General features: G+C 34.0%; 2 protein-coding genes across 5 annotated transcripts in view; both read left to right on the forward strand.

Annotated features, from left to right (window-relative positions):
- Positions 1–4567, forward strand: part of LOC124364119 (glucose dehydrogenase [FAD, quinone]-like) — a 16933-nt gene extending 12366 nt beyond the window's left edge. Inside the window, exon 2 of the mRNA XM_046819324.1 lies at positions 2701–4567. Coding sequence (XP_046675280.1) covers positions 2891–4537 — 1647 coding nt within the window. The 5' untranslated portion in view covers positions 2701–2890 and the 3' untranslated portion in view covers positions 4538–4567. The remainder of the gene's footprint in view (positions 1–2700) is intronic.
- A 23417-nt stretch (positions 4568–27984) lies between these two features.
- On the forward strand, positions 27985–59306 carry LOC124364120 (ras-related protein Rab-5C). Of its 4 annotated transcripts, none has more exons than XM_046819326.1 (7): positions 27985–28124; positions 31999–32072; positions 38746–38932; positions 50040–50191; positions 52063–52279; positions 54679–54819; positions 58463–59306. In XM_046819326.1, the coding sequence occupies exons 3-6, from the start codon at positions 38770–38772 to the stop codon at positions 54789–54791; spliced, it is 645 nt and encodes a 214-aa protein (XP_046675282.1). In that variant the 5' UTR covers positions 27985–28124; positions 31999–32072; positions 38746–38769; the 3' UTR covers positions 54792–54819; positions 58463–59306. The 4 variants fall into 4 exon arrangements, with proteins under 4 accessions (XP_046675282.1, XP_046675281.1, XP_046675284.1 ...); XM_046819325.1 differs by having other exon boundaries at positions 38756–38932; XM_046819328.1 differs by lacking the exon at positions 31999–32072 and having other exon boundaries at positions 27988–28124.
- Positions 59307–60948: the final 1642 nt, after the last annotated feature.

Raw genomic sequence — 60948 nt, forward strand, 5'->3', positions numbered from 1 at the left:
AATTACATGTATTATAGCTTAAGAGCTACTGCACACTAGCTTGAGGTGTTGACAGCGACAGACACAATAGTGCGTACTGGATGTTTAAAAGTACTCAGTATCACTCAGTGAAGGTGTTAACTACATGTATTATAGCTTAAGAGCTACTGCACACTAGCTTGAGGTGTTGACAGCGACAGACACAATAGTGCGTACTGGATGTTTAAAAGTACTCAGTATCACTCAGTGAAGGTGTTAACTACATGTATTATAGCTTAAGAGCTACTGCACACTAGCTTGAGGTGTTGACAGCGACAGACACAATAGTGCGTACTGGATGTTTAAAAGTACTCAGTATCACTCAGTGAAGGTGTTAACTACATGTATTATAGCTTAAGAGCTACTGCACACTAGCTTGAGGTGTTGACAGCGACAGACACAATAGTGCGTACTGGATGTTTAAAAGTACTCAGTATCACTCAGTGAAGGTGTTAACTACATGTATTATATGTAGACAGACATTTATTCACAATAGTTTAATTAAATATTATCCTGATTTATCATCTTTATACAGTTTATATTTTATAAATTATACATTTTAAATTTTTTGAAACCTTCAAACTAAATGATATTTAATACAGTATTTAAAGTAACCTTCACCAATACGCCTGAGTCTGGTTAAAAAGTTAAATACATCCAATTTTTTTAATTGTTTAGTCGTTTTACTTCATTGATCTTAACAGTACACAAACAAATTTTAAAATATCGTTCATACAAAATGTACCGTATTATAAAAATTTATAATCTTGTATAACATAGCAACAGTGATCTAGTAATGTCATCTTTTAAATGCAACAATCAGCTGGTTATTAATCACAAGTTAAACAACATTATTAAATTGATTATTGTATTATAGGAAGGGATGACATTTAGTAAAACCTTTACCGTTCGATCATTGTTTTCTTAGCAAAAAATATTTGGTATCAAAATTTTCACCAGTAACCTATAAGAGTTTCATTATTCTTATAAACTTTTCATAAAACCTACAATTCATTGTAAATACACTTTAGACTGCCACCATTCATGGTAGGGTAAGCTAGGATTCAGAATATTGTGCTACACAGAAAGCTTGTCTGTGTTTTTTAGGACTGTTCGAACTGACTTTTTATTACATGTTGAATATTAATACGAGAATTAAGGGTAATCTAACTCCCTATCTTCCATAATGTTAACTTTATGCCATTTATCTCTATAACTAATCAAGCTAGCTAAGACTCTGAATTTTTTTCTTATCATTCTTGGGACTTTTATTTAGACACACACACACACACACACACACACACACACACACACACACACACACACACACACACACACACACACACACACACACACACACACACACACACAAGATAAACCAAATTTAACAGACATATTTTTACAAAAACAATGTATATTATGTAAATAAACTGTCCAACAATTTTAAATTACACAGTGACAATGTAATTTAACTGTGACCAATATAAGCTCCATCTACAGCATGTCCAACAATTATTTAAAAACATTTTTCCAACACCTACAGTTAAAGTTTTTTTAAACCCTTATTGTCTATGATTAGCTTATATTACAAAAGATATGTAGTACAAATTTCACTATTGTAGGATCTTCCTGAGCTGAAAAAGTGGCATAAAAATATTTAAAACGCAAGTTTTAGGAAATCACAAAAAGAAACAAAAGTAAAGCTATGTAACTGTTTAGAAATGTCCATGAGAGTGTTTAGTTGTCTGGATCCTCTTGTTTATAAAGTAGATCCTCAAGCTTCCTTTTTTAAGAGTCCTGGCCTGCTTATTTTCTTTTCAAGGTCATTAGATGCTTTTTCAAATTTTTGCAGTTTAATTTGCTCCTTGATAGAATTCACCAGATGTTTTCCTACACTCAAACTTAAATGCTCCATAGATTTACTCCACTTATATAACCATCATTAAATGCACGACTTGCTGTAAAAACAACATAATTCAGAGTAAGTAATATTACAAAGGCCCTTTTTGGGATCACAGACCATATAACATTATTCATCAACTCTTTGGATTCAGTATTTTGCCCTTTAGACGCTTTTCGAAAAGCTGTTTTGAGCGTCAAGTCCCAAAACATAGGCTCAATTTGTCATGATCTCTTTTGAGATGTTGAAATGATTTTTATGTTCATGCTATGTTTGGTCTAATAAAGATTGGTTACATTTGCACCATGTGCCAATGTCCTGGACCGAAATAACATTGACATAGTTTATAAGAAATATATTTTTAAAAGACCCAATTGAGATAAATTAAAAAGTAATATACCATTTAAAAGAGGAGATTTCAATGCATAATAAACAACAAAAAAGTAAAAAGAATATTTTGTAAAAAAATGTCTAGTTAGACTTCCTTTAAGTAAAAGGCTTCTATGTGCGTATATGTCACAGCTTATTTTATTTCATGTTTAGTGGCATTTAAAAGAATACCACATGTACCAAAAATATCAGTCAGTAAAAGCTAAAGATTCCAACTCTTTTTTAACCATTGAACTCAATATCCAATACTATTGTTATTGCCATTACAATCTTTAAGCATGAACAATTTTTTTTTTAGTGTTTTTGAACTTTTACTAATCTCTAAATTTGCATGAATTATTTTACGAAACAAAATAAATATATAATTATTGAACCATTCTGTCACGTTTCAGATCTGCGGAGGAACAAAGTTGCCTTGCTTCTCGTGATGACCCAGGATCAGTTTATATCCGGCAACTGCGGGATGCTGTGGAGACCGCAGAATGTGAGCTAGTGGACAATATCGATTACGCTGACTATGATGTGAAGGATGGAGAGATCTTCGACTTCATCATTGTGGGAGCAGGGTCGGCCGGGGCAGTGATGGCCAACAGGCTAACGGAGAATCCAGACTGGAATGTTTTACTGCTGGAGGCTGGAGGGAATCCGACTGTGACTACTGAGGTACCAGGGCTTGCCGCTGCAGTGGTTCGGACAGATCTCGACTGGCAGTACCAAACGGAACCAGATCCCTCCAACTGTCAGGGCAGTGCTAACAAGAGTTGCTACTGGCCAAGAGGAAAGATGTTGGGAGGGTCCAGCTCAATCAATGCCATGCTATACGTCAGAGGAAACCCGAAGGATTTTGATGATTGGGAAAACATGGGCAATCCTGGATGGAGCTACAAAGACATGTTACCTTACTTCCAAAAGTCAGAGGATTTAAGGTCTGAAACAGTGTTGAAAAATAGGCAGGTTTTCAGATATCACAATAAGGGAGGGTATTTAAAAATTGAGTCTTTCAAGAGGAACATTAATTTCTTCACTGATTTGTTCTCAAAAGGGTTTCACGAGCTGAGCTATCAGTCCTTTAGCGATGTAAATGCTGAACACCATGAGGGATTCTTTCTTCTGCAAGGAACACTAGAAAATGCGAGGAGATGCAGTACAGCAAAAGCCTTTTTACGCGATTTCCAAAAAAGACCTAATCTTAAAATTTCAACAAACTCATTAGTGCTCAAGGTCTTAATAAATGATAAAAATACTGCTTATGGAGTCGAGTTTTCAAAAAAAGGGAAAATCTTGAGAACTTTGGCCACAAAAGAAGTCATTCTTTCAGCAGGAAGTATCAATTCACCACAATTATTAATGCTATCTGGCATTGGGCCTCGAAGACATCTTAATAAATTGGGGATTAAAGTTGTACAAAACTCGAAAGTTGGGTACAACCTTCAAGATCACACAATTATGAGAGGTTTCATAGTGACATTGGATATCCATACTTCAACCCCAGACCCAATAGAAAGTATGTTTCAGTTTTTGATAAATTCAAGAGGAGAATTTTCTGGTCCAAATTTTCTTAGCATAGCGGGATTCATTAAAACTTCTCAAGCTAAAAGTCACAATATTCAATTCTATTTTACCTCTCAAGCCGCTAATTCTTCAACCATTCTCCAACGGGGCTTGAGGACTTTTGGTTATGATGAGGTAATTGTTCGATCACTGGTGAAAATAAATGCAAACAATTTTGTAATATCCATTACTCCATCTTTGGTGCAACCAAAGAGCCGTGGAAGGATTTTGCTCAAGAGCACAAATCCTTTCGACCACCCCCTTATATACCCCAGATACTTTTCTGAGGAGCAAGATATCGTTGAAAACTTGGAAGCCATAGAATTTGCAAATAAACTGGTCAACACAGATGCCCTAAAACGTTTTAATGCCAGAGTTCAACGAATTGACATTCCTGAATGTAACGTTTTCCAGTTTCAGTCGGAACCGTACTGGAGGTGTGTGATCAAGTATATGTCAGTGACAGTCTACCATCCTGTAGGGACTTGTCGGATGGGACCTAGAGGAGATAGAGACTCTGTTGTGGATCCACAGCTGCGAGTGATCGGAATCTCCAGCCTGAGAGTGGTGGATGGCTCAGTCATGCCCAAAATTACAAGCGGAAACACAAACGCTCCCATAATCGCTGTTGCGGAAAAAGCTTCGGACTTGATCAAAAATCACTGGGGATTTTGTTAAGTGCGGAGAAGTAAAATATGGAATCCAAAATCTTGGTTATTTAATTTACCAACTTTTTAACTCCTTTCTTTTCAGTATACAGTGTTTGTGATATTGCTGAGAGTATACACCCTCAGGGTGTTGTATCTAAATGGATACATGCTAGGTAAATGGTTCAAATATAATATGTTTCATCAAAGACCCGCAAAGGAAATAACAGGATACGGTGTTTTGTGCTCCGGTTTGGGGGGAAACATTCATTCAGCAGAAACATTCAACAGCAGAACAAATTTTGAATAGGCAAAGTCTTGGTACATGTTTAACTAATTATTAAGTAAAGTACATGAACAATTGGTACGTACTATATATTTAGTGAGAGGTGACTTGCAAAATAAGTCTTTGAAGACCCAAGACAGTATCAGCTTTTATGGACTCTCTGGCAAACAATGCCTATGTTCTGAAAGGGTCTCTCGAATTCCTTCCAGCATAATAGGAAAATAGATCAACTTTCGTGTGGGGCTGTCAATTCTAAATATCAAATTGATGTTATATTAACTAGTTTGTAAATTTTATTTTATGCTGACGATATGATGTGGAATGATGTTTTATTGGTGTGTAGATATAAAACTTGATGCCATCTTGACACCTTACAAGATGTAAATAGCTCTAAGCTCAGAAGTGTTATAAAAAAATTGGGAGGGCTATTCACACCTTTAATCTTTCCCCAAGTGCATGAATAGCCTGGATAAAAAGTTTATATGAATGTAAAGGATCGCCAATTTAGATCGTGAAATGAACAGGAACATTTTCTGCAATTAATACACACAGCAGCTATACTGAGTATTTTAATTGACCTTCAATACAACTAAGTCAGGCGTTTTTTCAGTTAGTTAGACGATTATAAATATCGTATCGCTGTATTGCTGTTCAGCTCTTGTATACTGCTCAAAACTCAGAACAGCAATTATCTTGAAACTTTCCAAAACACTAAACACTTATAAAAACAAACATTCTTGTAAAATAACCTCAAAATTTTAAAAAATATAGTGGTTTATATTTTTATGGCTTTAGGGTAGTTATATTAAAGTGTTGTGGCTATACTGTAAATTTTTAAAATAAGTCAATGTAAAACTAATCACTTTAATTTCTTATTTACTTATATGGTAAACATGGAAAACCAACAATTTGGCTGAAAATAACAACATTCACTCTCTTTATCTCATTAGCTGAGTTTATATAAATGTACAGTAGTTTTCGCGTCTCACAATGTTTATTTATAAGTGTACTAAGCTAAAAAAAGTGTATATACAGTAAAAAAAAATAATCATGTAACTGTTAAAACTATGTCTACACTTAAGCATTTTTTCCATGCATCATGTTGAAAGTGTAGGGCATGTAACATATGCCCTATTGTTTGCATCTTACGAGTTGTAAGCTCAAATTTTCATGTTGAAACCTATGTTGAGCAAGATTTCAAACTTGTCAGAGATTTTTTCCGTTCATCTTGTACGTTTTTCTTATTTGCCAGTCAGTTTATCTTTCACAGCAGTTTATTTTAATCAAATGGCATAACTCATTGTACAAACTTTAAGGATTCTACATTTTTTTAAGTTTTTTTTTAATATCTGTGTCATGAGTTAGATATCAGAGAGCGAAAAGGTCACTTTAAGATTTGTTGAAGCATCCTTGCATTGTGAGATTTAATTTCCCAAGTTGTACACACCAAAAACAAAGATGTACTGGAAGATTTGGGAACAAATTACAATATGGATGCAACTGAAGTTAAGAATAAAATGAAGAGTCTGAGGTCCTATTTTTCTACACACTTTGAATCATCATTCTACTCTACTACACACACGCAACATCTGGCAGTACATGTGCATCCTACACCTTTGATCAACACCATTAGCATGAATAATGAGCTTCAGTCGTATTCTTAATACACGCTCCTACGATGACCAAGCTGTGACTCAGTTGATCATGAATCTTTTGATACCTCCAAATTCTTGTCAAAGAACTGGCCATTCAATAAAACATAACTGTTATATTTTAATTTCATAAAAATAATTTTTTGTTATTCTGCCCTCATCAACTCAGTGGGTAAAAATAATACTAATTGTAATTAGGCATTAAGAAAAGTCTTTTTTACTCACCTTAATCCTGCAGCTCTTCGATAATAACTTTTAAAAACAACAGGAATTAATTTTGATGTGGACTCTTTTGAAATGTGAAATAAATACATGAGGGATATGAATGGATCTCCAGTAGCAAGGAATCTCTAAGCATGATAGCTAATTTGATTTCTGACAAGGAATCACATCATCACAGACACATGTGTCTGATTTTCTGATTTTGGACCTAATCAGCTCTTAGAATTGTATCAAAGTAGCTTTTGACATTCTGGTAAAAAGTTGTGAAAAAGACCTGTATTACAAATACATTTCTCCCACAATTGATAGTTCCTTTTCTTCAAGTAGTCCTTCATCCATGATCTTCTCTTCTTCTTTTTCTACTTTTCATCACTTCATAAGCCGCACTTATTATGCAAAAAAAACTTATATGCTAAAGTTTATGAGAAATTAACTTGAGTTAGTTGAATCCAGTGCATTTGTTGTACGAAACTGATGAATAAAATGGACAGAAAAGTCTTGCAAAAGGGCATACGTTCATGCATGCAATAAAAGACAAGTTAAGGGGTTGTTGAATTAAAAAAACGCCTATAAACATAGCAGACCGATCTTCCCACTTTATCCCACCAAAACAGTTGTTCTTTCTCTAGTCAAATGAAAGAGAGGATCAAAGCGGATCCATTTCTCTGAGTATGCCACAACAGGTGGCTGCACCGCACACCCCCCTGTCAACGACTACTTTAAAGAAACAGCGTGCCAATTATACGAGTAAAAACATTGATGGTCAGAAATGTTTGGAATGTAATTTGAGTGGAATGTTGTTTAAAAATAACAATCTATAAAAGCTAAACTTTTATACAGTTATGAGTACATATGTTCTCAGTACATTTCAGGAATGGTGTTGATTGACCCCCCCAATATTTTAAAATCATTTTTATATAAAAAAAGAACCACATTGGATTACCCCTATATTGTAAATCTTTACTAAAAAAATCCGCCCTAATGAAGTAATCTTGAATGAGTAACATTTATTTCTTAACATTTCACGTTCTGTGTATCTAAGTAAAATAATTTCTATGCATTAAAATCACCTGCTCCAAAAATCTTTACTATCCTTAGTAAATATTCAATTCAATCATGTTAGCGGGTTCTATGTTATTTTTATATCTTATAAAATAAACTCCTCTGTCAAAATATTATTTAATAACTATGTTCTGACTCAGGTCGAAGAAAGATAATTTTTGTGTGGCTCTCATCTGAAAACATCAAACTGGTGATTTATTTATTTAGTTAGTTTGTACAACACTGATTGGTTCAAAGGTTGGAAATTTAATATACTTGTAATACTTCAAATATTTACAAATGTCATCATTTTGAAACCTTACAATGCAAAAATCATTATGAGCATATAAATTTGTTTCTTAAAATGTGGACTTGGTTTAATTGCAATTCAATCGGAAATTTGATTGAGAGTTCCCCTCCCCACCAATTACAACAACAAAAATACAAACTATAAATAATACTTACATAATAAAAAGACTGTATAAGATGAAAAATGACCATAACAATCAATTGAAACCAACAAAATATAAATTGCACAACATGAGAAGTTAGCGCTTCCATTGCAGTTTAGATAGACGCTGTCAGATATTTTACAATCAACATTTTTATTTCCAGCACAAAAGGACTTTACATACAAACATTTCATTTCAGGGAATACAGCATTGCTATTACGTGTAAGAATTGACAGTTAAAGAGTTGCTTTAGAACAGGTTCTGAAGACCTTGAAAAGGAATGTCACCTGGAATCAATAGTGAATAAAATCTCAAGTCTTTCAAAATTTGTTTCACATCTTTGTGTAATTTAGGGATATAAAGAGATGAAATGTTTTTTTAACATCCTGTATATTGGTTGTGGATTTTTTTGTAATAAAATAATGAAGATTCAGAGCACAGAAATGCAAATTATTTCAGTTTCTGTGATAGTATTGATACCAGAGATATTAAGTATTTAATTTATTTATGAAACTTCATTAAATTATGAAGGTTTTCATAGTTATGTATAGTTTATAGTTGTATAACAGCTGTCTAAAAAGTTCCACCCATCCTCTATTAACTTTTGAACAGAATATACAAACCAATATCTCCCTGCTAAATGGGAATTGTTACAAGACTAAAATTCATGATTTTTTTTTAACTATACATGAGAACTTAAACCTCTAACCTTAAATGGGGGATGAGGGATAAGATATAATTTTTAAACGTAAATCCCAATCAATTATTTCATTTTAAATACCATTGTAAAAGAACAACGCCCCAAACCAGAAGTTTCTATCTCAATCCAGTACATAATGATGACCTGTCAAATTTTTAAGTTTAAAAATATACTAATTTTTAAAAATCTATCTGTATTAATAATTCAGTAACACAAAAAATAAGTTTAATTAAATTTTAAATTATTTTATGTAACTAATACAATCAAAGCAAATATTTAGAATATTTTGCTGTCTTATGCTGTTTTTTAAAACCAGTAAAGGCACTAAAAATCAGGAGATTTCTATGGAGTGCTCTGTATATAATTTTTTTATAGTAAAACAATATTGTATATAAATAAAATCTTTTAAATAGTTTGTTTAAATTTTTTATTATTTAGACATACTGTACAAGTATAATCATTTTTACATCAGTAATATACATGGCATACAATTTATTATTAAATAAAAATAAGGCAGTTCACAGGTTTTGAGGAGACAATGTTTTAATGCTTAATATGGCTACTCTCTGTCCACCACGAAGAGAAAAAGCTATTGCTAATCATTGCTTAGGTATCAACATTTAGAGAATTATTTTCTAGCTGCATATTTTGTACGTTGGGCATCAAGCTTCATGCAAACTGAGATTTACCAAATCCAGATGAATCAACACCAGAATGTAATGTAGGCAGACCTGGAAATGTGTTTTTGAAGAGTGTTTTGAAAAGACAGTGAACACAATACAGCAATCACATCTAGGAGTGAATTAATATTTTCAGGGAATGGGGGTAGACCTTTATAATTTATTTATTCTAGATGAACTGCTCAAAACTGTAATGTGTCTGTGAAAAAGGCAAGCTAAAGAATCAGACACAATACAGGTTTCTAATAAACAAATGTAGAGTTACAGTATAATTTTCAGATAATTAGAAAATCTTTTGATTAAAAGAACATCATGTAAAAGAAATACCATTAACTTTAACAACTACTCAAACGTGAAACTTAATAAATTATTACCAATTCTGACAAATCATGAGGTCAGTAATCATTTTTAGGGATAAGGAAGACACAAAGGTACAGACCAGAGGAATTCTGGCTCAAGAAAGGAACGAACGAGACAGTTAAATTTTTTCATAATTGTTGGTCCAAAGCATGATTTGGATCCTGCACTAATGATAACCATTTCCTATTGGTCCTTGATCGGTTGTCAGTGGTTGGTTATTGCAACAGGACCTGAGTTGTAACCTTATTATTTAGTCTAGCTTATAATAAATCTCATTAATTTTGTTAGGTGAATACTGCAGATATGCATGCAGTTGACACACATCAACGTTTGTTGTGATTTCTGACTCATACATACAAATATCATATGTTTATTCTAAAAAAAATTGCATTATGTGTTTAAAAAAATACATAGGTTAGTTACCCACCTGGGGGAGATATCAGATTGCAGATTTAAAACATAATGTAATGTTTTACATGTTGTACTGTTTTTTCAAACAACTGGACAATGATAAAAGTCTAGTAAAATGCTGTTACACATACATTTATCACCTTCCATTTTCAAAAACAAACCTTTACATGTTGACTGCAGTAGACACGCTACTGTACCATACTCTGTTATAGGGAATTATAACCTGTGTGGTATAGAGTCGCAGTGAGTGTTTAACAAAGAACTCTAGGTTATGCCAGAGGAAGAGATGATTTCTAAGACCAAGATTATGATGATGTTTCATATAAAGGAAAGACACAAATGGAAAGGTACTGAATGTACTGAGAATCCAAAGTAATCTTAGAAGATTGAGGAATGGTTTCCTGAAATTTTTTTGCAATCAACATGCTGAAATAGATTTATCTATGGCCACTGGAGCATTTGGATCCTGCAGTGGCCATTCTTGTAACCATGGAGCTTCAAGCCAGAACTTGTCATCTGGCTTCATTAGGCCCATAGTCAATCATAGTTACACGCATGACTTTGAAGTGATTGCCTAAGGTGAAACATACATGTACAAGCACAGTTGTCAGAGCATTTTAGAGATTCTCTGGACTAAAAGCAAGTAGTTTTAAAAATAAAATTTCTATATCACTTTTTCAATTTCTGTCACAGCTCTGATCATATTTTTTCTAAATTACCTGTATGATTAGACTTGTGTATGCTTTATAATTGCCTCAACATCTCATTCGAGGGATTAGCGAAAGAATATTGCACACTCTGCCAATTTAACACAGTCTGGACATTAAGAAAACATTATTGAACTTACCGTTTTCCATGCCTTCTAGTTCCAACAATTTTAAGGCATTACTAGCTAACTGACATAAACTTAAGTATACTAATTATGAATAGTATGAACTACAAACAAGAATCAACCGTTTGAATCTTTAGCTACAATTCTTACATGACACTTTACTCAGGTTGTATTGGTACTGAGGATGAGGTGTTTGAGCCATCAGATAATGGTTATGTCAAGAGAGGACTCTGAAATTGTACACTGGACATTCCTTACTGCATCAAGGGAACAATCGGGAATGATCGCAATACAATGATGATTCTTTGTTTTAAGTTTATTTATGACGATGGAAGGATTGTGAAGGAAACAGAATTTTTTCGGACATTTGCCATTGTTCAGTGAAACAAGAAAACAGTATCACTACGTTTCGAGATCTGCAATCTGATCTCTTCTTCAGGTAAAGAACTAACCTAATACATAATTACAAACTAGGTTAAAATAAACAAATCTTACTAAAGCGTTGTGGCACGCCTAAGTCAATCAATCAATCAATCTTTATTTGCCTTTTTACATATGACATGCATTGACAAAGTCAGTAATATTGTCTAGATGACATGGTCAGAAACAAGCAATAAAACCAAACTATTCAGTTTTTAAAATATCATTACAGTTTAAAATTATTCTTTGAATATCAATATCATAATGAAAGACAATAGTTTAACAAAAGGAGATTTTAAAATAATTGAACAACAAAAGAATTTATAAAAGTTTAACAGATATTAAATTAAAAAATATTTTAACTGATTGCACGTGAATTACTACAATACTAGCACAACAATTTGAAATCTTAGGATAACAGGTTACAATATAAGATTCTACAGATGAAATTTACAGTACTGAATAAAAAAAGGACAGTTTCTAGATTAAAATTGAACAATTTACTGAAATCTCATTGTTGTTTACAAATATATGTTTTCAATTGTAGTATAACAGATTTAGCGAGCTGTACAGTGGATCCTGTATACATTATTAACAAACTAAAATTTAATATTCTTGTAGTTAAAAAACTCTGATAGGGTATAGAAAGGATTGTTCAAAAGCCAATGGTACAGTTTGTTTTTAAATATTTTTGTGGGATACTTATCTGCCAAATGTTTTACTTTGTTGAAGATTTTTTGAGAAATTATAATGTGGCTGTTTTGAGATTTGGCTAATCTAACATGATCTATGGCAATATTAGTTCTATTTCTAGTATAGTATCTGTGTATATCACTTCTTAGAGTGAGAGTTTGAAAATTTTTGAGTAAATAGGTAACTAAATCAAAGATGTAGAGATTTATCACAGTTTGTAATTTAAGTTCAATGAACAGAGGCTTGCAGTGGTCCAGAGAATGGGCCCTCGCTATCACTCGCACAGCTTTCTTTTGCAGAATTAGAATGTCTTCAATCTTACTGCTGTTTCCCCAGATTATTAAACCGTATCTTAAAACTGATTGAAAAAATGCATAGTAAGCTGATTTTACATAGTTTTCAGGCACACACGACAATAATCGCCTGAGTAGAAAAATTACCCTAGACAACCTTTTGGATATGTACTCAATATGGGAATTCCAAGTCAAAGTACTATCTATATAGATACCTAAAAATTTTACAGTAGTAAAAAAAGCATTTATTGTATCATCTGATGGTGTTTGTTTTAAGCTGAATATAATATTCTGAGTCTTGGCTTCATTGAGCACTAATCCATTGGACCTAAACCACAATGAGGCCTCTTGTACAGTCTCTCTAACAAGATCTTGTAATTCATCGAAATTAGAGTTTATGTTAATAAAAGTTGTGTCATCTGCATATAATAAAGATTTGGCCTTGATATTTTTTGGTAAATCATTTATTTGTAATAAGAACAACAGAGGACCCAAAACCGATCCTTGGGGCACTCCAGTAGAAACTTTAGCCTCATCTGACCAGTTTCCATCAACACATACCTTTTGCCTTCGGTTTGATAGATATGACTGAAAAAACTTAGAGGGAGTTCCTGTTACACCATAATAATTTAGTTTAAGGACTAGTTTGTTGTGGTCCACACAGTCAAAAGCCCTGCTCAGGTCGCACAAGGTGGCCTGAGCAAAGGCCTTGTCCTCAAAGGCACTCACAACTTCTCTAATTAGTGCATCTATTGCATCTATGGTGCATTTACCCTTTCTAAAACCAAATTGCGATACATCAAGGTAATAATTTTTTTCTAAATATGCTAATAATTGATCGTGAACTAATATTTCTATGATTTTTGATAATGTGGGTACAACTGATATTGGTCGATAACTCTCTGGTAGATTTTTAGGGCCTTTCTTGTATATTGGACAAATTCTGGAAAGTTTGAGCTCTTCTGGAAAATAACCATCATTCAGGCATAAATTAATGCCTAAAGTTAAAGGAGTTAGTATTGTATGATAGATATTTTTAATCATATTATTGTACATATTGAAAATGTCTTTACTGTCAGAGTTTTTTTAGTCTCTTTATAGCTTTAGAAGTGTCATCAACAGAGACTTGTGTAAAGTAAAAGTTATTACTTTCTATTTGATAGTTACAAATTAGGGTCAAACTGTCTGTGTTGGGATGGTTAATGTTATTTACAGTCAGGAATCACAACCTACATGTTGTTTGTCAACTTCACTAACTCTAAAGACATGCACTTAATACAAAACTATGCCAAACACTAATCATTAAAACTAAACTACGGAATACAGGTCACAATACGTCTTCACTCGTCTACTAACCACCTACGACTGACCAGAGGGACTAGCCAATGGTAATCGTGACGGCTGGCTAAAACAAGATGGCGGAAATACAAAGGAAGGGGGACAGGAATGGGCCCTTTCGTTATTATTGGTTCATGCGAGATGAACTTCTTAAAACCATATTGTGACTCCGCATTGGTTTATTAAAAATATCCGATCCGTTTGATACTTTTGGTTTTCTCTTTAGTTGATTTTTTAGAATTGGCAACCAAAGCGGCCTAATCTCGACTGATGGTTGACTGATTGGTTGGTCTGCCAATTTAATGTATGTTGCCTCAATTAATTTCCTTTTGAAGAAATGTGGTTCCCGATATATATTGACAAACAACATGTAGGTTGTGATTCCTGACTTAGGCGTGCCACAACGCTTTAGTAAGATTTGTTTATTTTAACCTAGTTTGTAATTATGTATTAGGTTAGTTCTTTACCTGAAGAAGAGATCAGATTGCAGATCTCGAAACGTAGTGATACTGTTTTCTTGTTTCACTGAACAATGGCAAATGTCCGAAAAAATTCTGTTTCCTTCACAATGATGATTTATAAACAGAACACATCACTGTGCCACTCTTTCCCATTCATCAAAGGGCAAATGACTTCTACAGAGTCTATATTTACTTTGACCTTTCCTGAGAATATTTGTCTTGATCTTATCTTATTTGTGCTCTTTGATAATGAACTTCTTCACAAAGTTAAGCAGATAAGATGCTCCAATATTTTTGTTATATGTTTGTTTGTTCAGTGTTAGCCATATCACCACAACTATTATTTTTATCTCAAAACTGTGGAGAAGAATTTTAATTAAGGAAGTAGGGTTTAAATTTCTTTTCAAATACAGGTTTAAGAGGTAACGATTGTGGGGTACAAATTGATATTTTGACGTTTGCTTTGGGTTATCATGCTATTGATACCTTTAACACTTTTGCCTTGTCTCAGAATCAACAAAAGGATCAGGTCTTCAAGGATTTTACTGTAAATTGTTGTGAAGACTAAATAGCTTATATAATTAAAAAAAAAAAACTGTTGTGTTGTATAAAACACTGTTAACTAAAAAATTGCAACAAGTTTACTTAGAATATTGATCAAAAGACAGAGTTTGGTAAATATTGAAAATGTGGTACAATGGTCCCAATATTAGGGTTTACAATGTAAATAAGTCTGTATCATTTTCATAAATTCTAACACTTTATAGAATTAGTTATTCTTTAAGATAAATTCTACAAGTGCTTTATTTCTCAATGAGCAAGTACTTCCAAAATTGTATAAAAACTCTAGCATTACAATCTGGTGGCAAGGAATTCCACTTATTTGTGTATAGGCAGAACTTGGCACTTCAAAATTACCATTAGTATGTGGAAACTATATTCAATCAAACTTTCAATGAAGCACAACTCTGTCACCAAATAATAATTTTGAGAGTAATGCCATATAAAATTAAAATAATGTGCATTAAAGGAACAAGAGCCATGCAGCATCGTCTTGCCTGTTAACTTAAGTATTGCTTTCTTCTTCCATGAGATCTATCAGTCTATGATTTCAGCAATTACACAAACCGCCAAAGACAACATAAAGGTCCTCCTAGGGAAATTCACCACCCTTGTCCAAACTACCAAAGATGGCATACCACTGCCTTGTTATTGTAGGACAGTCAAAGAGCAGGTGTTCAGCAGTTTCCCCCTGCTCATCACACATTCTACAGAGCGGATCCTCCCGAAGGATGCCGACTCTGTGAAGATGCTTAATCAGGTGACCATGTCCTGTAATCAGACCTATAACCCAAGAAGTCAATCTACTTAGTGAAAGAAGGTCAGACGCCACTCTAGAGGAAAGCGACTGTAGTACCATTCTGGTCATTCTCATACCCAGATGCAACCTCCACCTTCTCTCATGTTCAGCGTGAATTTCGCCTATTCCAGGTCTTTCACATTATAGTCCAAGAGCGAAGAGCTAATGTGCTTGGTTTAAGCACAAAACCTTGTTTTTCTTAATATCAATAGAGAAAATATTGTATTCTGGCTTTGTTCTAAGTTGTTAATATAATTTAATATAGTGCATTTCACTTTATCTATTTCTTGAATGTAAATCTCAATGACAATAAAATTATTATTTATTTAACTGCTATTTACGTGTCTTGCAGTTAGTTTTGAGTGGACCAAACTTTAACAAATATAATTTAAGAAAATTATTGTTTCATATTTTTAACCCTTTCGATGTCTTCCCATTTTGACCTGCACCAAAACTAGCATGGCTGATAATTGATTTCTTTCTTAGAAATATTTCGCTGTCCATTTCAAGAAAAACCAGATCGTGATGAGGCACATTGTGGGAAACAGTGTGTGCATCTTCACAGCAAGCTTCCACATCACAGCAAACTTTCACATCTTCACTGTAGTTTATTTCCAAAGGAGAAATGTGCTGTGCCTCATTCCCTCCGTTTACAGCTACACTTTGAGGTTCACTCTGGACCCATTTATTTCTTCTCTCATGTGTTCTCAGCTGTTTGAACGATATTTTATTGAGTTCTAAGGCCTTTCCATACCCAAGTAGGTTTCACTTCTAGCTTGTTTATACCTTTCAGTTGAAACTTTACTGGGTACAGCAAAAACCGATGTGTCACTTAAATCTGGGAAACCTTATGGATGTTCAGGAGTGGTACATCACTAACTCCAAATGTTGAGATACTGGGGTGCAAGGCTAGATCGTTACGTCTAGTCTACTGCGGGAGATAATTGTTAGAGTTGTTGGACTCCCTAATGGTAAAGGGTAAGGGTAAGTGTTAAGTGTGTGGGTAAGGGCTGTTGCTAGTCTAGACATAAGGGCTTGCCACCCTCTGCCTGCTTTGACTGGAGATGCTGGTCAGATCTGGCTTCGCCTTCTTCCAAGGAGACATGACTGAGATTAATGTCCAAATTCCTTCTTCATGGATCTTAACAGGAGGTAGCCGCAGCCCTTACCCCAACCTTATCCATCCAGAATATTTTGTAACTCAGAATCAGCGCAAAGGCCCGTCTAGGACTAAGTACAATTGCTCAACTTCTTGGCCTAAGAGAACAAAAAAGGTCTTTCTATTGAACCCCTTTGACTCAACAGCCACTTATCTTTTGTGGACTCTTGCAAACTTTAAATCTTATATTTTAACTTCTTTTATTTAATTTTTCTTCCAATCCCCACCCAGATATAAGTCTGTTGTGATAATATCTTCTGCTGTTGGAACTTCTGGGGTTTCAGAGGTTGCTAGACTTCCACCAGAGAATTGTGGATGATCCATTGTTTCAATTTTAATCATATCTTTATCTAGTATTTGTATAAATTATTGTAAAATGATTGGTGTCATTATATAAAAAATTGTATTGAATCTGTTTGTTGTTATGTTTGACAATGATGTGTGACGCCTTGAACCCAATATGGTCTGCAAAAGAGGTGTGTTATAATTTTTGCACCTAAGTTATACAGCAAAAAAATCAACTTATTAGCAGGTGCCTGTGCACCTTTGGCACCCCACCCTCCCCCTTCCGAGCGCACACCAGTTCTTCTATGTCTTCCATTCTCTTTCCTATTGTACAATTTTCTGTTGCACATTGCCTCTTTCCTCAATTATCCCTGCATCTACAGACGTTACATCTTCGTGTTGCTGTTGTCATTGCCTAAATATCCTCTGCTTCAATTTGGATCTCATACTGGTAATCCTTCTTTTATTTCTCATTGTCCTCAATTTTTCTGGTTTTCTCCAAACTTTTAGAAGAAAAAAACTGGTCTTAGTACAACCTTGCTCATAATGCAAGTCAGTGGGGTAGAACAAATTTGTTTAAAAACTGGTGTTTTACTTTGTGTTAAATACAAGTATGGCAACCAATCTACTGTACTAAGAATTGAGTGTTAAATCTTCTATGCATGGCAATCACATAGAGTACTTGTATTTCAAATAAATGTTCACTTAACACATTGTCTGTGTGTACACTCCTCATAGTGCAGAACAGACTGAGAGTAACCAAGATCACTCAGAAAAGAGCCGCAGGTTACTGCCAACATGTTTAAGACTTTTATAATTCATCAATGAGTGATAAATAAACTCTAAGATTCAAGTATACAGTTATTCTTTATTAGCTTAATTCTTTAAGAATTTTATAGTGTTACAACATAATGGTTCTACTGCATATTTGGGTGAAGTTGTGACCTTTGTAAGTGCAACCATAATCCATTATGATGCATTTATGCATGTTGAAGAATTTAAGCTTACCTCCCTATTTTGCATATGTGATCTGTTAGTTTTTTTAGGGTTTGCCACTTGATAATTTGAAGAGCAAAGTCAAATATAATATGCAAAGTATTGTTAGTAATGCCCAGAACTTACTGTGAGTTTGACTATACCAGAAGTGTATTGTGTACATCCAACACATCAGTACTATATATTCCCTAATGAAGTCAGGGAAATTATTAGTCATTTAGTCATTATTACAAAAAGCACCGAGCCAAGTACAGAGCCTTGAGGCACTCTGTGTTTGGTTGTTAGGAGTTTAGATTGTATATAGGAGTTCTGCCAGACGCATTCATCCCTCTAGGTACTTTCTAAACCAATTATGTTTTGCAGTTTACTGTATGAAACCTATACAGAGTGTGATGTATCGCACTATAATGTATGGTTAGGGATACACAATAGGGGCATAGAAATGAGAAGACGGTTGTATATTAACACATGGTGATGCTAGGTACGGGAGTCATAGGCTGACTAATGTGGTTTTGTACCCAGCAGGGATCACTTCTGGCTGGTTTATACCTTCCAGTTGAACCCACCACTGGGCACAGCAAAAACGGATGTGTCACTTCAATCTGGGCAACCTTATGGATGTCCAGGAGCGGCACATCACTAACCGCATATGTCGAGATTCTGGGGTTCATGGGCAATACGCTAGGTCTAGTCTACTGTGGGAGATGACTGTTGGAATTGGTGGGGTTTGTTCCCTAACCTCAGAGGTTCTTGCTAACCTCACCAAGGGTATGCCACCCCCTGCCTATTTTGACTGGAGAGGCTGGTTCAGAGCTGGCCTCCCCTTCTTCCAGGGGGACACGGCTTTGAGATGTAGTGCCCTAATTCTTCCTCATGGATCTCGATAAGAGGCGGCCCCTACTCCCTAACCTTACCCATCCTGAATATCCTGTCACTCCGGAAGCAGCGCAAAGGTTCTTACAGGACTAAGTGCAATTTATAAGCTTCTTGTCCTAAGAGAACAATGTGGTTTTGGGCGCAACCAGACAAAAGGATGTTCGGGCAGAAATCTACCTAAGTGCATGGTGGGAAACCACCAATCGGATTTAATACATAGAGTAATATACATTACAACACTGATTATACCAATACAAGAATGATATTAGTAAAATTATATTACAAAGAGGTCCTCCAACTTCTGTACGATTATTTCTTGTCCAATTCAATCAAAGTCCTGCTGTGATGAAGATAGTGGTTGAGGTAAACTTATTGTGTTTGGGTGAAATTTTACAAATTCAACTTCTATAAAATAAAGATTTTTATAAAGTATTGCTTCTAAAATTCAGATTATATCTTGAACTTATTCATAGTAGTATTAATCACACAAAGTCATAGTTTACTCTTTGTTGCTTTGATGATGTAGGAATCAGATTTTGTTTACTATTTTTGTTTTTTATTGGATTGATCAAAAAGTGAAATGAACTGTGAATTGGTTTATTATGAAAGATGATTTTGTTTTGTATTGGCATTTAGAAAATCAATTTGCTTTCTTATTGTCCACTATAGATTTATCCATCTATTCGAATTTGACTATGTTTATTTTATTTGTCAATTCCTTAAAACGCATTAAACATATATGTTTAACAAAACTATTAAGCAACTATTAAGTCACAATTTTATAAGGTTTACTCATTCAAATGTCACTTATTATTCAAAAATGTTTAATTGTTATGAAAAGGAATCACTTATATTAACATTCCTCGAGAAGAATGAATGCAAGAGTTATTGCATTCATGTCTGTGTGAATATCATCACATAAAATTGATCACTAATAAATTCTTTTAGCCCATAAATTTTCCTTCCCTGTCAGTTAATTATTATATTACATTTTAAAATTCATAACATTACTTTGGAAATTAAATTTATTTGTATTTGCTCATTTTTAACTTAGCACAAATTAATACTAATAGATTCTTACAATACTATGGATTTTTGTTTTTTATAATATTTAGTTTATGTATAATAAATGTGCCTAATTAATGTGTATTTCTTAGAATTTGAATTGTCTGATAAATTACTTTGAGTAAATCTGCTTCATGAAAATTACAATTTTAATTTGAAACATTTCTGGTAATACATTCTATTTGTCAAATTTTTGGTCTAAATTAAGACAATCGATAAAAATTAAGAAGCAACTCGCCAAGTTCTTAATAATGTTCAGTCAATGTATTGCGTGTCCTATCTTGTTTGATTGATTTAGTATTCAAATCCTCTTTTAATGGTGAATTCATCATGAAAATCTCTCTTGTTCATGTTCTGCATGATCAAATTTTATTCAGCACAGTTGACAGTTATTCTATTATATCCAAAGTAATTAGTTGCTGATTTTAGTCATCTTTATGTTGGATGTCCGATGCCTTACACTGTGCAGCCACTGGCTCTGTAATGAATGTCCCTGTAATATTTTCATTTTTTTCGTTTGACTCTATTATAGATTCAGTGTACTCTACCTGTGCAGTTAGTGTAGATTTGTTTTTCCAAAATCTATCTTGTTACCTGTCGTAAAGATTATTTACCTCTAGATATTTGATTAATCATGGATCAGATATATTATACATGGTTCAATCAAACATTTTTCAAACTAAGAGTAAAATGAAATGGACAATAATTTTGAATTTCGTTACCATGCCTTTTTTGTTCACTGGAACAACCTTTCAAATTTTTAATTTGTTATATAATTTACTCCATGTAAACATAACTAGACCATCTGTTATTTTTAAAGAAGATATTAAGTAATTGTTTATACATTCTGATTGAATATTTAAGGTTATCTAGTTGAATTTTGTTGATTAAAGCCTTAGTTTGTAAAAAGGTTTTCTTAGTTTCATTACAATTTAATCAACAATTTTGCTATACTAACTTCAATACTCTGTAATGGAAAAACTACTGAAACCTGAGAAATTTGCATGCAGCCCTGAAACAACAAATGCTTCTAAACAATGGAAACATTGGTTTCAAACGTTCAATACATTCATAGAAAATGCTGAAGTTAAAGAAGATAGGAAACTTGGAGTACTAGTGAACTTTCTAACCTATGAAAACTATGAAATTATCAGTGAGTGTAAAGATTACAACAATGCTATACAAACTTTAGAAACTTTATTCATACCTAAGAAAAATGTACTTTTTGCTAGACACTTGCTTGCTAATCATAAACAACAAGAAGGAGAATCAATAAATCACTATTTGCAAACGCTTAAATCTCTTAGTAAGGAGTGTGATTTCGTAAATGTCGATGCTAAAACCTATAGTGATGAGTCTATCAGAGATGCCTTTATTAGTGGTTTAAATTCTTCTCAAATCAGACAACGTATTCTGGAACATAACGTTTTAACCTTGGAAAAAGTTGAAGAAATAGCTCGTTCCTTAGAGTCAGCTCAGAAACATGCAGACGCTTATTCCATGACTTCAGGTGTACTTCAATCACATTGTCACAACGTTGATACGAGTAGTAATTTAAAGATTCCTTCAGACAAACTAAAAACTCAGGAAGACAATTCTACTGCTGCTGCTGTGTCAGCACACGGACTCCGACAGAAATGTTATTTTTGTGGAAGAGCAATACATATTTCAAGAGATGACTGCCCTGCAAAAGATGCTATTTGTAAAGGTTGCTCGAAAACTAGTCATTTTCTCAGAGTTTGTTTATCTAAGAATCTTAAAAAAGGTAAGATAAATTCAGCCTCTTTAACAACATGTCCTGTAATAACTTCAGCAGTAACACCCAAAGTATTATCTAAAGCAATTGTATCCGGAAATGTAAACGGAATTTCTGCTAAGTTTTTAGTTGATACTGGAAGTTCTGATAGTTTTATTGATAGTAGTTTTTGTAAAGGCTAACAACCTTAAAACATTTCCAGAAAGTCAAACAGGTGTTGATGGCATCTACGTCACTCGTTTCACCAATTAAAGGGTATGTTAGGGTAGATCTGTATGTACAAGACAATGCTTACAAACAAATCAAAATGCTTGTAATTGAAAGGTTATGTACTGATGTATTGATAGGACATGATATCATGAAACTACATACAAATGTTACTGTAGACTTTGGGGACCAAGATCATCTTTCTCCATTTGTAACGTTGCCTGTGCTAATGTGGAACCACCATCATTATTTCAGCACATGACTAAAGATTGTCGACCTGTTGTGACTAAGACAAGGCGGTTTTTTGGGGAAGATGAAAAATTTTTATACAATGTGAAATACAGTCTCTTCTGAAAGATGGTGTTATCGAGGAAAGTGTTTCTCCATGGCGAGCTCAAGTGCTCATTACCAAAATGAAAACCACAATAAACGACTTGTAATAGACTATTCTCAGACAGTAAATAAATTTACATTATTGGATGCTTATCCTTTGCCAGATATCGAATCACTTGTGTTTAAAAAATTGCTAAATTTGATACTTTCAGTTTGATTGGATTTGTCTAGTGCTTATCATCAGATACCAATTCCAGAGCATGAAAAACAACTTACCCGCTTTGAAGCTAATGGGCAGTTGTATCAGTTCAAACGCATTCCTTTTGGAGTAACCAACGGCGTGTCCACTTTCCAAAGGACTATAAATAAGATTATTTCAGAAGAAGGACTCGAAGGTACTTTCGCATATATTGATGAAGTTACAATAGGAGGAATGGGTAAACAAGATCATGATAAAAATTTAGAAAAGTTTATGGCTGTGGCTAAGAAATACAATCTAACATTGAACCTGAAGAAATGTAAATTTGCTCAAGATACTATATCTATCCTTGGTTATCAAATCAGAAAATAGAACTATATGTCCCGACCCAGAGAGATTACAACCACTTTTGGACATGCCCTCTGCCTCATGAATGCTGCTTCTCTTTAAACAAACACTTGGATTGTTATCATACTACTCCAAATGGATACCAAGGTTTTCTGACAAGATTAGAAGTTTAGTAAGCTGTAAGATTTTTCCTATTGAACCAACCTCCATTGCCGCTAGTGATTTTCAAAACATTAAGAAGGATATAGAAAGATCATTTCTTGTGACTGTTGAACCGGAAAATCAATTGATAGTCGAAACTGATGCTTCAGGAGTTGCAATAGCTGCTACACTGAGCCAAAATGGACGTCCTGTTGCCTTCTTTTTCTAGGACTTTGTCTGGAAGTGAAAAAACAACACTCAACAGTAGAAAGAGAAGCACAGGCCATCGTAGAATCTATTAAGAAATGGAGACATTTTTTGTTAGGGAGACAATTTATTCTCTTAACTGATCAAAAAGCTTTGTCATTTATTTTGACCAAAAACATTCTAGCAGAATTAAAAACGACAAAATCATGCGCTGGCGACTAGAGCTTTCTCCTTTCTCGTACGACATTCAATATCGACCTGGTAAAGAAAACGTTTCTGCAGACGCACTCTCTCGGATCTGTAATGCCTCTACTAAACAACTGACAACAAACTTTTTGAAATGCACCAGGATCTTTGTCATCCAGGAATAACGTGTTTCTATCACTGGGTACGCAGCAAGAATTTGCCATATTCTTTGAATGAGATCAAATCAATCGACTTTATCTTGTCCTATTTGTTCAGAGGTCAAACCTAGATTCCACAAACAAACCATACACATTGATAAAGGCCACTTCACCTTTTGAAAGACTCAATATTGATTTTAAAGGACCACTACCATCGTCAAGTAGAAATCGTTATATGTTAAATATTGTTGACGAGTACTCTCGCTTCCCATTCTCTTACCCCTGCAAAAGAGATGACTTCGAGTACTGTGATAGAATGTTTGGAAAACTTGTTCTCTGTTTATGGGATACCAAATTACATCCATTCTGATAGAGGCAAATCATTTTTTGTCTGATGAAATAAGGACATATCTTCATCAAAAGGGGATTGCTATACAGTTTAACCAGTCCATACAATCCTGCAGGAAATGGACAAATTGAGAGGTATAATGGAATTATATGGAAGACCGTTACACTGTCACTAAAATCCAAAGGACTGGACCAATGATACTGGGAGTCTGTACTTCCAGAGTCTCTACATATTCGATACGCCTCTTTACTATGCACAGCAACAAACTGCACTCCACACGAGAGAATGTTCATACATCCACGCCGATCAACTAAAGGTACTTCACTATCACTACCAGCATGGTTACTGCAACCTGGTCCTGTACTAACTAGGCGAAATGTAAGAAGCAGCAAATACGAACCACTAGTTGATGAAGTTGAATTAGTAGAAGCAAATCCACAATACGCACTAATTTCGTTACCCAATGGAAGAGAATCTACTGTTTCACTAAAACACTTAGCTCCCCGAGGTGATAAAAGTCTAATGGTGACAGACTTATCCAATTGGTCGGAAGAACAGGAGGTGGAGGATGAATATGAAGAATGCATCACAAGGAAATAAGGAAGATTCTTCAAAAACCACTGAAGTTGAATCTGAATAGTTCAATCAAGAAAATAAAATAGTTTCTCCTCGAAGAGGATCAAGAATAAGAAGGATCCCTGAACGTTTCAATGACTACCTCCTAAATTCAGTGGGGGAGAATGTTATATAATTTACTCCATGTAAACATAACTAGATCATCTGTTATTTTTAAAGAAGATATTAAGTAATTGTTTATACATTCTGATTGAATATATTTAAGGTTATCTAGTTGAATTTTGTTGATTAAAGCCCTTAGTTTGTAAAAAGGTTTTCTTAGTTTCATTACATAATTTATCATGAAATATGCTTGTAATGGAAGGAGAATTAACTAAACACATTAATGGTTATATTAAAGAGTACATTGCATATTTTGTCAATTTCACTGCTATGATGATTTTATTAATTTTCATCATACCACTATACGATTTATCTTAGAAGGAACCAAACATTTGTTTCAATTCAACTTCATTCAATGGTGAACATTAACATTTCAAATAAGTTGTGTTGTTATTTTTAAAACTTGTTTGTAATGGGCATAAAGGAAGGTCTTTTAACAGTGCACCTGTTACATTTATAAAAACATCAAGATTCCCTCCCTCCCATTCTTTTTAGTTTCATTATTAATAATTTGCTTTGTGGTTTATTTTCTGCATTTTTTATTTTGGCATCAAGAAAATTTTGTTTACAGTTTATTAGTTTTAAATTGTATTGCTTAATTTTATATTTTATTACTTAACTTTATTGTTAAAGTTTTCAGATTGAGTGAACCTTGAAAGTTTGCTAAGGTGATTTATTTCTTTTTTTCATCTTTTAAATCCTCTGTAATCCAAGTCTGTTTTTTATCTTATTTTTTAACTTGTACAAGAAGAAAATATGGATTCAATATAGGGAAACAATATCTGAAAATACTGACAAAATAGTTACACTTCTCATTAATTGAACAACAAAAGACTGGAAGCCAATCTTCTATATCTACTAGAGATTTTAAAAGTGTCATTCCTTCACCTTTTGGTTGTGTTTGTAAGAGCTTGAGCAAACCCAGCAGGGATCACTTCAGGTTGGTTTATACCTTCCAGTTGAATCCACCACTGGGCACAGCAAAAACCGATGTGTCACTTCAATCGATGGATGTCCAGGAGTGGCACATCACTAACCACAATTGTCGAGATGCTGGGGTTCATGGGCAATTTGATAGGTCTAGTCTACTGTGGGAGATGACTGTTGGAGTTGGTGGGGTTTGTTCCCTAATCTCAGAGGTTCTTGCTAGCCTCAACAAGGGTGTGCCACCCCCTGCCTACTTTGACCAGAGAGGTTGATTGAGAGCTGGCCTCCCCTTCTTCCTGAGAGACATGACTTTGAGATTAGTGCCCTAAGTCTTCCTCATGGATCTCGATAGGAGGCGGCCCCTACCCCCTAACCTTACCCATCCTGAATATCCTGTCACTCCGGAACCAGCGCAAAGGTTTTTACAGGACTATGTGCAGTTTATAAGCTTCTTGTCCTAAGAGAACAAAAAACAAAAAAAGAGCTCGAGCATTTTTTGTGCATTATCAGACAGGACTGTTATAATTCGTCTGAGACTTTGTTTTCAATTTATCATTAATATTTGTAAAGGAATTTATAAATGGCTGTCACCCTAGTTGGGAAATTAATTTAAAAATTCATTCCTTGGTGTTATTTAGATCTTTTGTCTCCTTAGACAAAACAGCATCATCACCTAACGTGTTAATGTTAAAATCTCCTCCAATGATTAGATATTTATTTTTCCTTACAAGAAAATTCCTTTTCTAAAAAGAGGATTTCAAAATCTATTGAAATATTCCTTATTGTTAAATTTAAGTGTTCTGATTTTTTTCTCTAAATTACTAACTAAAAAATAAACTAATTTTTTTCTCATTTAAATTTTTCCACACAACATTTTTGTACAACATAAGGAAAATGATTTGCCTCCCCTTCAAACCCTCCTTCGAAATTCAAACATTCCTTCGCAATAATCACTTCTCCTCCACGAGTTATAGTGCGAGAGTAGGTAGAAATTAAAATATAGTTTTCTATATTGAAGTGTTTAAGCTTGAGTTTTATCATGTTGTTTCCTGTTAAAACAACTTATTTGAGGATCTAATTTGGATGAAGTTATTTCTGATGAGTTAGATGGGATCATTTAAATCCTGTACATTTTGATTAAGAATTTGTATGCTATTTTATTTAATTTATTAAAATGGGGTTTAGGATTTGATCTTCTGAGGAGTTAAAAGGCAAGATATCTGGTTTTACAGAATAATTCTGGTCTAAAAGTATTACATTTCTGTCAGTTAAGCATGAGATGTTTGTGAGCCATTACTAAAGTTAGGAGATGAAAAAACAGTTTTAGATGAAGTTAACAAAAGTGGGAATTCGTCCATAGGGGTTGTCATAAAGGATTCTTCACGTCCAGATTGAAGCTGGTCTCCATTTTTTTTTTAATAGAATAGTGGAAATTGAAGTACACAGCCTTTGTCTGAAGTCAACAAAAGAGAGTCCATTTCTTAAAGGGCACTTTGAATTCTCGTTGAACACTATAATCTGCACAGAGGCTGAAAATCAAAAATATTGACCACAAAGTTTACTGTCAATTAATGTTGTCCCGGACACAGCCGAGAAGCAGATTAAATGCTTTAGATTTTTTTTAATTCCTCGGTGAAGTGTATGAAGACTGTCAGAATTAGTTTCTGATGGCTTTTCACAACAACGTAATTTTTGTAACCCACTCTAACACATTCACTCAGGTTCTGATAATTAAAATAAGTGAATATTTTTAAAATACAAAAAAATCTGTACATAGAAGCTAGACAGGTATGGTTGTTACAGCTTTTTCACTACCTATGTACAATGATTATTATTTTATTGTTATCTATATTTGTTCTATTGTTTGCTTGCTGAACTCGTTTTGCGTTTTTGAACTGTGTATATTAAAAATAAAGAAACATGTCTGTGATTTTATTGTCATGTTCAAAGTTAGAACCATGGGGAAAAGTTGTTTAACTACTATTTTAAATTTGATTTTTGTACTTAACCAAGTTTTAATTTCAATTTATTTCCCAGTAATTTAAGGATAGTAATGGGATCACAGTAAACTTCACTGTAATTATACTATTGTTATTTTATCCTGTAACTCGCATTGACCTTCTATAATTTAAAATTTACCGCCATAGTGCGTAATGTCAAAATCACTCGGAAATATGACTCATTTTGTCAAGATAGCAACTTTATAAGATATTAAATCTGTTACTACATATTTTGTAACGTTTTGTGTTAAACTATTATATATGTTGCCATACAAAATTTTAAAAACGTTTAAATAGTGCAATATTTAATATTTTTACAGCACTGAATATTTAAAGAGCTGCTAAAACTTTGTCGTGAATCATGATGTGGCCATTGTCCACAGTAGAAGGAGGTGCGCTGCTGTCGTTTCGCTTAGTTGCTTGTGGTTTCTGTGTTCTTGTTGAATAGTGATTGTGGAATTTATAAATTCGTAGTGTGGTATTTTATGTAAGTACTTATACCATAACTGGAAATTGTTTATTAATTATTTGAAGGTGTTGTTAGGGAATTCAACTTTTATCGTACTCTTAAGCTATAAAAGCATTAAAACCATAGGCTATGACCACAGAAAGGGGAGGTAAATCTTGATACAAAGATCGTAATTGGCGTATTCCTTTTTAATTCACATTGCAATAGGAGGAATATTTCTGTTTACTACATCAAAACAGTCAAAAATACCTTCCCCTGCAAATTTAATGTCTATTAAATTTAAAATGAATTACCATCTCCAAATTATTTAGTGAAATAAATTGTGGGAAAGTCAGCTGATGAATATGATGGATTGTGCTAGTTTATTTAATGACTACTTATTTGCACAGTGAATATCAAACACACTATATTATACTTAGCATATTTCATGTTAGTTACATACACTAGGCTATATGTAGGTAAAGAGATTTGTGTTTAGTCACTTTTGTTGTTATAATTGAGAGATATCTATATACTCAAATACTAAGTTGTTAGCCAAATTTAGATTTGTCAAAAACCTAAAACAGGTTGTTGTATTGTGAGTTGTGTGAATTTTAGTCAATAAGCCTCATTGAAATCAAATGAAACTTTCAAAGACACTAATATGTGACTAAACCTTTTAACTCTAGGCTAGGCCTTCTTTATTTTATGTTATCTAGGTCAGGAAATGGGTGAAGGTTATGCACTGACCAGTTTATATTCAGTAACCTATAAGTAACGGGTGGCATGTACCTTTTAGTGCTCCTGATTGCATCATGAAAAGTTTTAGAGAAATGCCAAGGTCAGGTGCACTTCTAAGAAGTAGCAATGTAATCGATTATAAACATCTAGGCCTATATTTCAAAAGTCGATTATAAATACTACATACTACGATAGCCTACTACATTCAAATGTATGGCGAATAATGGACTTGCTATCGATATTACCAAATGTGTTTTTAAAAGTGAAAATGAAGGAAAATTAAATGTAAGTAATAATTAAATAAGTTACCACCACATGTGAAAATATAATTAAGGAACAAAAAATACTCTTAGATGAAGATGTAAATAAAAAAAGAAATTTGTGTTTCGCTGAGCTGTAAAACTGAATAAATATGAAGTTTTCCTTAGTGTGTAAAAACATGCTTTTTGATGGTTCTAAATTTGGTTTCAGATCCATTCTAATAGTACCATAATGAATTTTTTCAGTATAAACATTCCAACTATAACATCCTTGTAAGGAAAACATGTAGCCTAATGAACTTATCGAAATAAGTATGGAAACAGTAGACTTATATGACTCGTATGTTATTGTAGAAAAGTATGTTTTTTAATGTGTGGTCAGGGCTTTTGATAATTAAGAATGGTTAGGGAGTAATTAAAAGATTGAAATTAGGCTAATGTTTACATTAACAGAAAGAAGCATGAAAGATGAGTTGGACGATACAGGTTAGAATTTTGTCCAGGTAATAAATGGAATACCAATACGTTAATTCTATTAATCATGAAACTTGGTATAACCATAACTATTTATGTATGGAAATTGTAATTTAATTTTATACTATATTTATTTATTTCACCGTTAATCATAGGCATAGTAAAAAATCTTATGAACCGATTGGCAACAGATAATACAAACATCATTGAGTTATCGCGGAGAACCATAAAGAAATTCAATTGTTGTTAAGTGCATTATTTTAACACAATTTAAAACTGGTATTTAATCAGAAAAATCACAGATTACCTAGCTGAATATGTGTACAGAAGGTAATATTCTCCGGATATCACCTGATTAGGTTCTTTATTTAAAGCAGTTAAAAGTTTATATCCAAGGATAAACTATACATACAGACGACAGCATTAAATAGGTTGTTTTGTATAACAGCCTAGTTATTTTATTCTTGTATGTAGCTGAGAATTGTTTCTGTGTCATTGTTATTTGTTCACATGTCCAATCATGGTAATTCAGCTACAAACCTGGGTAATTAATTGATAGGTATTACTGGGTCAAATCCAATTTGGTTTGTAATTTTAAATCCAAGCTTTCTAATACCAAGAGGTAAGGTTATAAATAACAAAACTAAGTAGACGTAGCAAACATGAATTGGTTTCGCAGTCAGCCATGGTAGGTTCAAACTTAGCTAACCTAAATACCTGTCATACATACGTGAGGACCAATCGGCCTACCTTAGAGCCAACTGCTGTATCTTTCTAACTTTACACCATAACTTTTTTTATATTTCACGTTTCCCTCATTATTGTGAATGATTATTTTATGCTGGTTGGCTTTCAGGTAGGCCAGTTGACGGGTAAAGTAAAATAAGCCGACCCGGTTTCTTATATTGATATTGACAAACGATATTACTTAATTATACCTATCGATATAATGAACCGATACTGATTTTAGAACAATAACTAACTTGTATCAACTTCAAACATTTTCATATAGTTAACGTGTTGTCTTTTATTTACAATAACATAGTCAAAAGCTTGTAGTGGACCGTGAAACGAAGTTTAAAAAGTGGCATATCAGCCAACCTGCGTGCAGGTAATCTATGTGAGTATTTGTACAGACGAGAAGTGCGGTTTTCTAGAGAGGATGCTTTCAACAATTTCTTGAAAGCGGTTAATCATTGCTACCCAGGATAAAACATAAATAGTTACACGTATTTCGTATTTTCTGTTATAAATGTTTGTTATTTGTTATCATTTCATTATTATTTATGAGTTTTCCTTTTACTAGTTCTAATTGTTCGTTGGAACGTTATAGCTCCTTCATTATTTATGAGATTGTCACTATATTTATTATATAAACTATTTCAATTCCAAATGTGATTGTTATTGTAACTACTTTATAAATATGTCGATATGATTGATATATATCGAGACTCGTATTCGATATATGAATATTAAGTATCGGATTATTCCAATCGATAGATAAAAACCGGGTCCGCTTATCGTACTCTACCCCAGTTGACTGCTGGATTGACTCAACTTCAATTTCTATCATAATTTATTAGAACATATTAAGTGTTTACATTTAACATTCTAACTGTTCAGAATGGTCAATTAATCAATACACTAAAAGTAGTAATGTATTATTACAACCTTGACACAGAAACGGATTAGCATCGAAACAACACACCATCCCTTAGTCATAAAACGTAGACTCTGAACATTCTTATTGCTCAGCAACGTCAACGATGGCTTTCAACTGGCAAAAATGTAATTTTATCAACTGCTTGGTAATAAAACATTATAGATTACACCCATTGCTGAATAAGAAGTCGTAAAAAACCATTTCCCAGGCAATCTCCTTGAATTACTTCACCTACACTAAAGTCTTATCACCTCTGATCACCACCAACTGCTTTATCATTGCTCTCTGATGTGTGCTGCCATCGTACAGCTGCTTTTGGAACCACTAACAGAAATATCTATTGACATTATTTCTATCCCCATTCATTGAATGGTTTAATGCCTAGGCATGCTATCTAGCAGTAGTATATGAAACGTTTTAAATGATCTCTTCATTGACAGACATTTAGCCATTTTTCATAATAATTCCTTCCAACTTGTGCTGCTACCTATCACAATTATTGGAAATCTTTATTACTTTCTAAAATTACTGTTTTATATACAATTATGCGTGTTAGACACATTTTTTGCACCAAATAGTTTTTGTTTGGATTTAGTTTATATATATATATATATATATATATATATATATATATACATATAGCTTATATAAGCTCAATCATTTTTCAAATAACATCGCATTATAGAAAATGTAATAACCTTTGCAACAATGTAAAAGTTTTGTTCGAATAAAGTTGTTAAAATAATAAAAATACATAAATGTTCTCCACTTTCAGAGCAGCTGAATCAGTTCATCCCGGTACCGCCAGAAGCACGTTGGTGAATAAACTTTTTCAAAATTCTTTAAAAGGTAACAACATGCAAAATAAACTTAAGTATGTTTTAAGTAAGTGACTTGTAGTTTTATACTTTATCACTATTTTGGTATTATCCAGGGGCCACTATTTTTGGAAGTGTTTTTCTTACCAGGGACCTAACCGTATAAATTACGTGTCATTTTGACGATTGGTTCTTGTTTTCTAACCCTCAAAAGGAAATGAAGTTGACGAGAAGGAGGCTGCACTTTTTCTATCTACTATTTGTTATTAGGCTATATAAGTAGGTAAGTACATATATACGTATTTAAATTAAGAAATATAATGAGCACGCATGTGATCTGAGCTTTAATTTAGATACTATCTTAAGGGATGTATTTCTCTTTTCTCAAGAAGTGCAGGATGGTGCCAAAGGCGCCACTGATGGTCAGGAGCATTTCTGATCTGTACTTTCCCGACCTCAGATCATGTGCCAGATCATACAACATGACCTGACATCAGAAAAGTAAGGTGATCTGGAACGTGATCTAAGGTTAGGAAAGTGCCTTTCAGAAATGACCCTGGCCATCAGTGCGGGCTTCGTGCCTCGCACTTCTGGTGTAAAAAGGAAAACATCCCTCGAGATAGTACCTAAATTAAAAGTTCAGATACGTGTGCTCGTAAAGGTTATCTTTAACTTAAGTCAGTAGTAACATATTTATGACAACCTAATCTAAACCTTCTCATATCTAATAACAAATAGTAGAGAGGGACAGAACGACCTTCTTGCCAACATCTTTTCCTTTTCAGATGCAAAAAAAAACAAGAACCGATTGTCATAATGACATTTTATTTTCACAGTAAGTTAAGTCAAATAAAGTCTGTTCTTTCTAATAATTTAGGTTTTTTTAGATCCCCGGTAAGAAAAACGCTTCCAAAAATAGTGACCTCTGGATAATACAAAAGTACCCTTATATTATACTGTAGTAAGTATAGTTGAAGTGGGTGCAGGAAGCAAAACAATTTTAACTATTTATGGTACAAAGAAATTAAAAATTGTGAAAATTCAATAACTGCTATAGATTTGTTTAAGGCTTTTTTTTTATAATTTTAAAAAGTGAAAGATTACATTCCTGGCATGTATGCCTCATCAAAGCTCATCCGAATTGTTTTCAGAATTATGTACCATATTCAGAATTGTAATAACTCTTTAAAGTATAGGCTCTTAAAACACTATAACAAGAAAACCTGCTAACATATTTATTTTGGGTATATATACTAATATATTACATACATTTTGTATTGGGCAAGAACATAGTTCTTTATTAGGATAAATATTTTGAAGTGATTTGAACACAAACAATTGATCATGTAAGGGAAACATCACAAGCAAATGAGGCTGTTAGAGCCAGGAGTAATGAACACGTACGTGACTTATTCATTTAATCAGAAGATAAGCTTCAAACATGAATTACTGGAAAACCCCAAGTATCTTATTGTCAGTTTGTATTGTCTTAGCATGGTAAATTGAACTTTTGCAAATAAGCATGATGCATACATCTCTAAGTTTAGTCTATTTTAAAACAATGTTTCAGAATCCTAAAAAAAACGTAAATTTTAATTACCATCATTTTAAATTTATGTGGTCTGTATTTTAAACAGTTTGTCTTCCTTGCAACAAAAAAACCTAAGGTCTTGAGTTGAAAGTGTTGGCGACCAGAGTTTTGGTGGTGTAATTTTGTTCTTAAGAAAAATATCTCTTAATATAATTAAATTAAAATATTAAATACAGATTACTAATCAAAATTACAGCTGTGTCGTTTAAATTTAATATATGTTTAAATGGTCCACAGGTGTATATAATAGTTTATTATTTATTTCAGAGGTTAATGTACATTGATGATGGTTGAATACTGAAATAAGTGTATGGCAATAAAAACATTTTTTTAAAAAGGTTTTAGTTGACTTTTCATTATACTCCTAATATAAATATATACACAAACATAATTTTCGGGCCTTCAACAAACCCTCATATTTTCGTGCATTGTTAGAAACTTCTTATTTACAAACTGTAAAATTCTCAGCACTTACTAAAATATGAACATTTAGTGATGAAAACAAGTACAACTTACAAATGTATATGGACAGTGGGCTAAGCCTTGTGTATAAATCAATCCATCCAGATAATTACAAATATTCCAAATGCAATAAATATACAGAGTATATATATGTATGTATGCGTTATATAAAATTAACCAATCTTCACTAACTTTTTATGGCTAATCCCTTAAATATCAAATTTTGGTGTGTACATTCATAAACTTGCAGTGAATATGTATATATATTAAACTTGGTCATAAAATAAGGATATCTAACTACAATCATAAAATTATAAAAAACATTATCCTCATAATAGTACTTTATCTTCAAATACAAATGAGGAAAACAAATAATGTCAAGTAATGAGCCGTGAATCATAACCATAAAGTAGTAAAGTGTACGAAGAAGAGAATGGATCAGTCATAAACCACTACACTATTATACACTATATATAGGAAGGCATGGATTTCCTTGAACAATTACATTATGTTTGAGTGTAACGGTTAGGTCAACTACCAATAACCTAAAACTGAGAATTGATGTAATATAATGTTTTTAATGTGTAAATGACCAATGTGGAAACCTATTTCATCAGCAAGTTAACTGATAAGACATGTATTGTTATAAAATGCAATAATAAACATTTCCAATTAACTGCAATCTTCAATTTACAATTAGCATCTTTGGAAGGGACTGTAGGAGCGGGTAACACCAAATATATGAACTTTATTTGTATTGTTAATTGCAAATACAAATACAAAATCACGTTATTTCAAAATACATTGAGTATTGAAATGGTGTCAAGGTCATTTAAACAAAACAAAATTGTTTGAGTAATGGTTCATTGTCTTCTTTTATGGAACTCAGCCACTGAATAGAAGGGATTACTGATTAACCAATCAGTAAGGGCATTCTTCAATCTTCCTCTGGAAAGATGTCTTATTTCCTCTAGTAGCAGGTTATGCAGCTTCATGCTAATGTAAGAGGGTTTCTTCTCGTATTAGGAAAGGTGGTGAGCTGGGAGATGGTATCTTGTGCTATATCGGATGTTGTAATCATGAAGATCTCTACCTTGTGCCAAAGATTGTCCATCAGCATATATTATAACTTCTTTTATGTAGAAGTTTACTGCAGTCATTATCTTCACACCTATAAATGCTTTTCTACAACTTTCTCTGAAGCCTAGGCTCTTGAGCCCTCTTTTACAACACCAATACCGTGAAGATTACTTGCTGAGGTTCCCCCCCACACCACTAGACCATCTTAAGCTACTTTTGTAGTAGTTTTATTACTTATTTATTTTATTCGCTTATCACATAAAGTGAAGAGTTAAGTTTTGGAATGCGACTATCAATATGCTGTGACCAGGAGAGGCTCTCATCAACAATGACTCCCAGAAACTTTACTTGGGCTTTTCTGTCCACTTCAGGAATCGCTAGGATTTCTCCTCATCTTCTCCCAAAAGTTAGTTGGTTTGGCTTCTCTGTGTTAACTACAATGTCACTTGAGTGGCAATGCTGATAGGCCATGCTTAATGATGTATAACATTTAATATCAAGGTTATCAGTCTTTTTCACTCTCAATAAGAAGATGGTGGTCAGCATACATCAAAGTTGTGCAGAAAGTTTCAAGGTATTCAGATAAGTCATTTGTAAACAGTAGAAAAATTACTGGTCCCAATACTGACTCCTGAGGTACTCCTCGCTTTACGGGAAGAGATCTTGATCTGGTAACTTCAGTAGCCCCATTTCTTTTCACAAACAAAGCTTTTGATTGTCTGGGACATGATCTCATACTGTACAAGTCAGAAAAGTTGGGAATCAAAGACACAGCTAAAATGTGGTTCAAAAGCTGTCTAGAAAACTGGAGGCAAATTGTTGTGATAAAACAAACAAGAAATGGTTTGCAATTTCCTTCTGTATCTTGTTTACTGAAAACAGTGTAGAAGTTAAATCATAATTACTATAAATCTTATTTTTAGTTAATTTTCAGACACTATTTGTTTAGTGAGTTAAATTCTCAATGATTGAATGAAACTGTATGAAGTCTTTATGTAAATGAGTTTATCAGTAGGGCACATTGGAATGGCAAATATTGTGACAACTTCTATATGTGGCTAATGTAAACATGGTACAGACAGATTTATAAACAAAAAGTGTCAAAAGGCCAAGTTAAAACGAGAGCTTAACCCGATCAATCAACCGACCAAAAATATTTATTTACATAACTGTTACAACAAGTGAACATTTGTTAACCTTTTTCACAAAGTTGTTCCTTTTGTTTTGCCCTGTTTTGCAACTCTTGAGTCACTTTGCACTTTGGTCAAACATGACATCTCGAGAACAATAAGTAAGGAAATTTGTTCAAGATTAGATTTGTTGCCAACTACAGATTGGTGGCACCTAGTGTTCACTGCTTGACTATACAATGTTCTTTTATTTATTTATAAAAAAAAAGATATAAAAACGGAGTTTGCTGTAAACGCTTACTTTCTTAGGGGAAATCGTTTACACTGTCAACACGCCTTTTCCTCCGCACCCCAAACTTTAAAAATATTAAATTAAGAAGGGTAAAAAGAAATCTTGGTGAAAACAAACACTTTTTCTTTTAATCTCCTTTAATTTGCAACATGGTGTACTTTTGCTGTTTTAATATTTTTAAAGTTTGAATAAGCATTGAAGGTTCCAGCTTTTTATGAAGGCACTATCAAATGTAGTTTGAATTCAATGAAAGTGTTATCTTATTAAATTAAAGATAGCTTTGATTCTGTGCCAGGATTTTCAGTGGGAAATAGTGAAAAATGTGTCCTTTTTTTGTTCTCTTAGGCCAAGAAGCTTATAAATTGCACTTAGTCCTGTAAGAACCTTTGCACTGCTTCCGGAGTGATAGGATATTCAGGATGGGTAAGGTTAGGGAGTAGGGGCCGCCTTCTATCGAGATCCATGAGGAAGAATTAGGGCACTACATCTCAAAGTCATCCCGGAAGAAGGGGAGGCCAGCTCTGAACCAGCCTCTCCAGTCAAAGTAGGCAGGGGTGGCACACCCTTGTTGAGGTTAACAAGAACCTCTGAGATTAGGGAACAAACCCCACCAACTCCAACAGTCATCTTCCACAGTAGACTAGACCTATCGAATTGCCTATGAACCCCAGAATCTCAACATTTGCGGTTAGTGATGTGCCGCTACTGGACATCCATAAGGTTGCCCAGATTAAAGTGACACATCGGTTTTTGCTGTGCCCAGTGGTGGGTTCAACTGGAAGGTATAAACCAGCCAGAAGTGATCCCTTGGAAGGAACTTTTTCAAAAGAAAGTAATTTTGCTGTAAATAGATTAGAGTTCACTTAATGCAATTAAAGTCGCTGTCTTTTATATGGCAATGTTTTCTTCATATTAAAGTGTACCAACTCTTATTAACTTAAATTATATTAATCTTTATGCACTGAGCAGAATACATTAGTTGGATTTACATGTTAACTGACCTGGATATCTCCAATTCTTTGATGGGTGTCAAATCAAATGAATTCCTTAGTTAGGTTTGTGAATTCTCTTTATTTTATTAATATTCTAAAATTAAAATATGCGGTATTTGTTGATTCCTTCATTTTCCAACAAACAATATTAATACTAGTATTTAATATAACCTGTTGACACATCAGCCATTTTTCTTGCTTAAGAAAACATATTCGTTAAAGAGTGATTGTGACTACTGAAAAAACAAATTAATTACAAAATGAAAATGCTCAAATTTTCATGAACAATTCCAAATCCGATACACTACAATGTTGTACCTACAATGGGTATTAAATCTACATGGGTTTTTACCAACCACGTATGTCATGCATATTAACCATCTGTGACTGGAAGGGTTAAAGATACCCAGCAAGGATCGCTTCTGGCTGGTTTATACCTTCCAGTTGAACCTACCATGGAGCTCAGCAAAATCCAATGTGTCGCTTAAATCTGGACAACTTTATGGATGTCCAGGAGTGGCACATCACTAACTGAAAATGTCGTGATTCTAGGGTGCAAGGGTAATTCAAAAGGTCTAATCCACTGCAGGAGATGACTGTTGGAGTTTGGTGGAGTTCGTTCCCTAACTGTCAAGAGGTTCTTGCTAGCTTCAACAAGGGTGTTCCACCTCCTGCCTGCTTTGACTGGAGAGGCTGGTTCAGAGCTGGCCTCCCCTTCTTCCAGGGGACATGACTTTGAGATTACCCTAATTCTTCCTCATGGATCTTGCTAGAAGGCGGCCCCTACCCCCTAACCTTACCCGTCCTGAATATCCTGTCACTCTGGAAGCAGCAGCCACTAAGGTTCTTATAAGACTAAGTGCAATTTATAAGCTTCTTGTCCTAAGAGAACAAAAAAAAAAACAAGAAAAGTTTAAAGATATTTTGTAAAACCCTTTCCATTAAAATTCAACTAATGTTAGTGCCGACTATTTTATAATTCTTAAATAATTTTTTTTTAACTGATGGCACTTTTTGCTTGAATAATGCCCAAAGAGCAGTGTAACAATTGCCTATCTCAATTACATGTAAATTTTAATTCATAAACAATACAGAATTGGGTACAGTATTCAAGCTAAACATGAAGTTTTTAACAGGATTTGAGTAAATCTGAGTAGTATCTTTCAGATTGAAGATCAAAGATGGCCAACCGCGGCGGGGCGCAGAGGCCAAACGGGACTCCTCAGGGGAAGATTTGTCAGTTCAAGTTGGTGCTACTGGGGGAGTCGGCTGTTGGCAAGTCAAGTCTTGTGCTGAGGTTCGTCAAGGGCCAATTCCACGAGTATCAAGAAAGTACAATAGGAGGTAAGCAAATTGATGTGGAAAGGTTGTTTCCTTTTTCTTTTATATTTCGTCAAGAAACTTTAAAAATGAGAGTTGATACAATCTGAGGTTGGGAGTTATAGAAAGGTTTTCTAGACAAGGTCGACCTTGAACCTTACTATTTCATGATATTAATTTTATTTTAAATTATTCATCCATCGGTACAGGCGCTTGTTAAGGACTTGTTATGTAATGACAAAAACTTTTATGTACTACTTTAACTCAGTCTGACTAGTTTACTGACATGTTGGATCGGGGCCAACATTAACTCCGGGGCCAACAGGCTGTTCCCCCACCATCACTACTACGCCACAAACGGTGGCAGACTTGTCGCAACGACCATATGTGCCGCACTTGCTTGTGAATTCATGTCATGGCTTTGGTAATATTTTGTTTCATTAGTGACTGAATGAGTAAACTAATGTTTATTATTTGTCTTAACATGGAAGCAATTTATCATTTTACAGTGATGTACCGGTAAAATACTTAATACCGTGTGGAAGCAATACCAGTATTCCATTGAATGTGCCATGAAAGTGTTGTGTTCCAGGCTGCAATTCCAATTATGACTGAAAAAAACTGAAGTTGTTATTCTGATTTCCAATAAGTAATGATTTAAAGACAATATGGATTAGATTATTTATCAAAATTAATTTTGAGCCTAATAAAAGTTATGTAGTTTGTGAAGATCATTTTCCCCATTACGAGATATAGTTAGAGAAGAATAGTTATTACCGGTAAAATGGTAGATCAAAAATTGAGAAATGGATCTTTTTTACATTATTTAAAAATCAACCCAGTTCCACGTTAGACTACAAAAAATAGAAAACACATTAAAAAAAGAAAATTCAAAATCGACTTTAAACAGTATAAAATGTATATTTTTGTAATTTGAGTAAAAATCTAGACAACATTTAAAATCAAAAGCTTGTGTATTTATTTATTTATAATTTTATGGCCTACATTGGACCACTTTAGTCACTTTATATTTTCTAGTCTTTCTTCTTTTATCCACCCAATATTTCTTCATCCTTTCCGAGCGTAATTTCCTTTCCTCCTCCGGAACCACTCTTCCTATTCGTTGTTTCTTTTCAGCTGTAGTGTAGAGTATTTGTCATTCAATATCTTCAATGTGTTTGTCTTGTGTTTTAAATCCTCTACTGTAATTTATAACTCTCTCATATCTTCTTTTAATTCTGTGATCCATTTAATGTCACTTTTACTATACCACAGTTTTTCTACTATTTTCCTGCTAATTCTATTTTCAGGTGTTCTTAACAAATGCCCCAGGAATGATATTCGTTTCTTTTTAATTATACTTGTAATGGGTTCTATATTTTTTGTAGACTGTTTCATTGGAAGCTAGTCTCCATCTTAAGAACCTTATCTATTGCAATAGTATTTGTTGTTTTAAATATTGTTTCACTTGCGTATGTAATTTGTGGCAGAGCAACTGTTTTGTAGTGTCTTAATTTTGTATTTATTGAAAGACATTTTTTATTATACGTATTCTTAGTAACATGTTTAATCTTAGTTAGTTTGTCTATTTTACTTTGCCAAGATGGTTTTTCATTCAGGTTATAAGTGATTACTTCTCCTAAGTATTTAAATTTCTGCACAATTTTTATATTGTGGTTGTCCAACCTTATTTTATTTGCAAGTGGAGGCTGCGTTAATAAAACTTCTGTTTTTTCAAACGATATCTTTAAACCAATTTTCTGAGCTATATCTTGTAAAGATTTAGTTTGCTGTTTTGTTTCCTGAATGTCATTGGCCAAAAGAGCTAAGTCATCAGCAAACCCCAGACAGTTCAGATTAATGTTGTCACTTTGATATCCAATCTTTGTTTTTTTTGTTATTTCTTTCCCATTCCCTCATGACGTACTCTAATGCACAGTTAAAAAGAAGCGGTGATAATCCATCACCTTGTCTTAAGCCAGTCTTTATCTGAAATGGTTCTGAAAGTTCTCCTCTAAACTTTATTTTAGACTTTGTATTAGTTAATGTTAGTTCTATTAATTTAATTAATTTGGGGTGAAGTCCAAAATGTCTCAGTATTTTTAATAGTGATATTCTATGAATGGAATCATAGGCTTTCTTGAAATCAACAAATGTTATCGAGAGTTGTTTATTTTGTTTTGTATAATATGCCATAATTAACTTTAGTGTAATTATTTGCCCTGTACAACTTCTCCAAGGCCTGAATCCTCCTTGGTATTCTCCAAGTTCTTGATCTAGTTGGTCCTTAATCCTGTTGTAGGGAATCTTTGAAAAAATCTTATAAGTACAATCGAGGAGTGATATACCTTCATTTTTTACTACAAAAAGCTTGTGTATATTGTAGTAAAAAATGAAAATTGTATAGCCAGCCTTTTGTAAAATCGACACATTTATAGAGGGGTCCTTCTAAAGTAACTTTGTCAGTTTGCATTAATGCACTTTTGCAAGTTAATATTTATTTGAAGGATGTTGACATTACAAACAATATGTGTAGCCATGGACAGTATATTACATGAAATGTTAAGAAAACCCCTCCAGTTTGTAGGTTTGCAGCTCAGAAATAGAGGAGTTTTACGGTTGTCTAAAAAAACCTATACCTGAAATAGTGGGTATTTTCATTGAAATTTTAAAATAATTTACGTGTGTTATAGAAGTACACTAAGAAGGTTTCCTCAAAAAGAAGTCTCAGAAAGAAAATTATTGTATATAGAGATTAATTAGAAATGCAAGCTATAAATATGCAAGCATATCCGTCATTGTTTGAATATATTGACATCTAATTTGTTTGCGTGTATTACTGGGGCAATTAATGAACCAGTTTGTTTACGTCTGTGTGTGTTTGTTCTGTGATTTTCTCCTAGCCATCATGGTTACCATAAATTCGATGTAAAAATGTTTACTAACACTTCACCCAACTCGATGTTGCCAATATAGAAATTAAGCTTCATGTAAAATTTATGGTCTATAGACCATAAATTATACAAATATAAATTATATTTAAAAAATTATATTAAATTATTATTATATTATTTTATTATTATAGGTCAGTCATTCTCAAAAGACTGTACAGATAGACAGACGAAGAGACACTAGAGAAATTTTGTCAGACTCCCTGAGTAGTAAGCTTTGCTAACACTCAATCAATAATTTGTACATACAGTTAATCTGATTCCACATTGAAAATGTCTCTCAGAATTTAGAGATCAAAATAGACTCTTGTTCCATAAATTTGTTCAGCTTACGTTATTTAAGAGCCTTTAAAATTTTAAAAATTTTAAAAATCATGGTAGGTATTATATGTCATCAAATCCTACTTTATTACTTAAGGGTTCTTTAAGGTCTACATTAGTATTGAACCTACAGGATCATGAAACTAAGCAATCTTTTTTTCTAGGCTCCTTGAACCTCAAAACTTTCATTCTCAAAAATGTACTTTTTACTTTAAAAAAATATATACATATAAGCAATGAAAATTGTTTTTTTCTAAAATACTCACAAGCAAGTGAGATTATAATTATGATTCAATTTTAATGTTGTCAGCAGTACACAATATTGTACGCTTGAAAAACGTTTCTTCCATAAACATCATCAAAAATTCACAGATAAGTTTTATTAAGTGTTTGGTACCCGCTTATTGCAAGATAACCGATTTAAGCAATGTCTAACAAAAAGTAACAAATATGATTCATACAAAATAAATAATAAACATTATTGAGAAACAACTTAGCAAATCAAGAAGTTTGATTTTAACTTTAAATTATCATAAAAATTGCTATCACATTTTTTTAGTTATCAATCCTTTCTACAGAAAGCTACTTAACTAATACTTATATGTAATACAATAGTATAATGTTGTAAATAAATAGTCAGAGATTAATAATCAAGTTAATGTTTATTAATTAGCAAATATACACATTAAGCACACCGACAATGTAACACGTGGAAGACGTACGGAAAAGAATAATAATATTTATCTATAACAGCTGTTGTAAAAGTTGGCGCATGCGCACGTTGATTTCTTTGCTGTCGTAGTGTGTGTCTGTGTGAACCACCAATACACGCGGGTATTGTCAATTATTTATAACACACCCTCCTCAATATCTGCGTGGATCGGTTACTTCAGACCCAAGGTCCCACAATGTTGCCAGTGTTTGATTGATGGTAGTGATTTTCGTGAAAATATCGGCTACCATTTCGTCCGTCGGTATATGTTCCACCTTGATCTGTCCTTCTTGCACTTTCTCTCGGATGAAGTGATGACGAATGTCTATATGTTTTGTCCCGGGGGTGAAACATAGCATTTTCTGACATCATTTTGGCACTCTGATTGTCGCAAAGAATTGTGCCGTCGATTGACTCCGTTGCTCCCAATTCAACCAATAGACGATTCAGGAATATTGATTCCTTTGCAGCCTCGCCCAGAGCCATGTATTCGGCTTCGGCAGTTGATTGTGCCACTGTTTTTTGCTTTCTGGCTTGCCAGCTTATGGCTGCGCCGCCCAACAAGAAGGTGTATCCTGTGTATGACCTTCTGTCCAGTGTACATGCACCCCAATTTGCATCAGCGTAGCCTGTCAATTTTCCGATATTTCCATCAAAATGCAGGGAATGATTGGCTGTCCCTTTGAGGTATCTCAAAACCTTTTTTAGCCGAACCCCAGTGATGATCGGATGATTTGTCGTTGAATTGTGCGAGCACAATCACGGTGTATGCTATATCCGGCCTCGTACATACACCGCCAAGTACATCAATGAGCCTACCAGCTCTTTGTACGGATGATTATTTCGAAGATTTTCCTCGGTCTTCTGCTGTTCCCTCGATTTTTGTACTTGGACTCGCTGGTATTTCCACCGGGTTACAGGAATCCATTCCAAATTTCTTCAAAAATTTCCAGAACGTATCCTCTTTGTCCCATTTTGATCCCGTTTTGTTGATCAATTTCGATGCCTAAGAAATATTTGGCTTCTCCAAGGTCTTTGATGCCTATTTCTTTATTTATTTCATGTTTTACGTGATCCAGCAGCGCCTCATTGTCCGAAAATACCAACATATCATCTATCCAGACAGCAATTACGATGATATTATTTTCGTGCTTCGCAGTGAATAAACACGGGTCTGATACCGTCGGTTTGCAATCCAATTTTTCTTAAAATTTTGGTTAAATGGTCGTACCACATTTTTCCTGATTGCTTTAACCCGTAGATGAGCCTTCTTCAAACGCATACTTGGTTCTTTTTCTTTAATGCTTTCTGCATCTCCATAGCTGCTTTGTATGTCTTCGAATCACGTCTTTCAGTTTGTGACGATGTCATTCACGGCCTCTGTTAGCCCCCTCAGGCAGTTCCATGTACAGCTCTTCCTTGATCTCACTGTTCAAATATGCCGTCTTGACATCCCAATGCTGAACTTTGGTATTAAACCCTGCTGCTAATGCCATCGCAGTTCTAATCGACTCGAATCTTGCCACCGGAGCAAATGAATCGTCGTAATCAAATCCTGGTCGTTGAGTAAACCCTCGTGCGACGATGCGCGCCTTTCTGCGCTCGATTGTACCGTACTGGATTTAATTTATTCTTGAGTACAGTTCGTGTACCGATGACGTTCTTATTTTCCGGCCTTGGCACTACTTTCCAAGTCCCATATTCGAGATGTGACTTCACCTCGTCCATGATAGCACGCTTCCACAGCTCAGCGTCATCTCCAGTTAATGCTTTATCTGTTTGCACGTCGGCATTGAACACTAACTCCTCGAAGATGTGCCTATCTTCGTTGTTGCATTCATCAGAATCGCAGGAGTCTTTTTGCTCGCGGGTGTCTCTTTCCAACTTGCACAAAGGATGATTCTAACGGCCTTTTAAAAACACGACCTTGCTCGTCGTCAATGAATACGTCGTTGTCACCAGTATTTCATATCTTTTCCGCGGCCTGATCCAGTGCTAGAGACACTTTCGGGTCTACGATACTTTCGTGGACGGCCTCGGCTGCCGGTCCGTATCTTAGGCGGTCTGCCGACTCTTTTTCCTTTGACGATGAAGATCTCCCCGTTTTCCTGCTCGTTGACGATTTCTTTTTCTTCTTCTTCTTCGAATTCAAGTGGGGTCCAATTCGACCTTCGCGTAGATTATCTCTGGCTGGTCCTGAATTTTCGATTGTTGATTCTCAAAATTTTTATTTTTTATCGACTCTTCCAGTGGATCAACGTTGGCTCTCGATGACCCCATATTCTTGTCAAAACGTACATCTCGGGTCACGACCGTTTTTCCAGTATCCAGCCGCACTCTGTACGCTTTTGATTCCAGGTCGTATCCTATGAATCTACCTGCAGCAGCTCTCGGGTCCATTTTTTCCAAGTCCGACTGTTTTATCTAACACGTACGCTCTCGAACCAAATATACGCATGTGTTTGAGGTCCGGCAACTTGCCGTGCCAAATCTCGTACGGGGTTTTTTCCACCAATACATGTACTTGGACAGCGATTCCTGATATAATTCGCCGTCGCAATGGCTTCAGCCCAAAATGATTCTGGCATCCCGGTCTCGATCAGCATGCATCTGGCTGTATCCAGCAGCGTTCGGTTCTTCCTCTCCGCTACACCGTTCTGCTCAGGTGTGTACGGCGCTGACAGTCTTCTCTGGATCCCCTCCTGCTTCAGGTACTCGTCGAAATCTCCATTTCGGTATTCCCGACCGTTGTCCGACTGTAAAAATTTAATTTTTCGGCCAGTAAATTGTCTCAACAAAATTTTTATATTCTTTGAACTTACCGAGTACTTCGGATTTCTTCTTCAAGAAATACACCTCGCACCACGTACTGTAGTCATCGGCAAACGTCACCATGTACTTCGATCCGCCGTTGGAATTTGCCCTCATTGGCCCGCAAACGTCGGTATGTACAATCTCTAGTGGCACTCTACTCCTGTCAACCCTTTCTGTGAACGGTCTGGCAGCCTGCTTACCGCGACAGCAAACGTCGCATACTGTTGCTTTGCCCTTGGAACGACAAATTTTATCCCGGTTGCCAGCTGCTCATCAAATAATTTATTGACTGCATCCATGTGTATATGCCCAAGTCTCCTGTGCCAAATTTTCGGTGAAATTTTTGCCCCTTTTCTAAAAGGTTTTTGACTTGACGTGTCCTCAGAATTTGCTTGCGCTCGCGTAACCACCTGCGCATGTTCAGTATTTTCTTCTCTTACAAAGTACAGGTCTCCCAGTCTATCGGCGATAATCACGGCTTTGCCATCTGTATTACGTACCTCAGCTAATTTTGTCATTGAAGATTACTGTATTACCTTTGTCAGTAATCTTCGATACCGACATCAGATTAGTTCTTAATTCCGGTACATACAGCGTGCCATGCAAGTTCGCGGTTGAAATAACTCCACCACTTACATTTATCTTGGCTACGCCCTTTATATTTGCATTTGTCGATGCTTCTGTTGCTAACTTGAGCACCGAATCGCACGTGTCACACCGTATCTTCAAGAATATCCTCGTCGCACCGCACACATGTGAGTTGTGCATCCCACTATCCAAACACCACTTGGATTGGCTACGACCTTGAACATTGTTGACCTCTTCTCGGTTCAGTTCCGAGATGTAAAAATCCTGTGCTACCCTAGCACTTCCTTGTGTTGATCTTCCATCCTCCTTTTCGGGACAATTTTTGGCAAAATGGCCAACCTTGCCGCATTTGAAGCATTTTCCCTTGAAATTACCTTTTTCGCCGCCGCTGCTACGTCTACCAAAATTACGTGTTCTGGATCTGGCCATGAATGCTTTGTCTTCGGCGTCTTGTGAATCGCCTACCCTGGCCAAACATTCATTTAAGATTTTTATCTTGAGCTCTTCCGGCTTTGGCAATTGATCACGACTTTCGATTACGCATCTAAAATTCTCAAAACTTGGTGGCAAAACCGTGCAGTATCATAGTAGTTAACAGATCTTCATGAATCTCGATATCCATTTCCGCCAATTTGTCAACTACGTCGAAGAAGTTGTCCAGGTACTGTGTATACTTTCCCCCTCCTTCACACTTGTGCACGAACAGCGACTTCAATAACGTGGCTTTCCTTGCCGGCCTTTTGATGCGTAGATCGTTTTCAAGTTTCAGCCACAGCTCACGAGTTGTCTTACAATTTTTAATATTTTTCAACTCTGATGGCGCCATCGCCAAAATGATGCTTGCCTGAGCTGATTGATCTCCATCTTCCCACTTGACTATAGCGCTTCCATTTTCAACACTTTCTGCCGGTTTCTGGTGAGACTTCCATCGGCATACGGCCATAATTTCTTCTGAATCAGCAATGCCCGAATTTGAATTTTCCATGTGTCGTAATTGTCCTTCGACAGTGCTTGTATATTGCTACTTGTACCAGCCATCCCTTTTAGGTTATACAAACCACTTTTTAACACAACGTGATACACACACTTAATTTCACTTTTACTGACTTTTATTAACTTTTAATGCCCAACGCTATCACACAAACGTTACTGGGCCCATAACCTGTTGTAAATAAATAGTCAGAGGATTAATAATCAAGTTAATGTTTATTAATTAGCAAATATACACATTAAGCACACCGACAATGTAACACGTGGAAGACGTACGGAAAAGAATAATAATATTTATCTATAACAGCTGTTGTAAAAGTTGGCGCATGCGCACGTTGATTTCTTTGCTGTCGTAGTGTGTGTCTGTGTGAACCACCAATACACGCGGGTATTGTCAATTATTTATAACAAGTATAGTTGTAGTGTTTTTAGGAATCTACAATTACTAAAACATAAACAATATTCTTTACCCAACAGTCTAAATTTAATAGTAAAAAATGTTAGTAAGTTGAAGTCGCCAATCAGAAAGAGGACAAGTTGATTTTTGCTTTGATCCAATTCTAATTTTAATAGAGAAATAATAACTTGCTAAACGAAAATCATGAAACAGAACAAGGTACACTTCGTTAACATGTGAGAAATCCAACTTGTGTTTCCTCTAAATCTGTTTGGTCGTTTGGATAATACAGTTCGTAATGTATGAGACTGAAGATCCAGAATCTCTGCTTGATACTGGTATGGATTATTTGATTATATTGTATCTAGCATGGAAAGTGAGTTAAGTTGAAACCATTGGCTTAGAGTTACTCTGGTGTGAGTTACTTCCTATCCCTTTACACCAGCTGTCACCTTACAGTAGAAAAAGGAGTTTAGCATGTTACAATCAATGAATGAAACATCCTTTTACTATTCAAGATCTAATGGTCCTTTTCAAAGAAAATCAGAAGTTTTATTGGCCTTTAGCTACTCCAAAGATTACAAAACGCTTCGTCAAAATAACAATTTTTCATCTTGATTCCAGTGATATTGTATAAATATACACTACTTTGCAGTCATATCTGTTATAATAAGTACTTAAATCTACTCAAATAAATAAAACATTAAGAACACACAGAAACATAGAATTAAAATCTAAAATTTAAAATAAATATAATAAATTATGTAGTATCCTTATTTTTTCTTCTTAACCCTCCATCGGAGTAATGACGTTCTGGAACGTCACTACATCATTTGTTCATAGGAGTTTCCTCCAGGATGTGAATACATAATACACTCCCAAAATAGTAAGAAAAATTTTGTTTGATTTTTTAATGAAAATCAGATATTATTACTATAAAAAGCTAACATTTACTTATGTTGAGAAAACACAAAGGCTAAAATTTGTTATTTTTGTGTGAAAGTGCTCGAAACATGGATTAATACACAGTGGTAAACCACACTCTTTACATTCAAACGTCGTATCCTTCCTCTTCTTTTCTCTGCTTGAGGAATGAGAACAGACGTAGCATCTCTTTTGTGTCTTCCGTGTCTGACCTTCTGGCGTCGGCAGTGGCTGGGGGAAGTGTCTGCCGGTCAGGCGGAGTGGATGTTGGTCTCTGGTAGCGGCTGGCGGCGGCACGATCCTCGACGCCGCGGCTAAAAATTCCTTCTCTTGGAGTGTGATGTGTTTTCAATATTTTTTCGGATGAGGTTTAGTCTAAAGTCACAAAATCCACTTTTCTTGTTTTTTTTATTACAATCCTTCACTCCATAATCGTACTGAAAGCCCCCCTGGTCTTATGTCGTCACTACAAGTTCTCGTCTTCTGGATCCATTTCACAAAACAAAAAAATACTTGAGTAACAATAAACTACACTATTTCATCATTGTAGAAGAAACTGCACAAAGTGAATTTTACAGCGTAGCAACACAATGCGCTCACGGTAGAAGTTGTTAGCGTCCAATTGCTGTTGACAGTAGAAATCGCGGGAATCCGTGTGCGGAAAAAACCTTTACAGCCGCTCTGTAGTTGAAAGCAGCTGATAGTATTTACCTCGGGAAACTGCGCTCAGTTATTTAAGGTTAGGAACAGTGGGAGGATTTCTTCCATAGAGGAAAAACATAAGAGCTGGTACTTGTATTGTAAGTCATAATTCATTGACGTTCTAGAACGTCCTTACTATTTTCACATGATTTTTAATATGACGTTCTGGAACGTCAATACTATTTAGTAACAAACACCTATACTCGTTAAAGGGTTAATAACATATCACATTTCATATACTCCTCAACAATGTAAAATTCCTAAAGTTTAAGCCACTCAGACATATTTGATTTAAATTGTTTTAAAGGTAAAGCTCGAACAAAAAGAGAAAGCTTATTAAATAGGTTTAATTACTAGTATTTAGTGCTTTTATATTTGTCTAGCCTTATATTAGGAATTCTCAAATTATCGTTTGATCTGGTATCATACTCATGGAGTGTACATTATGTTTAAAATTTGTCTTAATTTTCTTTTACTAGGTTTCTTTTAATTAGGTTGTAGAAATGTATGTACATGCCAAAGTCAATTTTAAGCCTATAAAAATGTTGTCTGCAAGACTCTTGGCAAGATAATCCAGCTAATATTCTAATTCCTTTTTTCTGCCAAACAAAAACTTTTTTGCTGTACTGGAATTTTCCCACAGTTGAATGCTGTAACACAAGTGGCTACGAAATAAGCCGTTGTACGTAAAATAATACAATAGCCATTAACTAAGGATATGTTGTTTCTCAGCGGCTTTCCTGACACAGACTGTGTGTCTGGACGATATGACGGTCAAGTTCGAGATTTGGGATACGGCCGGACAGGAGCGCTACCACAGCCTCGCTCCCATGTACTACAGAGGTGCTCAGGCAGCCATCGTCGTCTACGACATCGCCAATCCAGTAAGAACAACCTTTCCCAGTCAAGTATAGTTATTAATTTAATGTCAGTTTCAAAACGTGCCGAAATGCATCTTTTCTAATTGGATTGAGGTATTTTTTTGTCTTTTTTTCCTTTTTTTATCAACTTGTCTAGAATCAAGAATAATTGTTATTGTGCAATTTACAAAGTCAGATTTACAATTAACCGTTTTCTTAATATAAATCTCTGTCTAAAGGGCAGTTGTCAAATTCTCTGTAGTTAAGGTAATAACAGGTAACAATGAAGTTATAATAACTAAATAAATATATAAATAATCTATACTAAAACTATGATAACAATTAACGCATACATACACTTAATACATAAACAGAAATAAAGCAAATAAAAACCAATTTATCAATGTAGTTAAAAATGTATAGTGTATATTCTAAAAAACAATCAATAGAATAAAATACATTTTCTTTTAACCAGCTTTCCACTATTTAAAATCTTTTTATAGGTACAGACAATGCTGTTTCCTGTAGTTTGTTAAATAGCTTAATAGCTCGGTCCTTGGACCAGTTTTGTTTATTTTATTTATAAATGACTTTCCAGAACACTTGAGAGAATATTGTCAAATGATCATGTACGCAGACGACACAGTTCTGCTTGCAGCAAATAGAAATACTGAACAACTGGAAATTAACACGTACATAGCTTTCAACATGGCTCAAGAATATACAATGAGAAACGACCTCGTTCTCAATGAGAAAAAAACAAAACAAATGACTCTAGGCAGTAAAAAGGCCTTTGTAACTGAACTACCAAATATCCAAGCAGCTGATGAAGTTAAACATCTTGGCATAATACTTGACGAGAACATGCGCTGGAAAAACCATATAGACAGCCTCTGCTTAACTCAGCATTGTTTGCATTAAAGAGAACCAAGACAACTAGTACTCATGAAGCCACGAGAACAGCATATCATGCGTTATTCGAAAGCCACCTGCGTTATGGAATAGCAGTCTGGGGTGCTTCTTCAGCTGGCAATCTCCACAGAGTTCTGGTGATGCAGAAAAAAGCAATAAGGTTAATGGCTGGAATAGGACCTAGAGAGAGCTGCAGAAACATCTTCAAAAACTGGAAAATATTGACAGTAACATCCATTTACATCATAGAAACCATACTTTACTGCATAACTAAGAATCCTCCAAAACAAAGAGATCTCCACGGCCACTACACTAGACAAGCAGGGGATTACACTCTACCAGTCCATAGAACAGCATTATACGAGAAAAAACCATCATATGCTGGAATGAAACTGTTCAACAAGCTACCAGATCATCTGAAAGACAACCCAAGAGCTATAAAGAGAACCTTACGGTGTTGGCTGCAAGACCACGCATACTACACGCTCGATGAGTTCTTCTCATGGAATGATGAATTTTAAAAAGACCTCTCATTTAATAATACAATTCACTTTTAAAAACTTTTTGACTCTGTAACATGTCTTGATGATGTTGTTAATAAAGAATATTGTCTATTGTCTATTAATTTTCATATATATGTGGCTGCTTTTACTTTTTTCAAGTTTGACAGTAAGTTCTAAATATAGAATGTGGTTTTTTTCTGGTAAAATAACTATGAATTTCATTTCTATTTAAATAAAAGTCTGTGTTTGTGGATTAAAAAGAGCTGTGGAACAAAACTTCAGTGACAGATCGTAAAAGTAGTGGACAAAAATAGATTATTTTATTTAGATGTATTATTTGATATGTAATTACAACATGTTTACTTAAATTTGTGTAAAGAGATAATTAGATTTTCTCTACAGAACCAAATATAATTTCTAACGAGTTTCATGATTACGAATAGTCTAACAGCATTTTCAAAGATGTGATGGCTGCCGCAGGATACGTTTGGACGCGCCAAAACCTGGGTGAAAGAACTACAGAGGCAGGCATCGCCTAACATCGTGATAGCGCTGGCTGGTAACAAGGCGGATCTGGCCAACAAGCGAAGTGTAGAGTACGATGAAGCGCAGGCCTACGCCCACGAGAACGGTCTACTCTTCATGGAAACATCGGCCAAGACAGCTATGAACGTCAATGACATTTTCCTTGCAATCGGTAAGTCCTAACATCAACTTGTAAAAGAAGGAAGAGAGTAGTCTTTCCGAATGCAAAGAATATTACTCTTCTTGTAGAGATTGTTTTAACCCTTTACACGCCACTAATAAATCTATTAACTTTCCTATAACGGCAAGACTAGTAAAAAGTTTTTGTTTAAAGCTTATTTTTATTATAACTAAATTATAAAAGGTAAAAGTATACAAAAGGGCATTGTACTTAAAATTAGCGTATTTATTCATAAAAATAAAAAAGAACTATTAACATAACTGTTTAGTTTTAATAAATTTTAATTTCAATGTAAAATGTAATTAAACTGAAGAGTTTAATCCCCTGGTATTTTTAAACTTCCAAATCGGTTGCAAAAATGTGAAAATCGAGCAGGAGAGTATATTGAAGAATGTTAAAAAAATAATAAGCTGTTTAATGTTCTCAAATAAAGGTTAAAAAATAAATTACTTTTTATATTTGATTTACCATCGTATTTCAATGATAATCACTTATAATTTTTTTAGCTTGATAGATTTTAAACCAACTATTAGACACATTCGGACAACTAGATAATGTGACTGAAAGTCACCATTTTTAAGATCTGTATGTGGTGGTTAGCTGACATTGGTGTAACATTGATGTATGTGTCTGATGGTTGGATTCGGTTTGTCAAGCTAAGAAAAATATTATCCGAGACAAAATTATCATTTTATATTTTTATCTCTTGATACCCTCCGACTTTGTCACCACAAAAAATAGAGCGATTGAAAATAATTTCTTTATGGATTTCAAGAAAAACTGGGATATATGTTTACACGATGCAAATTGGTTTTTGGTTCCGGACTATACATTTTAGTCTAAACATATGTGAGGAAGAAGAAGAAACTATTAATTAGTCAGCTGTGCTATACATCCAATCCAACCTTAGGGGACCAGGCACATTACTAATTATAAACGAGCCGGCCAAAGAATGGCTGTAACCAGCAGTGGTTGCCATCTGGGCACAAAGGGATCAAGAACATGAGTATTGATAAAAATTTAGAACCGGAAATGTCGTGTACCTGTGAAAGTTGGATTTGTGCTCTAAAACAAGGAAAACATAGAACCAAACTAACAAAGCCAGTCAAGTGGTTGGCAATTTCAAATAATATAACTTTTTAATGTTCTAACTTGCTGCTTTTCCTTTCCTTTTTTTAACATTGATGTTTCCTACATTTAGTTGATTGACAGCTGTTATAAATTCAATGCACAGTATATGGATGACATAATTATATCGTCATGCAACGATTCAGTAATGACATAAAATGATGTAATTTCATTTAGCTCTTACTGCATTGAATCCACATGCTGTGAAAACTAAAAGATTATTTTTCAATAGCTTTAGTTACTAAAATAAGGCCCTCCACAAGCTAAATGAAAATCCTCCTAATTTAATAGCCCTTTATCACTTAAACAAAAAATTTAAAGTATTTGCGTTTGATTAATTTAAATATTAATAAATGGATTAAAATGCTGATAAAAATATATGATAATACTTTTGTATTTTTATATAAAACTATAACACATGCTGTGAAAAGTAAAAGATTATTTTTCATAGCTTTAGTGACTAAAATAAGGCCCCACACACGCTAAATGAAAATCCTCCTAATTTATAGCTTTTCATTACTTGAACATAAATTAAAAGTATTTGCCTTTGTTTAAATTAAATATTAATAAATGGATTAAAATGCTGAGTAAAAATATATGATAATAATTTTGTATTTTTAAATATTGATTATAGAACTGTAAAATCTGTGAAAAATTACATTTTGGCGCATTTTACGAATTAAAATGCACTCCAGCATGCCTATTAAATGATCTGTGTCTTGGTTATCACAATATGTAATTTTATAATTTATAGACTCCTTGATATTGCGTGGCAACCCAAACTTTTAAAAGACGTAAGTGCTGTGAGGGTCTTAGAGAAGATTTGGAAGGACTGCTTTTTTATCTGACTGTTACTTAGTGAAGAGAAAAAAAATGTTTTCAGAAATGTCCTTGTTGAAATGCATGAAACATATTTTAAATAATATGGAGATTCCCTGGAAGATTGAAGTGTAGAAACTAATAATAATAATATTCTTTATTGCATGAAACAATTACAATACCCCATGGCATGAGTCAACGTAACTATATAAAATACATAAGTACATCAGATAAATGATGTTGGTCAAGGTAAATATATACAATGCAATACAATTCTTGTATGTATCAGAACCGGGGGTTTCGTGGTTGTTGTTAATTTCAAAAATTTTCATCCCAGCGGCTCATCATGAACTCATCAGTTGAGTAAAATGCCTAATGGCTAAGGGCATATCCAACGTACAGTTTGGTTCCCCGGATATTAACATAGTATCGTGTGATTCCAGCGAAAAAGCTGCCGAAAAACGAGCAAGCCGGAGGTGGAGGCACGAGCGGCCAGGGGCGGCGGCTAGTGGAGTCGGAGGCGACAACGAAGGCCCCCGGCAGTTGCTGCAAATGATCACTCCCTGTGCCACTGCAACACCGTCGTAAGTGCAAACAATGCTACGGAAACTAATATGAAATCAGTCTACATCATTAGAAAACGTACTTCAAAATATTGCTCTTGTTGTGCATTGCTGCAAAGGATATCTATAGAATTATTTTGAATTACTTGCGATAAAGATTATCACAAATTTTGAAATTAAATTCTAAGAAAAGTAAAAGTGATGCAAATATCCTGATATTTATTGACTACTGTGACTACTTTAATATATTGTAGACTTTGCTCTTTCCTGGGATGAGTAGGGTTTATAAGTTTTTGTCGTCTTACGAATTAAACAGAACAAGAGTTCAATTTCATCAGAACTTTTACTGTGCACTGCCTCTCTCTATTGTGAAATTTAAAATATCCACAAACAAATGGGATATTTCATGCCCACTGAGCAATTTGTCAAACTATTTGCATTTGTAGATTATCATTCAAATGAACTCTTTGAAGTCCAGGCCGTACTTCTAGACACACCAGCAATTAATAAATCCAGTTTACTTGCCAAAAAGGCCACTTTTGACTCACTCCCACAAAAACTGGTGTAGCTCATCTATAAATAGTAATATGTGTATAAATTATATTAAAATTTTTTTGTTTTACTTATAGTTTTTAAATAAAATTAATAATAATTTTTTTTAACTTTTCTTCTTTCAATGTATTAGTAATTTTTCTAATTTTGTTTGTTGAAACTAGGATAAAAATTATTTCAAGGAAACCATTATCATTGTAAGAAAATATACATATTTTCACACAAATACAGAAAAAAATCATGTGAATACCTTGAGAAATAAAGGAAATATTTTTCCAAAAACTTATTTGTTTGATACATCACTGCCTTCCGAATTACGTCTTTCTACTAAACCAAAAAAGTTTAAAAACTTTTAAATAATAATAATCTGAAATTATATTTATTTATGTTTTGTTTTATACTATGTTACAAACTACAATAAAAAAATTAAAGGAATAATGTAATCATCAAATGAAGGGTACACAGCCGTTGTCAAGTATAATTCTAGAGCCAGTGTGTTGGCCCGTGGCCGTCAAAAGTGTTTAGTAACCAGTGTTGCTACTTCCATGGAGTTAATACTTATTACACAATGTACTATATTAACTCATATTGAAATTTGTTATATTTGTCAAATCAATAACTAGGGGATTGTTTAGATTTTGTTTTTTAGATTACGTGGAAGAATTAGATTATACTGCATTAATAAAGAAATTATTAAACTGAGAGCACACCTGTTTTGGACTTGATATTGTGTTTTTACTATTACTGTACTTACACAGTCTATAAAGGTTATGTAACTCTCTGGATGTGGTAACCCCTCTGAGTAGACTAAATTCCGACTGAACAGAAGAACGTATCCAGTACAGTACAGTCACTGAAGGTGAAAATGAGGTAAAAGCTCGCAATTTTTTCGGATTGCATGGATTTACTTGAAAATTTGCATACCACCTCATCTGACACTCAACTTCAAAATTGATATTGTCTCAATGTGTGCTTTTTACAATTTGGGGGTAATAACTACCCTTGTTCCAAAAAATGTAAATAGCCCAGATTTACGAATTTTAAAGATTTAATTCATATTTAAATGTGTTGAATAAAGTGCCTTTCATGTTTTTAATTTAATGTATGAAATTAAATAACTTTCCTGTCCTTAAATCCTTAAAAACTATCCCTTTATGTCCTAAAAGATGGGGGGGGAAGTTTTTAGTGGCTAAAATGAACTTTTGGTGCTTTCACAACATATTATATATCTTTTATTATTTATTAAAAAAACTTGTCACTCATTAAAAAGCTGCAACCCTTAAAAAGTAAACTAACAATGAATTGCACTTACTTAATTGCATTGTTTGCTGTCAAGTAATAAATTTGAATACCAATATTTTTCTCATAAATGTGTAGAACCATTTTATTTTGATTTAAACTCCATTAGTTCTCATGCTAATGAATTTTACTCAATTTAAAGGTTATTCAAGTACTTTAAAAAATGTTATACAAGACTTTATAAGAACTGTTAAATGATATTGAATGGACAATTTTCAGCTATCTTCAAAATCAACTTCAACTTCAAAGATCTATTGCTCGAGTAATATACTGCCTACAAAAATAAAATCCTTTGCAATCTCTTTGTTATTTAATGATCTTTATATTTGTCTCGCATCAATTTTCCTATCAAACTTGTAGTTTTTTAGATATTAGCAAAACAATGCTAAAAATCGTGCGTTTTTGAGCTAAAACCTACCATCTTAAGGTGCCAATATCTCATAAAGTATTAACTGTACAACACATTCTCATAGAACATTATTTGTTTAGAATCTGTCCCTCTCTCTCGAATGGTGAGATTATTTTTCATTATAAAAATTCCGTCCCCTAGAAAAGGTGGCATCCACCCCTATGGTAAAAGCACACATCGGTGCTATATAACTTATTTTTTTTGCTACACCCTAGCTACAGTCCAAATTTCACGCCAATCCATCAAATCCGAAAATATTGCTTCAGTGACTGACTACCACTAAGGCACAAAATATTCCATATATTTATGTGTTTGTTTTAATGTTTCTGTATAAAGAACAAGGGGAATAATCTACTGATCTGGTAAGGTAAGCCTAATTTCCAACTTAATTTTAATTTCCAACAAGCTGCTTTACACATTCATGGTTGGTTCCATTATCCAAACTAAGTACATGTATATTTAGTCTTTTCCATATTGTACATAAGTTTATTTGAGAGAAACCAATTGAGTATATCCGATTGAGCTATTTCCATTGTGACAAGCAAATCAGCTACACTTTTATTACTATTACATAAAATTGAGTCATTGGTAAGTCTGTAATTTAAAGATTGTTACAAGACCATACTTTGTTTTACATTCAGATGGTATGCTCTATTCAAGGGCTCTTTATTCTGATGTTTTGACTTGCACAGAAAACCTCTGTGTTCTGTTGTGTGAATAAAATATTCTGATTCTGATTATTTCTATTGGCTGGATTTTTAATATGAGAAATTTATGTAGAAAATTGCAATGGCGTTACATTCCACCTGGATTTTTGGCAGTAAGGGGTTAATGTAATGTTTGGGAAATGGACATTGGAAAAAGGTGAAACCAACAATAAACACTTGTGTTAGCTGTTGTTTGAGTTTCAAAGAATGGAGAGACTATATGACTAAAACAGTTATTCACAACCTAAGCTGCTCCCTTTTATATATTTCTTTCTATGACAAACAGCAGAAATTTTACTAGGCATAAATAATTAATTAAAAATAATAATGAAAACGAATAAGTAAAAATATTATAGAATTGATTGCTAAATATAATTATTGATTGATAGCAGTGTACTAAACAAATTCATCGCTGTTTATTGTTTATTAATATTCTTTTGTACATTATCATAGACATAAGAACAAGGGTCATAGAAATAAAATTCATTAAGTTGGTAGAAAAGATGTTTTTGTAGCCAGACATTGTCAAAACTGCAGCCTGTTGGTCTTCTTCAGGTCCTGTGGAAGGGTATTCCATAACTTTGCTCTTGTGTAGGTCGGTTTCCTTTCTGTTGCCGACATTCGCTGTAGGCCTAGTGTCGGATTTATCATGTGATGACTAACCTGCTGACAACTGAAGCCTAACTGTCTGTTGCAGGTGTACTCCATGCGTAGCCGGTGGGGACATGTTGTATGGGAGTGTCACTGTTGCGGACTCATATTTTGGTGATAGGGCTGCGTTGCGTTCCATTCTCTGTATATATATTTCACTTTTATCTTGCATATTATTTATTAGATACCCTTATAGAAATATTAATTCAGTAATTAATAAATTCCTTCGTTGTACGGCCATTGGAAACCTGTTGGAAATTTTCTTTCTCCGCGGAAAGAATGGGAGTTTGCTGTGATGATGAGATATCAGGTGTGAAAACGAGCAGCTCGGCTCACCGCCCGACGTGTGCATTTTATTACTGTTAGTTAATTGATTTGTGATGATAAATTCCTTTATTCTCTGTTACTATTCATTTTATATCATTTGTATAGAGTGAAGTTTATTTAGATTTTTAGTAAATATTGTGTTTAAATATATAGTTTGTACAATTGTGCGGCTGGATATCGTGGGTGGACCAAGTTTTCACCGGACTGCCCATTACGACTTTCCAAATGTGGTATATATAAATATTGAATATTGTATTGTTGTTTTACACTGTCGATAATAGTAATATTGATATAATATTGATTTATAGATGTATTAACATTTTCTAAATAAAGCTGTGTACTTTTATTCTTTTAATATTACTTAACCGTTAAATTGAGAAAACAATATTTTGTGGTTACATATAATGACATATGTTGTTACTATGCTTGAGTAAATAAATATATATATATGCTGGCGAGAGCCAGTTGTTGTAATATAAGATTGGCTTGTCTTGCTTTCTGTATGCACGACATTTATCATGATATTGTACAGGATACTAAGTAATAAAAATTATTGAGTAAAATGCTTTTAATAATACCCAATTCTGCAATAGGACGTAGTGCCTCAAATTCCTAGATGTTTGCTAAACAACAAATACATGATTTGTAGCATTAGTACGGTTACATATATGTACAATAAGTTTTACTTTTTGATTAAGTAGATTAAATTTAAGGGGGAAATGGTATCTAAAATTTTAAATTTTTTATAACCATTTCATAGGCATTTATCGCCCAAAATGTCGAGAATGTTTTTAAAATTTTCATACCATTAAAAACAAAAATCTTGGTATTGCCAGTTTTAAATTCACATATTATTCTCCATTTGATTCTGAAAAAATTATACATTACTTCTTATTTGAATTTTTTTTAACTTTAAAAATATTTACGTAACGCTCCAAAATAGTCACTAATTTCACTACAGGATAAAATGATCCCCACTTCTAGGGTTATTTTTTCTTAACCCTCCGACTGATGACCGACGGCACAGCCGTCTATTTATATCGCTTGTGAACTGATAAAGACGGCACAGCCGTCGGTCAACTTTCCGTTGTTATTGCGCGAAAACCACAAAGGTTATACAAAAGTAATTTACACCAGTTGATTTCTATGCTCATATTTAACGATTCATTTTATATAGTTTACGTTCGTATTATTACTCGTTGTCAGCTGTTTTCAAACCAAAGGCCGCTCGGCACGCGGCTGACCGGCAACGCAACTGGTGACTCATCGCGGGCGCATTGTTCGGCATTTCGGTATTTGATTCATATATATTATATCACAGAAATACTGATTCTCCTATGTCTAGAGAAGACTTTGTAGACAGCATAATATCAAATTTAGCTAGCCAGGAAGATGCAACACTCAATCCAAATGAAATGGGGGATGGAAGCCATTTACTTGCGCATTTACCTGGTAAAAATGAAAGAATTTGTGTTGTTTGCGCTGATGATCCCTGTGTAAAAAGGAAGAAAAGTGTTTTCTGGAGACCCAGTTGTAACTGTGGTATTCACCCTACGTGTTACCATAAGTTGGAGCACTTCACTAGGCCTACACATTCAGGGAGGAGGAAGAGGACCTACTCTAGTAAAGATGACTAAAAAAAAGCAGTTGTGCATTTTTTCAGTTTTTGAAAGAAAACATGTTTTGTGTTGTAAATATGTGTATATATGTCATAAAGATTTTTGTTCATTATAATATGGTGTATAATTCTTATATTTGGAGTATCTTGATATCTTTATAAGTAACAAAGCTACAAAGCTTGAAACTTTGAAAAAATATTTCTTTTAATTAACATTTTCAGTTTTATGTGTAAATAAAAAAAATATGCTAAAGTAAGTGAATACTTTTATTACTGTAGATTATTCTATGGTTAATAACAAAAAAAATGATATATAACACTTATACCTTTTAATTTATTACATATTTTTAGTAAATTTCTTAAAAATATGCTACACACGGGCAAATTCTAGCTCATCATTCTGGGAGTTTCTTATTATCAGCCGTAGGGTTAAACAAGTGAAACTAATTTCATTATTACTGTTGTCAAACCTTAAACATGTTTGTAAGTTGTGAATTTTCAAGTAAGTGAGCCAAAATTATAGACAGTCTTTAAATTAAATTATGTAAAGTACATAACTGGAAAAATACAACCTTTGAATATTTTTT

This window comes from Homalodisca vitripennis, chromosome 6 (assembly GCF_021130785.1).
Source record: "Homalodisca vitripennis isolate AUS2020 chromosome 6, UT_GWSS_2.1, whole genome shotgun sequence".
NCBI classification, from domain to species: domain Eukaryota; kingdom Metazoa; phylum Arthropoda; class Insecta; order Hemiptera; family Cicadellidae; genus Homalodisca; species Homalodisca vitripennis.

Excerpts from the sequence above, each read along its gene's own strand:
- LOC124364120 (XM_046819326.1), top strand. The coding sequence starts at position 38,770 with ATGGCCAACCGCGGCGGGGCGCAGAGGCCAAACGGGACTCCTCAGGGG. Across the intron at positions 38,933-50,039 it reads TCAAGAAAGTACAATAGGAG|CGGCTTTCCTGACACAGACT; the intron begins GTAAGCAAATTG and ends GTTGTTTCTCAG. Across the intron at positions 50,192-52,062 it reads TCTACGACATCGCCAATCCA|GATACGTTTGGACGCGCCAA; the intron begins GTAAGAACAACC and ends TGGCTGCCGCAG.